General features: G+C 45.0%; 2 protein-coding genes across 3 annotated transcripts in view; both read right to left on the minus strand.

The window, feature by feature from the left end:
* Window positions 1–6442: 6442 nt before the first annotated feature.
* On the minus strand, window positions 6443–39387 carry CNPPD1 (cyclin Pas1/PHO80 domain containing 1). Of its 2 annotated transcripts, none has more exons than XM_068247103.1 (8): window positions 39231–39387; window positions 29879–29981; window positions 26894–26975; window positions 21429–21549; window positions 19267–19395; window positions 18779–18840; window positions 9939–10056; window positions 6443–7175 (listed from the first exon to the last, which is right to left on the minus strand). In XM_068247103.1, exons 1-8 carry the CDS (start codon window positions 39282–39284, stop codon window positions 6540–6542), a joined length of 1305 nt encoding a protein of 434 aa, XP_068103204.1. In that variant the 5' UTR covers window positions 39285–39387; the 3' UTR covers window positions 6443–6539. The 2 variants fall into 2 exon arrangements, with proteins under 2 accessions (XP_068103204.1, XP_068103203.1); XM_068247102.1 differs by lacking the exon at window positions 39231–39387 and adding an exon at window positions 38876–39056.
* A 6460-nt stretch (window positions 39388–45847) lies between these two features.
* ABCB6 (ATP binding cassette subfamily B member 6 (LAN blood group)) overlaps window positions 45848–72089 on the minus strand; it is a 72186-nt gene continuing 45944 nt past the window's right edge. The window contains exons 14-20 of the mRNA XM_068246008.1: window positions 70433–70490; window positions 70122–70226; window positions 67228–67402; window positions 64090–64202; window positions 60552–60646; window positions 59415–59483; window positions 45848–51766 (exon numbers count right to left, since the gene is read on the minus strand). Coding sequence (XP_068102109.1) covers window positions 51610–51766; window positions 59415–59483; window positions 60552–60646; window positions 64090–64202; window positions 67228–67402; window positions 70122–70226; window positions 70433–70490 — 772 coding nt within the window. The 3' untranslated portion in view covers window positions 45848–51609. The remainder of the gene's footprint in view (window positions 51767–59414; window positions 59484–60551; window positions 60647–64089; window positions 64203–67227; window positions 67403–70121; window positions 70227–70432; window positions 70491–72089) is intronic.

Here is a 72089-nt window from a genome sequence, read left to right on the forward strand (position 1 = left end):
AAGAAGCGTCAAAACTCAAAAAACAGCTGTCAGGCTTGCGTCTGTCACCCCCACCATTGTATCACAATACCCAGCTAACCAATAAAAGGGAGTTTTAAAGGTATGGCGCCTCCATCTCCTTAGCGCATAATGGCATTTGTACTGGATGAAACGCTTGGAACTGTTGGATCTCCTCTTGTGAAATTCCGGTTAATCATTATACTCAACCACAGAGGAACACAGTGCAAAAGTAAACAATCTTAATGCAATCTGGAAACTTGTTTTTTAAGCCGCAAACAGCAATTTGTTCACTACAGGTACTGTATACGCGGATTGTGGAGTATAACTTAGTTAATTTTATGTATAGATACACTACATATACATTTTGTTGCTGACGGAAGCCATGTCCAATAGGCTTTTTGTCCAAAGCACTGCAATATTTATTATACAACTAATATACTTGCTGTAATAGTTGGCAAGAGAAGACAACAGCTATAACATAACAAATATAATAGGTTTCCTATGTTAAACAATACAATAACAAGTGCTGTGCCACCTGTGACCTCGTGTATTCTGCAGGTTACAGGATAGTCTGTGCTCCCCAGAGGAATGCTGACAGCACCGGATAACGTTAGGCACAGTATCATGTGACCTATCATGTGACCCGGGCACAGCTCAACAAACCACAACAAAATTCTAATAAGTGAGAGAACAGTGTAAAGCCAAATTCCAAGCAATCATCAAAAAATATTCATCCCAAAAGAGTTAAAGTGCAACTACTGTTTAAATTTGGATAATAAAAAAAAAAGAAAAAAGTACTAGGTACTTGTACAGAATCAGTGCACAAATTATTAATCTAAAGGCCATTAATAGGCTGAGTAAATCTGTAACCTTAAAGGAGGACTCTGAACTGAACTGGGTATTGAATAGGAATGGTATAAAATGCCAATCCTTGTGAAGTATTGAGCTGCAAAAATGATAAGGTAGAACTCCACCCAAAAAATACCATTTTTGTTTTGTTTAGCACAGCGTAAGAAGCGGTTAAGCACCCCTGTGAGGTTTGAACTACTTTCTGTGTTCCAGTTGGGGAGAATTACATTCTGTTCCAGGAACTGGTTTACTAAGAAGAGGAAGTGAGATGGGATCTCTGTAAGGTGCACATGTACAACAAGGTAAAAAAAAAAAAACACGCTCAGAAGGCAATAAAAGGGGATATTAACAATCTCACAACTACAAAGAAACGTTTTGACTGGAGTAACATTTTATTCCTCCAGTTCTCTTTCTATGGATAATTATTAGGCTCAAAAATATATATTAATTAGGAAGTCAAATGTAAAAACCGGTTTCAGGCAAAACAAATGCAGGGGTAACCGGGTTATCTTAATAAGAACATAGAATTGCTAGGCTCTGCCTGAAGGAAATTTCCAGAATGTTAACCTTGTTCTCCAGCTAAATTTCTGACCATTTCAAATGATAAGGTTGAACTGCATTCACATTCAATTCCCAATGCAAAGTCATGTCAAGGGATTCTCCTTTAAGGGGCTTGTAAACCTCACACTTTACAATATACTTTTACTAGTGAAAGTTACCAACGACATTTAACAGATGTGAGTGAAACATCTGGAGATCTCTGGATAATGAATGAAAACCAATCTTCATTCTGTGTTTTCAGTCATTTAGAAGGATAACTCCACTTACAACTGCTATCTTATATTTGCTGGTTTCCCACCTATGTGCAGGTACTGTCTATCTAAATAACTGTCTATACACAAACATAGCAGTGAATAAACGAGGCACCTTACCTTCAATACTCACCTTTTTTTTCAGCTGGGCAATGGATACAGAGGTTTTCAGAGGCCCAATAATCCTGCAAAACAGCTGTTGGGCCATTTCACCACACCCTCTACTCAGTATTCTCCCTAGAATTTTTTTTCTTCCAGCCGAGCGGCATGAAAAAGTAGCCAGGTGCAGTGCGAGGGGAGGAAATGCAGGGCTGGTGCAATCGTTTAGAGCACAGGAGGGGGTTGAGCCGATAACAGCCGGGTGCTCACCAAAATTAGCCGGGTGGAGCACCCTTCTAAAAGAGCCTGGGGAGAACACTGCCACTGCTAACCACTGTATCCATAGCCTAGCAGAAAATAACAGTCATCAACAAAGAAGGAGGAAAGCGCCGGCACTGCTGTCATTCACAATTTATTGGTTCCAAGCAAGGCAATATGTAAACACGTACATGCATTAAAACGACATGGTGAGGTCACATACCCGGTGGTGGATCGTTGTGGCGTGATGGTGGGTGCAGAGGGGAGGAAAGCCTGACGGCCGTTTCGCGCTGTGCGCTTCTACGGAGGCTGCAAAGGAGGTAATGGGACAAACAGACCTAAATACATTTACTAGGGCAGCGTGCGGCGTCCTGCCGCTCGAAGTCCCGCCTCTCTATCATCATAGGCCGTTCCGTATAGGCTGCTGGAATCACGGAAGCAGCCTGGGGCGGATGACGTCAGGTACTTCCTGACTACGGGGGCCTGTAAGGGAACACTCGTATTAGGTTTCCTTGGCAACTTTTGCATCAGTAGGCCACAGCGAGGTTCAGGAAGATTTCACTGCCATCTTGTGGCGTGTTAAAAATATGCAGCTGTAAATATGCCAGCCGTGTAAAAAACATGTGAAAAATGTGCGATTGCATTGTAATAAGAAAGGCAAAACATGTTCATTATGTGTTTGCAAAAAGTTATGCTAAAAATCTGTGCAAAAAATACCTAATCAACGGATGATACTTAGATCCGATGCGATGGGCCCACTTGGCATGAACGATCACACTGACCTTTCGTGTTTCTTGGATCCACAGATTTGAAATCTGAGGGTGAATTGCTCTTATACACCTATGCCTGTAGTGTGACCTTGTTTTACGAATGTAACATGTACCGCATTTAGGGTATCTTGCAGGGTTTGGTCTTCCCTGATACGGCCTGGCCGTGTTCTTGTGCCCCCTCCCCCCTCCGTCCCCCCCCCCCCCCCACTCCTTTTTTTGAGCCACTCTAATGTATACATATGTCCAGGCCACTTTAGAGGTAGCGAGTCCACGCTTCAAGGGGTTCTGTTTTTTCCCCCCCTCATTTTTTATCCCTCCTTTTAACATTACCTTCCAGCATTGATATGTTTTTAATCTTTTTTATCATCACTTCAGGTTTACACACTGACCACCCGTGTAGCGTGCGGAAGCACGCCCATATGCACTATATACATTTATGCCTAGGCCTTTTAACATTATGCATCGAGTCACATGCATCACTTTTTGCACTTTACAAGGAATAGATGTTGATTAGGTATTTTTTGCACAGATTTTTAGCATAACTTTTTGCAAACACATAATGAACATGTTTTGCCTTTCTATTACAATGCAATCGCACATTTTTCACATGTTTTTTACACGGCTGGCATATTTACAGCTGCATATTTTTAACACGCCACAAGATGGCAGTGAAATCTTCCTGAACCTCGCTGTGGCCTACTGATGCAAAAGTTGCCAAGGAAACCTAATACGAGTGTTCCCTTACAGGCCCCCGTAGTCAGGAAGTACCTGACGTCATCCGCCCCAGGCTGCTTCCGTGATTCCAGCAGCCTATACGGAACGGCCTATGATGATAGAGAGGCGGGACTTCGAGCGGCAGGACGCCGCACGCTGCCCTAGTAAATGTATTTAGGTCTGTTTGTCCCATTACCTCCTTTGCAGCCTCCGTAGAAGCGCATAGCGCGAAACGGCCGTCAGGCTTTCCTCCCCTCTGCACCCACCATCACGCCACAACGATCCACCACCGGGTATGTGACCTCACCATGTCGTTTTAATGCATGTACGTGTTTACATATTGCCTTGCTTGGAACCAATAAATTGTGAATGACAGCAGTGCCGGCGCTTTCCTCCTTCTTTGTTGATGCAGATATACTGCTGCCTGAGCACGCTGGGGAGTCACCCATCCGTACCCGACTGTGTGATATGAGCCACCCCCCTCTCCCCCCTCCCACCTACATAGGAGTCTATCAACTGCAGTGCCAGCGTTTTCTACATCTGTACTTCTTACTGTGTTGATCCAGAAAATAACAGTGCTATCTGTAGGTACGGTGCCTCATCTATGTCTCTGATGCTGCTCTGAGTGTTCGCATCCCGTCAACACACTATCAGCTGTTCTATACTGCCTTGCCAGCATCTTGTGCCAGACTGTTCTGCTTTACACATAAGCACGCTATACACAAACATGAATACAAATCCAGACTATGACATCACTCAGCTAACAGATCCCCGATAATGCAGAGCCAACAAATAATAGGGAAGCTGACAGCTTTGTAAGGACCGTGTAGAAAGCGGAAGAGGACAGAGTAACTGAAACGCAATGCTGAAGCTGGCGAGGAATTGCCAGCCAAGACGCAGTCAGAAAAGGATCGTCATCTGGCCTTGCTGGCTACAGCCATAGCTGATTTTTTTTCAGTGCTGGATTGTTGTTTGTCCTGAGCCAACATTAATACCCAATTAAATGCATGGAAGACTGTAACCTGCTGCAGGTCTGAAAGGTGCATACGCATGCACGCAAAATCTGTTTCACCCGCCGGGACCGTACTAGATCCTACGTGCAGTAGTGTGTGGCATCGATGCTGCTCAGATGTGTCGCTAGGCAACAGCAGAGCACGCAGTCCGTGTCTATGGAGGCGGGATAACTGTGCCGGGAACAATGCAACATCTTCCACGGCCAGAGAAAACCAGTGGTGATATGGCATACCGGATCAGTAAAGAGAACCTGTAGCAAGAAGTATATGGAGGCTGCTATATTTATTTCCCTTTAACCAATACCAGCTTTGCTTAGACGCCGCTGGAGAACTGTGGGTATTATTAGCGATAGGTTGGAGCATAGGACAGGATGGAGAGTACAGCGGAGGCACTGAACTAGGGCCTCGCACACACACTAGATTCTTAAAGAGAACCCGAGGTGGGTTTGAAACATCGTATTAGGACACAGAGGCACATTCTGCATACAATGCCCAGCCTCTGTTTCCCCCCTGCGCTCTCTTATAAATAAAACCGCCAGGCTAGCGACACGCAGATCGTCGCTAGCTGGCTTTTTACCTGAAGGCTGCCTGTCACCGCTGCTCCCCCCGCCTCCTCTATAGCGCGGCTCCCCGCCTGTGTCCCTTCCCTCCCCGTCTCCGTAAGCCGATTGGAGGAAGCTTACAGAGGTGGGGAGGGAAGGGACGCAGGCAGGGGAGCTGCGCTATGGAGGAGGCGGGGGAGCAGCGGTGACAGGCAGCCTTCAGGTAAACAGCCAGCAAGCGACAATCTGCGTGTCGCTAGCCTGGTGGTTTTATTTATAGGGGACAGCAGAGCATGGGGGGAGACTGAGGGGACACCAAGGACACAGAGGCTGGGCATTGTAGGCAACATGTGCCTCTGTGTCCTAATAGGATTTTTCAAACCCACCTCGGGTTCTCTTTACGGCCCAAAACATTACTCGATTTCCCATCAAGAGATTTTTGGGCAACAACAGTTTGGTCAATTGAAAGTCGAAACCAAAAATCAATTCTGTGTCGAATGAAGTCATGTGAACACTAGCCGATTCCTTTATGATCGATCAATATTTTCCATCCTGCTTAACTGCATAAATTTTTTGATTCGGGCAGATATCGGACCATTTCTATTGATCGAGCAGAATGGAACATAATCAATTCTCTGCCAATACGGTATAGTGGTTGAATCGAACGGTCCATCAAACAGGAAAATGGAGTAATGTATGGTCACTTTTACCATCTGAAACAATTACACAGGATCACTTCAGGTGATTCACTTCTAGGTGCTCCAACTATCACCCACTAGATTTGCACGACAATCTAGACAGCAGTGTCACTCCACACTACATGCACAGATCCCATTTCACATTCATGGTTTGCATTGCAGAGTCAGATCTGGTCAGTCAACAACTTCACCTTGTCATTACTGGAAAACCTTTCCATCATCTTGCAATTGCGATTAATAATAATTAACTGCAAATCATGGTCCCTAATAATTAACGCGGCTCCTTGTTAACGATTAAGAAAAAAGTAAGTTGTAATGAAGGCTTACCAGGCTTTTTTTTCTTTTTTTAGAAAAAGCATTACCGGTAACTCTACAAACATGGCTAACTAAACTCAACGTATAAAACATGTATCTGTGGATCTTGTTCTCATATCGCCTGTGTGTTTGTGCATTGTTTTGTTTGTTAAATAAAGATTATAAAATGAACACCATTTGGCATGCTATATAAAGTGCGCTGGCCTGTGATTTGCACTGGTGTCGTCTTTGAAAAATACAGAAGTTTTATACTACTGAACCTCGTGTCTCACTCCTGAAATAAACTGCTTTGTAATTCTAGCCACGAGATAGAAGAATAGACCTAAGTGTGTAAATACGGAAATTAGTGAAATCACTATAGCGTAAAATACATACAATCTACAATAGTTTAATTTGCAGCGTCCTGTATACCGACTACTGAAAGCCTCTCCCGGAGTCAGGCCCGGCCCCAGCGGACTCTTCACACGGGCTACCCCGGGACTATAAAGGTTTTGAGCCTGGATAGACTTGTGTCGGCACAAATAGAGGCTTTTAACTCCAGCCCATTGGACAGTTCAGTCTCGGGGGTGTGGCTTGGCATGTTGTGACGGTCGGGGTATCTCACAGTGCAGGAATTCGGACAGTTCGAACAAACCAGTGGATTGGGGAAGCTGTAGTGATCCAGTCCGGGAAAGGCACGAGCGAGTGGCTGGTGGAAGATGCAGCGTGTGGCATTTCTCTGACCGCTGGGTGGTTTTGGTTTGGAGCAGTGGGGGCAATACCGGTCCGGGGGTTTTAATTCTTCCCCAGTGGTTCCCCCCGTGTCGCTGTAGGTAAGTGCAGTGAGTACAGAGCCCCAGAGGTACAGTGCAGTCGCTGTGACGCTCGGTCTTCTGTCAGTGCACTCTTCATCCACAGAATGTGGAGGAACGGCATTGTGGGTAGCCGGGACCTCCTCAGGTGCAGTCGGGACTAGAAGAGGAACAGAGGCGTCTGGGTGGAGCTCTGTGACAGAAGGAAGCAGTGCTGTGCCGTTTATCTCCCAGGCAGCCTTGTGCAGCACAGCAACGGAAGCAAATAAGGTCGCAACCCCAGTTAGGTAGACCAAGCCGAGGATACAGGCCAGCTGGAGACAAAAAGGCAGACACTGGCGTTAAGACACAGCAGTATGGCAACCTATAAAATCTGACATTGAAGATTAACTCCAGAATAAACAGACATATCTTATGCTCTGGACACACAGTTGCAGCCATTTTTCCAAAGTCTGCCGAAGCGCTTTGGAAACCTTAGTCAGCGTTGCTGCAGCCAGCCCTCAAGCTTGGTAGCCACAAATTAGGCCGTGGCTGCCAAGCTGAAGGTGGGTCGTGGCAATGCAGATGGGCGTGACCAGTGCCTTAACATAGATTTTCAAAAAAATAAACCAGCATGGCCACAAATCCCAAGGGTTGCACAGCAATCACCTGCCTGAACTAAGGATTCCTTAGAAACAGCCCCCCCCCCCCCCCCCCCAGTTTCATTAAAGGGGACCTAAAGAGTTTCAATCACCTAGGGCTTCTACCAGCCCCCTGCAGCCATCCTGTGCCCTCGCAGTCACTCACGGCTCCTCCAGTCCCCCGCTGCAAGCTACTTTCTTTTTTGCCAAATCGGAGTCGCCGAGCCGCCACGCGTACCTTTGCACATGTTCCCGCTGGTGCAGGATGCTGTCACGGACAGCAACGCGTATCTTTGTACGCATTGTAGGTGCAACTGTACTGTTTTTAGAAGCAAGGCACAAAGTCTGTGCACTGCACATCTGTGTATTTGCAGTATATATTGTATACTGAAAGTACCTGGCTGGCTGGGTCATGTAGTTACCTTTTACCTGCCGAGACCAGATAGCAATTTAACAGGACAGATCAGTTATTGTGCGGACATCCGTCCAAGCTCCACCCCCGATCCCATCACCTACATGAGGTAGTCTGAGCACTGGGAGAGTGCAGAATCTAGTCCAGGGCTAGGAAAACTTTGCATGCTGTGGACAGCGGACCTCATTCCTTACATTTCTACCCCTCCCCCGTTGGAGTAGTGAGCGGGCGGTAACAGGGGGTTATTTAAAACTCACCCGATCTCCGATTCCACCGCCGGGTCTCTGTGGCAACAGGGCATCGCATGACCTGTCAGGACGTGACACCCTGTTGCCATGGAGTCGCGACGCTGGAATCGTTGATTGGGGGAGTTTTAAGTGAACCCCTGTTACCTCCCGCTCACTACGGATTACACCGCCGTAGTTTGCCCAGCGCAGATCTAGGCTATAGGCTCTGTTTAAACAGAGCGCCCTGCACTGCTGCCTGGATAATAAACACTACTGCTGTTAGTGGTCATGCACCTCTGCAGATTTACTTAAACAAAAATAAGTGGATGTCTTTGATAGAGATTTGCTTTTCCTTAAAGGGGTTCTTCCGCGAATGAGGAAAAAAAAATCAAAATGGTTTATGCATAATCTATTAAAAATCCTTCTAAAATAGTGTGAAAAGTTTAAAAAAAAAAAAATGAATGGTTTCACCAATACAACATGTAATGTATACAGTGACGGATGACGGGACTGTGAGGCTAATACATTTGTTAGGGGTGTTTTTTTTGTTACTTTCAATTCACAAGCTGCTCCCTATCTAGTTTTCATTGCTGTAATGCAGGGCTATGATGAAGTGCTGTGGAATGGCAGTTACAGCTGTTAAAATAACGGCTGTGATGCTCTGTAGTTTCTTGTACTTCCTCACAGAGCTGACCCCCCCCCCCCTCCCTCCCCCACCTCTCCCTGTAGGCAGACGTCGGGCAGCTCTTCGGAGCAAATCACGTGTTTACCTCATTGCCCGGCAACCAGACTTCAGCGTCTGTGCAGAGGACTTACTATCCTCTGCACGGCAAGTTAGCTGCCTGAGCTACAGTTCATTGTTGCACAGTGTGCTTCTCCTTGCAGCTAAATTAACAGATGGCATGAGTGCTGACTCACTGTGTAACAATGAACTGTAGCTCAGGCAGCTAACACACCATAGGGGGACATACTATGAAAACAAATAACTCCTTAAGGCAGGGAACACACTTGACAGTTTTCGTACGCGTTTTCTGCACAGAAAAACTGAGAACTCATGTTAATCAATGTGCTAGTGCACACTTACTGTATTGTTCGCACGCAGAAAAAAAACTGACATTCTGCATCATGACTCTGCACATTTTGGCAGTTTCCTCTATCATTTACATCAGCTGCTGTGAAAAAACGCTCACGTTTTCCTGCATAGAAGCACACTTGGTGTGAAGAAAAAGTATGCAGAAAAACGCGCGCGGAAAACTGAAAGTCAAGTGTGTTCCCTGCCTCAGAGAAGCTGGAGTTACTTTTTTTTTTTTTTTAAACTTATTTTATACTGTTTCTCACAGCAGGAAGAAACTGATCACTGGCTTGCCGTGCAGAGGATAGGAAGTCCTGTACAGAGCAGCACAGACGTTATTTTAACAGCTGTAACTGCCATTCCACAGCACTTCATCATAGCCCTGCATTACAGCAATGAAAACTAGGTAGGGAGCAGCTTGTGAAATGAAAGTAACAAAAAAAACACCCCTAACAAATGGATTAGCCTCACAGTCCCGTCATCCGTCACTGTATACATTACATGTTGTATTGGTGAAACCATTCATTTTTTTAAACAACGTTTCACACTATTTTAGAAGGATTTTTAATAGATTATGCATAAACCATTTTGATTTTTTTTCCTCATTCGCGGAAGAACCCCTTTAAGATTGCAGTAAAGGTGGTATAATGCCACACCAATGAACTTTATCAGCTGTGATATTTCCTGGTTACACTTCAGGCAGTCCTGATTTCTCTTGCTGGCCAGGAGTGTAACTGGTTCCTCACCTTGGTGACTTGCTGGCACAGATCATGGAAGACTTTCTGCCACAGATCCTGCTCCATGAGGACTGACAGGTCTGTGTAGGTGAACCAGCCTCGCTTCATCCCCTGCTGCTCTGCAACCCTAAAAGGAAAACACAGATCACATCACTGCACACAGCATACAGTACACATCACTGCACACACTACACAGATCACATCACTGCACACAGCATCCGCTACACAGATCACATCACTGCACACAGCATCCACTACTACACAGATCCCATCACTGCACACAACATCCGCTACTACACAGATCACATCACTGCACACAGCATCCGCTACTACACAGATCACACATCACTGCACACAGCATCCGCTACTACACAGATCACATCACTGCACACAGCATACAGTACACAGATCACATCACTGCACAGATCACATCACTGCACAGAGTACACAGATCACATCACTGCACAGATCCCATCACTGCACACAGCATCCACTACTGCACAGATCCCATCACTGCACACAGCATCCACTACTACACAGATCACATCACTGCACACAGCATACAGTACACAGATCACATCACTGCACAGATCACACAGATCACATCACTGCACACACTACACAGATCACATCACTGCACACAGCATCCACTACTACACAGATCACATCACTGCACACAGCATCCACTACTGCACAGATCACATCACTGCACACAGCATCCACTACTACACAGATCCCATCACTGCACACAGCATCCGCTACTACACAGATAACACATCACTGCACACAGCATCCGCTACTACACAGATCCCATCACTGCACACAACATCCGCTACTACACAGATCACATCACTGCAAACAGCATCCACTACTACACAGATCACATCACTGCACACAGCATCCACTACTACACAGATCACATCACTGCACACAGCATCCGCTACTACACAGATCACATCACTGCACACAGCATCTGCTACTACACAGATCCCATCACTGCACACAGCATCCGCTACTACACAGACCCCATCACTGCACACAGCATCCGCTACACAGATCACATCACTGCACACAGCATCCGCTACTACACAGATTCCATCACTGCACACAACATCCGCTACTACACAGATCAGATCACATCACTGCACACAGCATCCGCTACTACACAGATCACATCACTGCAAACAGCATCCACTACTACACAGATCACATCACTGCACACAGCATCCGCTACGACACAGATCACATCACTGCACACAGCATCCGCTACTACACAGATCCCATCACTGCACACAGCATCCGCTACTACACAGATCCCATCACTGCACACAGCATCCGCTACACAGATCACATCACTGCACACAGCATCCGCTACACAGATCACATCACTGCACACAGCATCCGCTACTACACAGATGCCATCACTGCACACAGCATCCACTACTGCACAGATCCCATCACTGCACACAGCATCCACTACTGCACAGATCACATCACTGCACACAGCATCCGCTATTACACAGATCACATCACTGCACACAGCATCCGCTACTACACAGATCCCATCACTGCACACAGCATCCACTACTACACAGATCCCATCACTGCACACAGCATCCACTACTACACAGATCCCATCACTGCACACAGCATCCACTACTGCACAGATCACATCACTGCACGCAGCATCCACTACTGCACAGATCACATCACTGCACGCAGCATCTGCTACACAGATCACATCACTGCACACAGCATACAGTACACAGATCCCATCACTGCACACAGCATACACTACTACACAGATCACATCACTGCACGCAGCATCTGCTACACAGATCACATCACTGCACACAGCATACAGTACACAGATCCCATCACTGCACACAGCATACACTAGTACACAGATCCAATCACTGCACACAGCATCCACTACTACACAGATCACATCACTGCACACAGCATACAGTACACAGATCACATCACTGCACAGATCACATCACTGCACAGAGTACACAGATCACATCACTGCACACACTACACAGATCACATCACTGCACATAGCATCCACTACTACACAGATCCCATCACTGCACACAGCATCCGCTACTACACAGATCCCATCACTGCACACAGCATCCGCTACTACACAGATCACATCACTGCACACAGCATCCGCTACTACACAGATCACATCACTGCACACAGCATCCGCTACTACACAGATCACATCACTGCACACAGCATCCGCTACTACACAGATAACACATCACTGCACACAGCATCCGCTACTACACAGATCCCATCACTGCACACAACATCCGCTACTACACAGATCAGATCACATCACTGCACACAGCATCCGCTACTACACAGATCACACATCACTGCACACAGCATCCGCTACTACACAGATCACATCACTGCACACAGCATCCGCTACGACACAGATCCTATCACTGCACACAGCATCCGCTACTACACAGATCCCATCACTGCACACAGCATCCGCTACTACACAGATCCCATCACTGCACACAGCATCCGCTACACAGATCACATCACTGCACACAGCATCCGCTACTACACAGATGCCATCACTGCACACAGCATCCACTACTGCACAGATCCCATCACTGCACACAGCATCCACTACTGCACAGATCACATCACTGCACACAGCATCCGCTATTACACAGATCACATCACTGCACACAGCATCCGCTACTACACAGATCCCATCACTGCACACAGCATCCGCTACTACACAGATCCCATCACTGCACACAGCATCCGCTACACAGATCACATCACTGCACACAGCATCCGCTACTACACAGATCCCATCACTGCACACAACATCCGCTACTACACAGATCACATCACTGCACACAGCATCCGCTACTACACAGATCACATCACTGCAAACAGCATCCACTACTACACAGATCACATCACTGCACACAGCATCCGCTACGACACAGATCACATCACTGCACACAGCATCCGCTACTGCACAGATCACATCACTGCACGCAGCATCCACTACTGCACAGATCACATCACTGCACGCAGCATCCACTACTGCACAGATCACATCACTGCACGCAGCATCTGCTACACAGATCACATCACTGCACACAGCATACAGTACACAGATCCCATCACTGCACACAGCATACACTACTACACAGATCACATCACTGCACGCAGCATCTGCTACACAGATCACATCACTGCACACAGCATACAGTACACAGATCCCATCACTGCACACAGCATCCGCTACTACACAGATCCCATCACTGCCCACAGCATCCACTACTACACAGATCACATCACTGCACGCAGCATCTGCTACACAGATCACATCACTGCACACAGCATACAGTACACAGATCCCATCACTGCACACAGCATACACTACTACACAGATCACATCACTGCACGCAGCATCTGCTACACAGATCCCATCACTGCACACAGCATACAGTACACAGATCCCATCACTGCACACAGCATACACTACTACACAGATCCCATCACTGCACACAGCATCCGCTACACAGATCACATCACTGCCCACAGCATCCGCTACTACACAGATCACATCACTGCACACAGCATCCGCTACTACACAGATCACATCACTGCACACAGCATCCGCTACTACACAGATCACATCACTGCACACAGCATCCGCTACTACACAGATCACATCACTGCACACAGCATCCGCTACTACACAGATCACATCACTGCACACAGCATCCGCTACTACACAGATCACATCACTGCACACAGCATCCGCTACTACACAGATCACATCACTGCACACAGCATCCGCTACTACACAGATCCCATCACTGCACACAGCATCCGCTACTACACAGATCCCATCACTGCACACAGCATCCGCTACTACACAGATCCCATCACTGCACACAGCATCCGCTACTACACAGATCCCATCACTGCACACAGCATCCGCTACTACACAGATCTCATCACTGCACACAGCATCCGCTACTACACAGATCCCATCACTGCACACAGCATCCGCTACTACACAGATCACATCACTGCACACAGCATCCGCTACTACACAGATCACATCACTGCACATAGCATCCGCTACTACACAGATCCCATCACTGCACACAGCATCCGCTACACAGATCCCATCACTGCACACAGCATCCGCTACACAGATCCCATCACTGCACACAGCATCTGCTACTACACAGATCACATCACTGCACACAGCATCCGCTACTACACAGATCCCATCACTGCACACAGCATCCGCTACACAGATCCCATCACTGCACACAGCATCTGCTACTACACAGATCACATCACTGCACACAGCATCCGCTACACAGATCCCATCACTGCACACAGCATCTGCTACTACACAGATCACATCACTGCACACAGCATCCGCTACTACACAGATCCCATCACTGCACACAGCATCCGCTACTACACAGATCCCATCACTGCACACAGCATCCGCTACACAGATCCCATCACTGCACACAGCATCCGCTACACAGATCCCATCACTGCACACAGCATCTGCTACTACAGAGATCCCATCACTGCACACAGCATCCGCTACACAGATCCCATCACTGCACGCAGCATCCGCTACACAGATCCCATCACTGCACGCAGCATCCGCTACACAGATCCCATCACTGCACGCAGCATCCGCTACACAGATCCCATCACTGCACACAGCATCCGCTACACAGATCCCATCACTGCACACAGCATCCAATACTACACAGATCCCATCACTGCACACAACATCCGCTACTACACAGTTCACACATCACTGCACACAGCATCCACTACTACACAGATCACATCACTGCACACAGCATCCGCTACTGCACAGATCACATCACTGCACGCAGCATCTGCTACACAGATCACATCACTGCACACAGCATACAGTACACAGATCCCATCACTGCACACAGCATACACTACTACACAGATCACATCACTGCACGCAGCATCTGCTACACAGATCACATCCCTGCACGCAGCATACAGTACACAGATCCCATCACTGCACACAGCATACACTAGTACACAGATCCCATCACTGCACACAGCATACACTACTACACGGATCACATCACTGCACACAGCATCCGCTACACAGATCACATCACTGCACACAGCATCCGCTACACAGATCACATCACTGCACACAGCATCCGCTACACAGATCACATCACTGCACACAGCATCCGCTACTACACAGATCACATCACTGCACACAGCATCCGCTACTACACAGATCACACATCACTGCACACAGCATCCGCTACTACACAGATCACTTCACTGCATACAGCATCCACTACTGCACAGATCACATCACTGCACACAGCATCCACTACTGCACAGATCACATCACTGCACACAGCATCCACTACTACACAGATCACATCACTGCACACAGCATCCACTACTACACAGATCACATCACTGCACGCAGCATCTGCTACACAGATCACATCACTGCACACAACATCCGCTACTGCACAGATCACATCACTGCACACAGCATCCACTACTACACAGATCACATCACTGCACACAGCATCCGCTACACAGATCAACAATTACGGGACTGGACTGCAATCATTTCTTTCTCATAAGCAATAACCAACCACCACCAATTATATTGCTTAACCCTTTGATTGCCAATTAGGAGTTGTGATTTCATTTAAAGAAAAACCGTAACTAAGAACTGAGCTTCATCCCAATCAGTAGCTGATACCCCTTTCCCACCAGAAATCTATTCCTTTTCACAAACCGATCATCAGGGGGGTCTGTATGGCTGATATTGTGGTGAAACCCCTCCCACAGTGTGCTGTCAGGAACATGCTGTCTATGTGGTCCCTCGCTGCAGTTCCGCTGCCCTCCAAAAGATCTCGGAGCACAGCTGTGGTTGCGGGCCACCAGCTCCTGCTCTAATGTCTCTACGAACTGCCAGGAATAGTGACAAACAGGGAACACACGCCCTCTAGTGGTAGTAAGAGGAAGTAACAAAAAGTTAATAGTATTGTGCATTGCAATGCACATTAGATATGCAAACATAACATCAGGGGCATTATTTTATTATAAAATTACACACAAAGCTCTTTAAAAGCAAAACTATACCATTCTGCTTTCTCTATTTCTCAAAGATGCAGTTCTTTAAGTTTAAATGTCTTATTTGCTATTTTAGACATTTTAAATTAGTGAGTCTTTGTAAAATGCTTTTAGCTACGTCAATCAGTTTTACTGTACAGAAAATGTTAGTTTGATAAACATCCATGGAAATATGGCCGGGTATGCCCAGTCTAATATTTTCCTTAATTCTTTAAGTCCTGTTTGGTGTGTTTATTAATGTTTATGGGAGTAATTTATGTTATTAGTCATTCAAATAAAAATTTTCAGAAATGTGGCAGTTATGGAGTTTTAAAGGACACCTGAAGTAAGAGGGTTATAGATGCTCATATTTATTTCCTTTTAAAGGAATACTGTAGGGGGTCGGGGGAAAATGAGTTGAACTTACCCGGGGCTTCTAATGGTCCCCCGCAGACATCCTGTGCCCACGCAGCCACTCACCGATGCTCTGGCCCCGCCTCTGGTTCACTTATAGAATTTCAGACTTTAAATTCTGAAAACCACTGCGCCTGTGTTGCCGGGTCCTCGCTCCCGCTGATGTCACCAGGAGTGTATAGCACAATCCCAGTATGGTCTGTGCCTGCGCAGTACGCTCCTGGCGACATCAGCGGGAGCGAGGACACGGCAACGCAGGCGCAGTGGTTTTCAGACTTTAAAGTCTGAAATTTTAGAAGTGAACCGGAGGCGGGGCCGGAGCATCGGTGACTGGCTGCACGGGCACAGGATGTCTGCGGGGGACCATTAGAAGCCCCGGGTAAGTTCAACTCATTTTACCCCCGACACCCCTACAGTATCCCTTTAAGCAATACCAGTTGCCTGGCATCCTGCTAATCTGCAGTACAATGGGGATCACACACCTGAAACAAGCATGCAGCAAATGTAGTCAGATTTCAGTCAGACATCTGATCTGAATGCTTACACAGGGTATATGGCTGAAAGGGTTACAGTCAGAGGATCGGAAGGACTGCCAGGCAACTGGTATTGTTTAAAATGAAATAAATATGGCAGCCTCCATGTCCATGTTCCTTCAGGAGTACTTAAAGGTGCGTACACACATCTAACAGAGTGCATGTCCAACACTACAACATGACCGACACCACGACGAACCATTTAGAAGCCATGTATTTTCCAAGCACCAACCAACTAAACCACCATGAACATAATGCACAAGCAAGCGAAACTGCGAACTGTACGGCATGGTTTCATCCACAAGTGTGTTGTTCAAACGGCGTAAACACGTGGCCAACTGCACGATATCAGCTGGATGGACTGGGCATCCCGCCTGTTATCAGTCGCTTGCCACACACCTGATTGTCGTCCAACAGACCAAATTCAGACAACAATCAGGCAGTTTGGTTAAGCACATGTACGGCCCTTAAAGTGAACCAGAGATGAAGCACCATCATGTATTTCACAATATAGATCAGTAGGAACATTAGAGAAAACACCTACCCTGCTCTGTTTCATTCTTCACTGCTCAGCCTGCTTCTTAACAGCCTTGATAAAATCCCTGACTGAGCATTCAGTCTGGCTTTGCTCAGGAATCATAGCTGAAACTGTCTTCTCTGATGTCTTTTCAAGCCCAAGCCTGCCCCCTTCTGGCTCTGCTTTCCTGTTCTGTATAGTACTTGCAGCATCACAGAGAGCTGTGAAGAGATGCGAGGAGCTGCTTGTGTCTGCTAATGTAAGGGTAGATTGAAAAACTTTTTTTTTTTTTTTTTTTTTTTTTAATATATAGTTAGTCATAAGAGGTTTTTAAAAATGGCGATTTTGCACACAGCCCACTAAATAATATGCTTTTCTGATGAACTGGGTTTTGTATGGAGTTTTAGTAAAAAAAAAAAAAAAAAAGACACAAACCACGGCACACCAGAGCGGCGAAAATACCAGGTATAGTATTTTTATAAAATCTATCGGGGGATATATTTTACAAAAATAAATACTATACCTGGTATTTTCGCCGCTCTGGTGTGCCGTGGTTTGTGTTTTTTTTTTTTTTTACTAAAACTCCATGCAAAACACAGTTCATCAGAAAAGCATATTATTTAGTGGGCTGTGTGCAAAATGAAATCACCATTCTAAAAACCTCTTATGACTAATATATATTTAAAAAAAAGTTTTTCAATATACCCTTACATTAGCAGCTCCACCCATCCCATCACAACTCTCTGATACTGCAAGAATACAGAAAGGGAAATCAGAGCCAGAAGGGGGCAGGCTTGGGCTTGAAAAGACATCAGAGAAGACAGACTCAGCTATCATGATTCCTGAGCAAAGCTCAGTTGGGGATTTTATCAGGGCTGATAAACAGGCTGAGCAGTGAAGTATGAAACATATATGGTAAAAAACATGAGGGTGCTTCGTCTCTGGTTCACTTTAAGGGTCTGTCCAGGTTTATAAATAAATCTATATAATATGCTGCACATGGCCTGTGTCTGCTACTACAGGGTGAAAAGGACAGCTGAAAAAGTTAAATTCATCAGTTTTTATTGTTCTCTAGTGTGGGAATATCCCAGAATAACTAGTCCCCTGTTTGTTAATCACAGACTTGAACCATCACAATACCACATTTATATTAATTAGGAACATCCAGTACTGGAGGGAATAAGCAGCAAGTGACCATTCTGTACTACAACATGCTGTATTACACCTACCTCCTCTCCAGCCCTCGCAACACTTCGAAAAAATCCCCAGGGTGGGTGTACAGACTCCAGTCCTGGGTTTCAAAACAAACAAAAAAAGTCAAACTCATTATTCCTGCATGTTTTTTCTTTATGCATTTCTTAGCTGGTGTCCAGAACCCATACAAGCAACAGATGAACAATCAATATCAACCGACTTACTAGCGTGTACCATGCTCCATTAGATGACCGCTCAGTACGTCAGATCTGGTAGTGTTTGCACCGCCGATGCCAGCTTTGTAGGGGTCAATGCAGAGCAAAACCAGTCCAGCCAAAGACTGCGCGTACCCCCCATCACCCATGCACCCCCTCAACCCATATTTATGACTCCAAATACATAAAGAACAGCTTTTACCTATCAATGTTTGAGGGACCTTCAATCTAATAAATATACAGCTGTAGTATATCATGCACTTCGCTTATCAAGATGAATGGTGAGACGGGTTTAATGAGTGACTTACAATTGCCCGGAGGAAGTTCATCTCCAGTGTATTCACTGTCTTAACATCCAGCTTCCCAGCTGCGGCCCATTCGTCATTAAACACCTCTTCCTCCTCGCCTTCATCATACAGGTACTTACTGGCCACCATCTGAAAGAGGATAATGCAGAGTCACATATACAACATCACTGACCTCTCACTTCCTGTCCACCATCTCACTTCCTGTCAGGCTACATCTAACTTCCTGTCCCTGTAAGGCCACCCACGTCACTTCCTGCCCCCGTAAGGCTGCTATCTCACTTCCTATCACTTTATTTCCTATTCCTGTACGGCCCCCCATCACTTTCTATCCCTAAGGCTGCTAATCTCACTTCCTGTCCCTGTAAGGGCGTCCCTCTCACTTCCTCTCACTTCCTGTCCCTGTAAGGCCACCCTTGTCCATGTAAGGCCACAATCTCACCTCCTATTCCTGTAAGGCTACCAATCTCACTTCCTGTCCCAGTAAGATCGCCCATTTCATGTCCATGTAAGGCCATCATCTTACTTCCTATCTCTATAAAGCTGCCTATGACACTTCCTGCCCATGTAAGGGGGCCAAGACAAAAGAGAGTAGATTTACCACAAATAGCTAGCAAAAGATCTCCTCCTCCTCCCCCCCCCCCCCCCTCCTACTTAGAGAGATTAACATTTTAGCCAAACCACAGTTGAGGTGCGGGCTGCTAGCAAGACTGACAGGATGGTGGGAGCTGCTGGCAAGTCTGCCGGGGAGGTGCGGGCTGCTGGCAAGACTGCCCTCCATTAATCGAAACAGTATTGGATAGAGGGCACAGAAAGAGCACCAGGAAGACTCTATGGAATTCAGAGCCTGGTTTTTACATAGGGGAGTATCTTTTTTTTCACATTTGCTTTAGCAAAGTCTATTGTTTTGTAACGTGTAGGGAAAGGGTTAGGTTGATGACATGTTATATAAATGAACAACACATTTCTCCCTCTCCAGCAGAACATTCATCTCAGCAGCAAATACAGCAGAGTGACTCTTAGGCTAGGGCCACACTAGCTCCGGGTGCGGGACGCATCCGCGGTCCGGGCTCCGATTTTCAAAACCCGGAACGCAAACGGATCCGTGCTGCCTTTTTTGCAGCACACGTTTTGGATCCGCTTGCGTGTTTTTTGTTTTTTTTTGCTAGAGGGGGTAGCAGCCAGGACGGGGGGCTGCGGGCAAAGCGGCGGCCAGGGGGGGGTCACATCCCCCCCCCTTGCTCACCTGGGTGCCCCCCGTCCCCGCTCCCCCTCCAGCTCGCATATAATGTAATAATTTGTACCTAATGAAGTTCGGCGAGCCGGGCACTTCCGCCCACACCGCTCGCCGTCACTTCCTGCAATGTCGCCCTCTGTATTTCAGTGGGCGGCATCGCAGGAAGTGACGGCGAGCTGTGTGGGCGGAAGTGCCCGGCTCGCCGAACTTCCTTAGGTACAAATTATTACATTATATGCGAGCTGGAGGGGGAGCGGGGACGGGGAGCGGGGACGGGGGGCACCCAGGTGAGCAAGGGGGGGGATGTGACCCCCCCTGGCCGCCGCTTTGCCCGCAGCCCCCCGTCCTGGCTGCTACCCCCTCCAGCATGGCGGCCCCCTCCTTCACCATGGGACACTGGAAACTGATCCGTTTCCAGTGTCCCAAAATGTCAGTGAAGAGGGAGGCCCGTTTCCCCATTGATTTTCACTACCCGTACGTGTATACGGGTCCGTGAAAAATGCTGCAAGTCCGGACTCAGCGTTCCGGGTTTAAAAACGTATTCCGCGGATCGCACGCGGATACGTTTTTAACTTGAGTGTGTACTGTTCCTATTTTTAACATTGGTATCCGTGGCTATGTTTTTCGTCCGGGACAAAAAACGTAGCTACGGATACGTTTTTAAATCAAGTGTGAACTAGCCCTTACTCAGCACATTGCAATCCGTTCCCTTCCAGAGGAATGCTATTTGTACAGCTGTTCTGCCCATGCTGCCCTGTGTGTCACACAGCAACTCACATGCAAAGTCCACGCCGATCTCTGTGTCACCCGCAGGGCACATCCAGCCGCCATCAGCAGGCAGGAAAAACAGGTTTGTGTACAGTAGCCAGACACACAGTGATGAGGCTGCAGGGCCTGGAGAAGGCTGTAGATAAGCCTCTATACTCACCATGGATATGAGAAACAGATCAGACGAGGAGATTTGCTGCAGGTACTCCGGGTTCCGGTGACGAAGCCTCTCTATGTAAACCAGGGCCAGCATCATGGAGCAGGGAGAGATACAAGCCTCCCTACAACACACAGAAACACAATCATCATGTAGTGTAACCTGTCACGGAACTGTGATGTGTGACATGCTGATCTTATCGCAGAGCAAATCAACAGACTTCTGGGAGCTTCAGAAATTACAGCTAGAGTTTAACATTTCAACTTATATAATTGTTGTCAATCTCGGAGCTGTATAGTAATACATTATGTATGTAAAAGGACAAAAATGGAGGTCGGCACCGCTGCTCTTGACTTTTATTTCAATCCTCATTGCACATAAAAGTGATCATCATCAGCATGAGTATTGCATAATCAAAGTGTTGTGCACATACCAGTTGCGGCGGGTGCAGGGCACTGAAGAGCCCTACAGACATTTTGCACTATTGGTGCTTCTACGGAGGCTTGGTGGCGGGCGCTAGACATTGCTAGCATTCTTATGCAGAAGTCTACCACTTGCCGCCAAGCCTCTTAAAGGGAACCTGAACCGAGTAAAAATTATTTAAAAACAAACACATGATGTAGCTACAAATGAATATTACATACTTACAGTGGTGTGAAAAACTATTTGCCCCCTTCCTGATTTCTTATTCTTTTGCATGTTTGTCACACAAATGTTTCTGCTCATCAAAAACCGTTAACTATTAGTCAAAGATAACATAATTGAACACAAAATGCAGTTTTAAATGATGGTTTTTATTAGTTAGTGAGAAAAAAAACTCCAAATCTACATGGCCCTGTGAAAAAGTGATTGCCCCCCTTGTTAAAAAATAACTTAACTGTGGTTTATCACACCTGAGTTCAATTTCTGTAGTCACCCCCAGGCCTGATTACTGCCACACCTGTTTCAATCAAGAAATCACTTAAATAGGAGCTATCTGACACAGAGAAGTAGACCAAAAGCACCTCAAAAGCTAGACATCATGCAAAGGTCCAAAGAAATTCAGGAACAAATGAGAACAAAAGTACTGTAATTGAGATCTATCAGTCTGGTAAAGGTTATAAAGCCATTTCCAAAGCTTTGGGACTCCAGCGAACCACAGTGAGAGCCATTATCCACAAATGGCAAAAACATGGAACAGTGATGAACCTTCCCAGGAGTGGCCGGCCGACCAAAATTACCCCAAGAGCGCAGAGAAAACTCATCCGAGAGGCCACAAAAGACCCCAGGACAACATCTAAAGAACTGCAGGCCTCACTTGCCTCAATTAAGGTCAGTGTTCACAACTCCACCATAAGAAAGAGACTGGGCAAAAACGGCCTGCATGGCAGATATCCAAGGCGCAAACCACTTTTAAGCAAAAAGAACATTAAAGTGAACCTAAAGCCTACAAAAAAAAAATGAGATGAACTCACCTGGGGCTTCCCTCAGCACCCTGCAGACGATCGGTGCCCTCGCAGCTCCGCTCCGATGCCTCTGGACCCGCCGGCGACGACTTCCGGTTTCGCGGTCACCGGCCGACAGGCATGGGAACGCGAGTGATTGTTCGCGTTCCCAGCCTGTATATCGCCCCCTATGCTGCTATTGCGACCTCCTGGTCGCAATAGCAGCATAGGGGGCGATATACAGGCTGGGAACGCGAACAATCACTCGCGTTCCCATGCCTGTCGGCCGGTGACGGCCAAACCGGAAGTGTTCGCCGGCGGGTCCAGAGGCATCGGAGCGTAGCTGCGAGGGCACCGATCGTCTGCAGGGTGCTGAGGGAAGCCCCAGGTGAGTTTACCTCATTTTTTTTGGTAGGCTTTAGGTTCATTTTAAGGCTCGTCTCAATTTTGCTAAAAAAAAACATCTTAACGATTGCTAAGACTTTTGGGAAAATACCTTGTGGACCGACGAGACAAAAGTTGAACTTTTTGGAAGGTGCGTGTCCCGTTACATCTGGCGTAGAAGTAACACAGCATTTCAGCAAAAGAACATCATACCAACAGTAAAATATGGTGGTGGTAGTGTGATGGTCTGCGGTTGTTTTGCTGCTTCAGGACCTGGAAGGCTTGCTGTGATAGATGGAACCATGATTCTACTATCTACCAAAAAATCCTGAAGGAGAATGTCCGGCCATCTGTTCGTCAACTCAAGCTGAAGCGATCTTGGGTGCTGCAGCAGGACAATGACCCAAAACACACCAGCAAATCCACCTCTGAATGGCTGAAGAAAAACAAAATGAAGACTTTGGAGTGGCCTAGTCAAAGTCCTGACCTGAATCCTATTGAGATGTTGTGGCATGACCTTAAAAAGGCGGTTCATGCTAGAAAACGCTCAAATAAAGCTGAATTACAACAATTCTGCAAAGATGAGTGGGCCAAAATACCTCCAGTGCGCTGTAAAAGACTCGTTGCGAGTTATCGCAAACGCTTGATTGCAGTTATTGCTGCTAAGGGTGGCCCAACCAGTTATTAGGTCCAGGGGGCAATTTCTTTTTCACACAGGGCAATGTAGGTTTTGAGCTTTTTTTCTCACTAAATAATAAAAACCATCATTTAAAACTGCATTTTGTGTTCAATTATGTTATTTTTGACTAATAGTCAACGGTTTTTGATGAGCAGAAACATTTAAGTGTGACAAACATGCAAAATAATAAGAAATAAGGAAGGGGGCAAATAGTTTTTCACACCACTGTACCTCACCGTCAGTTGCTCTCAGAAGCTCACCATTTTCTTCTTACAATGATCTCTTCAGTTCTGACAATATTTTGTCAGAACTGAAATATAGAAGTTGCTGTCAGTTATATATCAGCAGCTGTCAGTTACAACTGAATGTGCAAGGTAATGTCCATGTATCCCTATGGCTCAAGTGGGTGATATTACAGTTTAACAGTGTGCTGACCAGGAAGCTGTTAGGGGGTAATGGCCATTTTCAAGATGGTGTATGGAGAATTTTATCAATCACAGTGGACAAAGAGGACGCAGGAGAGGAGAAAGATTGAGGAGTAGACTACATGGAAGTTAAGTATGACCTGAGTATGTTTATTTTGACTTTCTTTTTTCAGTTTAGGTTCTCTTTAAGAAGCGTTAATAGCGCAAAACGGCCGTAGGGATCTTCAGTGCCCTGCACCCACTGCGCTGTCTTCAACCACCGCAACTGGTATGTGGACAACACTGATTATGCAACACTCATGCTAATGATGATCACTTTTGTGTGCAATGAGGATTGATATAGAAGAACAGCAGTACCGACCTCCATTCCTGTCTTTTTACATACATCATTACCTTTATGGCCAAATCATGCTGTTCCAAGTGCAAGGGTCGCTGGTGAATGCATAACTGTCTGGATCCCTGTCTCTTTTGGACACCCCAGTGCCAATGCTTTCTGTCTTGCATATTTATAGGAACACATTCTACTGGCTCCTGAATTGCAAATTAATTTCTTCAGCACACTTTGACATCTTTAAAGGATAACTGAAGTGAGAGGGCTGCCATATTTATTTCCTTTTAAACAATACCAGTTGCTTGGCTGTCCTCCTGATCCTCTGCCTCTAATACTTTTAGCCATAGACCCTGAACAAGCATGCAGCAGATCACGTGTTTCCGACATCACTGTCAGATCTGACAAGATTAGCTGCAAACTCTTTTCTGGTGTAATTCGAACACTACTGCAGCCAAATAGATCAGCAGTATTACGGAACAAACACTACGTGTCCCTAACATGTAGTGTTTGTTCCGTAATAAAGCATCTTTTGCAGCCAGTTGAGTGCCGCCTCTTTTTTCCTTTTTGGAATATACCTGGACAGTAGAGCAATCCGGTAAAGGCCAGGCACCGGCAGATACCCAGTACAGGTGTATCTGGGCGCTGTTTTCTGTTGGATTTTTCCACAAGGCAAATAGATCAGCAGGGCTACCAGACATCTGGTATCGTTCAACAGGAGATATCGTTCAACAGGAGATAAATATGGCAGCCTCCATATCCCTCTCACTTCAGCTGGCCTTTAAAGAGAATCTGTATTGTTAAAAATCGCACAAAAGTAAACATACCAGTGCGTTAGGGGACATCTCCTATTACCCTCTGTCACAATTTCGCCGCTCCTCGCCGCATTAAAAGTGGTTAAAAACAGTTTTAAAAAGTTTGTTTGTAAACAAACAAAATGGCCACCAAAACAGGAAGTAGGTTGATGTACAGTATGTCCACACATAGAAAATACATCCATACACAAGCAGGCTGTATACAGCCTTCCTTTTTAATCTCAAGAGATCATTTATGTGTTTCTTTCCCCCTGCAGCTATCTTCCACTGAAGTGTCAGGCTGTTTCTTCCTGCAGAGTGCAGACAGCTCTGACTGTATGTAATTCCTCAGTATGTGAAAGCCCAGCCAGCTCAAAGGAGGATTTATCCAGCTTGTAAAAGATAATAGAGCAGAGAGAAGCTGCACTAATCTAAATAACACACAGGCAGTGTGCAGAGAGGGGCCTGGAGGGGGGAGATGCATCACAGAACCACAACACTGAAGAACTTGGCAGCCTTCCAGACACAGGCTGACAAGTCTGACAAGAGAGAGATAAGTTGATTTATTACAGAGATGGTGATAGTAGAACATGCTGCAGTAAGCCAGAGCACATTAGAATAGATTTTGGAACTTGTAGGATGGAAGAAAACCGGATGAAATTTTTGTTACGGAGTCTCTTTAAAGAATAATTAGATTTTGAGTTTCTGATCTAGGACACAGAGTTAAAATACTGCGTTTCAGACTACAGGTTTGCAGAAGGAGAAGCCTCTCTATACGGTCTCTTGCACTGTATTATTTTTGTACAACTGAATAAAAACTTTAGAATATAGAACAAGGATAATGCACACCTTAACTTAGGGAGAGGATTCTTTAGTTGGCAAACTTTAGTTCCTCTGCAAGGTTCCTGTAGAGGCACTTTATATGCATTTTAACATAACATTAATCTAAAATAACTGTGCAAGAAAACATAAAAATAAAAAAAACACATATTGACAAAATATAAAAAAGGGAAATATGGCTTCATTAAGGCTCAGTTCCCATTGGAGCAAATGTATAACGCTGCACAGTCGCCTCGTCCGTCGATATACTCCTCTGCCCCCCTCTTCCACTGCTACTGACCCCTCAGTCTCACAGCTCACCGACCAGAGGCTGGCAGGAGCAAGGGGCTTCAATTAGGATTACAATACACCGATTCTCCCTGGCAACAAGGAGAATTTTCAGTGGTCAACCATGAGCCAATGGGGGACACGGGACTGGAGCAAGGCACACAGACGAGGTAAAAAAAAAAAAAAAAAAAAGTGGGTTACATACCGTATATATTGGGTCACTATTTTGAAGCAGTTTTTTTTTTTTGGGGGGGGGGGGGGAATGTTAGCACCCCCTTTAAAAGAGACAGCGGGTTCCCAGTTCCTGAAAACACACGCAACTCTCACCTGGACACGTGCGCAGCGTACTTCTTGTGCAGGCGGCGGATGGGGCTGGGGGCGGCTTTCTGCAGCAACTCTACAGCGATGTCTGGTGAGAAAACAAAGGAAAAACATGAATGCGATTCTGGCACTACCTTACATAAAATGAGACCATTTAGTTATGAAATCGATATCTATGTCTATAGTTTCTTGGCTTTGTTGTGAGCAAACCATGCTGCATTTTGTCAAGGAGCAAGGAACAATATGCAACCCCAGTACTGAACACCACAAAAATCTATCAATCAACATGATGACTCAATATAAACAATTATATAGTGCTGACATCTTCTGAAGCACTGTACAGAGTCATGTCACTGTCTGTCCTCAGAGGAGCTCACAATATAATCTAAATATACCATAGCCATTGCCTAATGTCCTGCCATATTATTATTACGTATTTATATAGCAGTGTTCTCCCAGGATCTTTTTGCCGGGTGCTCCACCCGGCTAGTTTTGGTGAGCACCTGGCTGTCATCGGCTTACCTCGTCCTGGAGCACAGAAACACTGGCCCTGCATTCTGTCATCTTGCCCCACCCAGCTACTTTTTCATGCCAGCCGGCTGGAAAAAAAATTCTGGGGAGAACACTGTATAGCACTGACATCTTCTGCAGCACTGTACAGAGTACATAGCCATGTCACTGACTGTCCTCAGAGGAGCTCACAATCTAACCACTACCATAGTCATAGTATAATGCAGGGCTGTGGAGTCAATCCAAAAATCCACCGACTCCGACTCCTCAGTTTAGGATTCCACCGACTCCGACTCCACGACTCCGACTCCTCTAATTTGCATATTACAATTTTGTTGATTAAAAGTATGTAACATGAAATTCGTCTCTTAACTGCCAACGCTTAGGAATTTTACAAGACAACTGAAGTGAGAAGGATATGTAGACTACTATATTTATTCCCTTTGGACTAAAACTAGTCCTTGGTAAGAGTACTTGTAAAAGGTACAAACCGAAACAAAGAACATCTATCAGGCCCTAGGCAATGTAACTGTGGGTACATGTAAGAATGATGTGCAGGTACTCTGCAGGGGAATGAGGAGATTGTAAACAGACAACACCTCTGTGTTCAATGTGCACAGCATTCTCAGTGGATTCCCTGCAGCTCTGTGGGGAGTGCATATGTAGAGTATAGTACTACTGTGTAACAAAGTAAACCTGAGACAGATGAAATTAAAGTTTTATACATACCTGGGGCTTCCTCCAGCCGCCTTCAGGATAATCAGTCCCTCGTTGTCCTCCTCCACCACCTGGATCTTCTGCTAGGAGTCCAGGTACTTGAGCCAGTCAGGCGTAGTGCGCATGCACACACTCCGCCGCCAGGAGCATACTACACCTGTGCAGCACTATTGCGCAGGTGCAGAATCTTCCTGGCTGTGGGAGCGGCATGCGGCTGGACAGCGCTGACTGGCTAAATTTCCAGGACTCATAGCAGAAGATTCGGGTGGTGGAGGACAGTGAGGGACTGATTAGCCTGAAGGGGGCTGGAGGAAGCCCCAGGTATGTATAAAACTTTACTTTTCATCCGTCTCAGTTACCCTTTAATTTGTAGTCACCAAACCAAATTTTAATAACATATCAAATTATTTGATTTCATCAGCAAAGGGAGTGCATACATTTGCATAAACCAGCATCAATGCAGAATTATTTCCATCTCGTTGACCATCTCTATTAGTGACACAGCTACACATCAGGCTTTATTCTTACAGCATAGATGTTATTTAGTGTACATATAAGAGATTCCTGTGTACACATCATATATACAGTCAATCAGATATGTATATCTGACCTTAAAAATACGGGGACTGCTTTATTAAAGTAGCACAAGTAACTAATTTTGATTGGTTTATTTCATTTTTGTGGACAAAGCACAGCTATTACTGTATATATACATTATTTTTAATGACTATAATCTGAGAAATAGAACATTTTATCATATTTTCTATTTTAATTACAGTTACAAATTCATTAGGAGTCGGAGCATTTTTTCCCGACTCCGACTCCAGGCACCCAAAATTGCCCGACTCCACGACTCCGACTCCACAGCCCTGGTATAATGTGCTACCATATTATTATTACTAGTGACCTTAGCCCGTTTAAAAAACTGGGCTAGGTCTGTCTACGCACCCGCCCGTTGCGCACACACACGCCGCACACCCGGCCGCCCGCTCACACACCCGCCTGGCTCCCTGGCCCAGTCCCTGTCGTCCTGCCTGTGTGAGGTTGGGTCCGTGCTGCGCACATGCGCAGCAGCAAAAACCACGGACCCAGCTACACAAAGACAACTGTCCCTGCCCTGCAGGGACAGTTGCCCATTATAATATAGCATTATATATTTATGTAAAATTGGCATCTTCTGCAGTACTTTACAGAGTACACAGTCATGTCACTGACTGTCCTCAGAGGATCTTGCAATCTAATCCTTGCTATAGCCATATGTTCATCATAGTCTAGGGACAATTTAGGAAGAAACCAATTAACTTATCTGTATGTTTTTGGGATGTGGGGTGAGGTGGAGTGCCCAGAGGTAACCCAATGAAGACATGGGGAAAACATACAAACTCCATGCAGATACTGCACCCCTATGCTGCTCACAGTTACAGACTCATGCGGTTTAGGCAACAGCCGCATCGGGCTGCTCTCACCTCTCCTTGCTCACTCTGTGACACTCCTCGTATGCCTCTTAGCTTGCACTACCTTCCCCACATAGCAACAGAAAGCGTCACTAGCCTAGCCATACGTCTGTACAGCCCCGGCCCTACACAGGAGCTTGACGATGGAGTCCTGATCTCTGCCGAACGACGGTCCTCATGTCTTCAGGGATGGCTGTACAGACAGTCAGCAGAAACATTCACAGAAATCTAACTTCTGTAGCTTTATTAAACCCCCAACCCAGCAAAACCTTACTGATGCCTTTTGCCCTAATGATCAGCTTGCACTCACCAGCCACAGGGCTAGACAGGTTCTCCATGGGGCACTCAGCTTCCCAGCCGTAGTACAGCCGTTTCCGGACTCTCTCGCTCAGCTGTGGGTGTCCTGGCAAAAACTGCAAGAGAAGAACACATCAATGCAAGTTACAGAGATGCACCTGTAGTAAGAAGAGGAAGTGTGGAAGGCAAAAGGAAACGGAAATATCAGTGACACCTCTTACAGGGAATCTGAAGTGAAAAAACTTATGAGATAAGGATTTGTATGCATAGCACAGCTAAGAAATAGAACTTTAGTAGTACAGATATGAGCGCCATTGTTTCCAGTACAGGAAGAGTTAAGAAACGTTAGTTATCTATGCAAAAGAGCTCCTCTAAACTCTCTGACCAAGCTTGGTCGACTACAGTGCTGTTTTCTGAAGCACTTATCTCAACCTGTCTCAGTTTCTTGTTTGTTTAAAGTGAATGTGTACCGCTTTAAAAATAAAAAAAAGTCAGATACTCACCTAAGGAGAGGGAAGGCTCGGTCCTAATGAGCCTTCCCTCTCCTCTCCCGGTGTCCGGTCCCGCGCAGGATCCTCCGTAGCAGTATTCTACCAGTTCAGTCAAATACTGCCACTTCCGCCGCCGAAGGGATGTTTCAGAAGCCTTCGGGAGCACTCGGGCTCCCGAAGACGGGCCTCTCCATACCACGCATACGCGAGCGCTCTCTATGATGCACTCACGCGTGCGTAGTATGGAGCGGCCCATCTTCGGAAGCCTGAGTGCTCCCGAAGTCCCTGCGGCGGCGGACGCAAATGGGGGAGCCAGCGCAGCACCGAGGGCACCGGGAGAGGAGGTCATTAGGACCGAGCCTTCCCTCTCCCTAGGTGAGTATCTCACTTTTTTATTTTTACAGCGGTACCCATTGGCTTTAAGGTTTTACTGCTGGAAAGTTTGTTTAAAGGGTCATTAGCTCTGCTCCAAAGTTTAAAATACAGAGCGTAGTTTGTAAACTGCAAATATGAGAGAATGATCTGATGTAAAAAAAAAAAAAAAAAAAAGCTATATAGCTGAAAATAAAAATGAGACTTTTTTTTCACTAATGTTCTATTAACTCTGGCCTAGTGCACACCAGAGCGGTTCTGCTGCGGTTTGCGATCCGGTTGGGTAATGTATTGCAATGGGCTGGTGCACACCAGAGCGGGAGGCGTTTTGCAGAAACGCATACTCCCGGGCTGCTGCAGATTTTGGATTGCGGATGCGTTTCTGCCTCAAGGTTAAATATAGGAAAACCGCAAACCGCTCTGAAAAACGGCACTTCAAAGCGGTTTGCCAGGCGTTTTTGTTACAGAAGCTGTTCAGTAACAGCTTTACTGTAACAATATATGAAATCTACTACACCAAAAACGCTTCACAAAACCGCAAAACGCTAGCTGAAACGCTACAGAAAAAGAAGAAAAAGCGTTTCAAAATCTACTAGCATTTTGCGGATCTGCTAGCGGTTTTTGGTGTGCACCAGGCCTATCCGTACTACACATACAATTCATTATATCATAATGTGCTACTCGCTTCAGTGTCACTTTAAAGGGAACCTAAAGTAACAGATATAAAGGCTGCCATATTTATTTCCTTTTAAGCAATACCAGTAGCTTAGGTGTCCTGCTGATCCTCTGCCTCTAATACTTGTAGCCATAGACCCTGAACATACTTGTAGCCATAGACCCTGAACAAGCATGCAGATCAGATGTTTCTGACTGAAGTCTGACTGGATTTTCCACATGCTTGTTTCAGATGTGGTATTCAGACGCTACTGCAGTCAGAGCAATCAGTAGGACAGCCAGGCAACTGGCATGGTTTAAAAAGGAAAAAAAAAAATAGTGATCTATGTTGTGATCTGTTAGTAATCTATGTTGGTCCAATAATGACTCATCTCTGTTTTTCTATTATAGTCTCCTTAGAGGGACACCCTTACAGGGATCGCTCCCAGAAAGATCTTTCCAGACTACAATAACTGAAAGTGTGGACATAGCTTTACGGTCCATACACACTATACAGAAGTTGCCGCAAACAACTGACATCCCAGAAAACTTTACTGGTGACAAAGACAGAAGATGAGTCTTTCCAACAATGTTGTCTAGTGTCTACACACTGATATTTAAAATGACCAACTCATTTATGTACTGCGCACACAAACGCAATTTACATAAAATGAGTGCTTTAACCTTTCGGGCCCGTTTCCACTACAAGTGTTGCGAATGCGGCTATCTAGCCGCATCGCATCACTTCCGCCGCCGGCATCACTTCCGAATCTCCCGATGCGGAAGTCTATGGAGGAGATGGGACGCGGCTGCAGGGGGATGCGGCCGTGCGAAAATCTGTAGCATGCTGCAGATTTTCGGATTGCTCCGCACCGCACAACATGCACGCAGTGGAAACTCTTCCACTGGCGTGCATGTATTTCAGCACACCTGTGGTGCAATGCGGCTATGTAGCCGCATTGCACCGCTCCTAGTGGAAACGGGCCCTAATAGAGGGATATGGATGTTTCCTTTTAAAAAATACAAGTTGCCTGGCAGTCCTGCTGATCTCTTTGGCTGCAGTAGTGGCTGAATCACACACCTGAAACAAGCATGCAGCTAATCCAGTCTGACTTCAGTCAGAGCACCTGATCTGCATGCTGGTTGAGGGGCTGTGGCTAAAAGTATTACAGACACAGAATCAGCAGGAGAATCAGGCAACGTATTATTTTAAAAGGAGAAATCCATATTCTTCTCAGTTTAGGTGCCCTGTAACCACTTCATATTATTAGATGGGATATCTTCATTCTGCAGGACTTCAGTACCTGCCCAGGGACGTAGATATTCATCTATTACTGTCAATGGCCGCCGCCCACAACTTCCACATACTTTCTTACCGCCGCCTGTAAGTGGGGAGATCAGTGAATGGGAATGCAGTTCTTATTCATTGATCTAAGTCCCCATGTCAATGATCGCCGGCATCAATGAGATGCCTGCAGTCATTGTAACAAAGTAAGTAACGCATACACGTGTTATTGCCTGTTCGCATACTAACAGTACACGTCCGGAAGAAAATGTGTGAGGACATCTTGCGGCCAAATAGTAAAATTACACCTACATACATATTTTTTTTTTGGAGGCTCAGTGAGTGACTGCGAGGGTACGGGACGGCTGCAGGGGGCTGGTAGAAGCCCCAAGCAACCAAAACTGATTTTTTTCTTCCTGGCTTAAGTGTCCCTTTAATGGTTAAGGTGTGTTCACATGCACTATGACTTTCACAGGTAGGAATTAGAACTCGGTCCCTCTGAGTTTGGTGTCTAATGCAATACAGAGGTGTCACTAGGCTACAGCCAAGCAACGCCTACTGTTGCTATGGGGTGTGGAGTGGTACATCAGAGTAGCTTCCGATGGGTGAGGCAAGGAGAGTAAAAATGCATTCTCACCATCGTAGGCGAGTTTCTATACTTAGAACAGCGTTGTAGATTCTATGTAGATGGGATTTCTTTTTCATGACTTTAAAGCTACCTTCAGACTTTTATCAAGGGCAGGCCAAATGTTATATTTATACATACACATATGCAGAGAGGGAAAAGTACGAACATACATGTAGTGCAAAGATAACACGTCTATTCTCCCTCCCTAAGTGCTGTAAAAAGATTTACAGTATATATTCATTATGTGGCCAAAGAGCATTTCCCAGGGGAGGCTTCATAATGTTTTACAGACTGAGAACTGTTTTATAGACGTATGTAGTGTATAAGCCTTAGGTGGCTGCAAGTGGCTCATTGGAAAAGCCGTGTGATCTCCTTTCACACCTATGCAAATTCATAATAAGGACCGGGGCACACACCTCTGTATTTATTCAAAATGATTTGATTGTACGTTGATTGGAAGCAGAGCTGTGGAGTCTGTACATAAATCCTCCGCCACACAATTTAAAGTGGAACTGGAAAAAAGGATTGAACTTTATCCCAATCAGTAGCTTTACCTTTTCTCTAATAGATCATCAGGGACGTCTGTATGGCTGATATTCTGGTAGAACCCCTCCCACAGTGTGCAGTCAGAACCTTAAAGGCTCATACACACAGACTATAGTCTTTGGAAAATGAAAGATCACAGACCAATCTTACCACCCTTCATGTAGTATGAGAGCCATACTCTACACAGTCTTTTCTATGGAGCTGAACTCCACATCAGAAAAAAAATCTTTGCAAGATGCTGCACACACAGATGCTGTACAGACACAAAAGATCAGTATCTGCAAAAGATCTGTTCCTGCCAAAAATCCATTCCTGCAAATTGCAATGATAGTCTATGGGATCTGCAGATCATCATACACACATGATTTAACTGACATTCATCTGCAGATCAAGCAATCATCTGCAGATCTGAAAATCCATCCTGGTGGATCTGATCTGCAGATGAATGTCAGTTAAATCATGTGTGTATGATGATCTGCAGATCCCATAGACTATCATTGCAATTTGCAGGAATGGATTTTTGGCAGGAACAGATCTTTTGCAGATACTGATCTTTTGTGTCTGTACAGCATCTGTGTGTGCAGCATCTTGCAAAGATTTCTGTCTGATGGGGAGTTCAGCTCCATAGAAAAGACTGTGTAGGTATGGCTCTCATACTACATGAAGGGTGGTAAGATTGGTCTGTGATCTTTCATTTTCCAAAGACTATGGTCTGATGTGTGTATGTGGCCTAAGTCATGACAGTTTTCTGTCTGAGAGCCTTGTTGCATTGTGGGAAATAATAGCTGTTTCCAAGTGCCAAATAACCAGTATCTCTCTCCCTCTGTGCATACATATATCTATAAAAAAAACAAACAACCTTTTAGCCTATCACATTGTAAGTGGGTGTGGTTATAGATAATATCAATTGATCCTGTCTGCTTTTCTTCATGTCTGCCAGTAGTAAAGATGCAGGCTGATTGTGGAACAAGCAATATAAACAAATCACATGGCCAATATCAATCATTTCCTGATCTCTCTTCTATTTTCCAACTTCTCACTTTGCAATGTATTCATTTATTCCCCCCCCCCCCTTTTTAGCTAAAAGGTGCTTATTAACTTCCAACTCACAACACCTACACATGCCAGATGGAACTTAGTGAAGGCAGCAGCACCAGACGAAAATCAAACATGTGTACAGGTGTCCCCTGAGATCATACAACGATCTACATCGCTGGCCTTTAACCAGCTGAGCGGTCTGGACGAGCTCAGCTCGTCCAACACCGCCAGCGGCTGCCGCTCAGGCCCTGCTGGGCCGATTTTAACGAAATAAAAAGCAGCACACGCAGCCGGCACTTTGCCAGCCGCGTGTGCTGCCTGATCGCCGCCGCTCTGCGGCGATTCGCCGCGAGCAGCGGCGAAAGAGGGCCCCCCTAGCCGCCTGAGCCCAGCGTAGCCGGAACAAAAAGTTCCGGCCAGCGCTAAGGGCTGGATCGGAGGCGGCTGACGTCAGGACGTCGGCTGACGTCGATGACGTCACTCCGCTCGTCGCTATGGCGACGATATAAGCGAAACAAGGAAGGCCGCTCATTGCGGCCTTCCTTGTTTATTCTGGGCGCCGGAGGCGATCGGAAGATCGCCTCCGGAGCGCCCTCTAGTGGGCTTTCATGCAGCCAACTTTCAGTTGGCTGCATGAAATAGTTTTTTTTTAATTTAAAAAAAACCCTCCCGCAGCCACCCTGGCGATTTAATCAGAACGCCAGGGTGGTTAAATAACATCGACCCGCAAGGCGCAAGCACACCATTCTCCTAACTCCTCCCCCCAAGCTGCCTCGTCACACACTGTCACTTTTCTCCCTTCACTGCAACAGACATGCATGTGTACAGCACTCGGCGCCCAAACTGTCATCTGATGGATCGAGGTACGATCCCTTTGGGGAGGCAACCACTGAATGTGTGTACCCACCTTCAGATTTCAATGGATGTCCTACGTTTGTTGAAAGAACACAAATACATTTCAACACTGCCAAAAAACAGCAATTGTAAAAATTATGTGATAATGGTGTCTGCTAGTGGGCAGTTCTCCTCTTGGGTACCTGTGCCAAACTGTCCAGTGCTAACAGGATTGTGGGAGTCTTTATTTTAGCTACAGTAACAAGCTTATCTTAAAATGCACATAAACTTCCTGCTTCAGATAAGATAAGAACACTATGACCAGAAGGTAGCCTGTTATCTAGGCGTTTGCTGTGAGAGGGACACTAAGCAGTAAAATAAGCAGTCAATTAAAAATAGAGAGAAAGAGTGAGAGAAGGGCAGAAGTGATATCACTTTTGGCATCACAGAGAAACAAATACCCTCCCTAAGATGGAAACCAGCAAAAGTAATCTTTTCTATTTTCATATCACATCTCTCTTAGATCCAGGGCTTTAGAGTCGGTACAAAAATCATCCAACTCCTATTCCGCCTTCTCAATACTCCCAACTCCTCAGTTAATGATTCCACCGACTGTCCCTGAACTAGCATGCAGATCAGGTGCTCTGATTCAGACTGGATTATCTGAATGCTTGTTTCAGGTGTGTGATTCAGCCACTAGTACAGCCAAAGAGATCAGCAGGACTGACAAGCAACTGGTATTGTTTAAAAGGAAATCCATATACTTATCAGTTAAAGAGAACCCGAGGCGAGGTTCTAACAATGAAATCCCCATACAGAGGCTGGGTCTGCCTAAAAAGCCCAGCCTCTGTTGCTATTTAGATTCCCCTAAGCCTCCCTGCGCTCAGCGAGACCCCCATAATTCACAGCCGCGCTGTGCAGCTGTGTTTACTTTTGTAACGTCAGTCTCCGCTCTCCTCCGCCTCCTGCAGAGCTCCGTCCCCGCCCCTTCCCTCCAATCAGCGTGGAGGGAAGGGACGTGGGCGGGGACCGGAGCAATGCAGGAGGCAGGGGAGAGCGGAGAATGGCATTACAAAGGTAAACTCAGCCACTGCTGACACGCTCAGTTGTCGGCAGCGCGGCTGTGAATAATGGGGTCTCGCTGAGCGGGGGGGGGGGGCTTAGGGGGAATCTAAATAGCAACAGAGGCTAGGCTCTATAAGCAGACCCAGCCTCTGTATGGGAATTTCATTGTTAGAACCTCGCCTCGGGTTCTCTTTAAAGAGACTCACAAAAAACCAGTTCCCCTGGGGGGTACTCACCTCAAGAGGGGGAAGCCTCTGGGTCCCAATGAGGCTTCCCCCTCCCCTGTAGCTGCAGGCAATCCAGCGCTGGCTCCCCCTAAGTTTCCGGCAACCCTGTCTTGACAAGCTACATTTATTTACCTTCCCTGGCTCCAGCAGGGTCTCTGTTGCGGCTCTCAGCACAGAGATAGGCAAAAATAGCCGATCTCCATCGGGTCTGCTCTACTATGCTGGCACGGGAGACTTGCGCCAGCGAGCGGAGAGCCGATACTGCGCCTGTGCTGGAGCCGGGAAGGTAAATATTTACATCCCCGCCGTCCTGAGCTTTTTCGCCGCCGCCGTGGGACACAGGAGGATGGGGAAAGCTTCGATAGGATCCGAAGACTTCCCCCACCCGAGGCGAGTACCCCCCAGGGGAGCTTCTCTTTGTGGTTCCCTATAAAGGAAACTGAACCGAGAGAGATATGGAGGCTGCCATATTTATTTCCTTTTAAGCAATGCCAGTTGTCTGGCCCTCCTGCTGGTCATCTGATCACTAATTACAATTTTTTTTTCTTACCCGGGGCTTCCTCCAGCCCCATAAGCATGGATGAGTCCCTCGCCATCCTCCTGTTGCCCTCTGTTCAGCGGTAATCAGCCCCAGTAACTGGCTCCAGTCAGGGTTTTCTACTTTGTAATTCATGATCTCTGGTACACTCTAATGCTGGGTACAGACAATGCAATTTCCCATGCGATTGACGGGAATCAGTCAATTATTCAAGTCCTGTCTGATCTGCTCCTGTTCGATAATGGGATTGATTTTCGAAAGTTATCACAGGAAAATCAATCCGGTTATCGATCGGGAGCAGTTGAGACATGCACACACTATGCAACTTCCTGTCAGATTACCTGATCATACGGGAAACTGCTTTGAATACCGAACATTAGGGCCCATTTCCACTAGTGCGGAAATCGGGCCGAACCCACAGTTTCCCCGCAGGCACATCGCGCAAGGAAATTCTGCTATAGGAGATAATGCTGCCACCGTCCAAATTGCTTGCCATAGCGATTCTACCAACATTGCAGCATTTTTCCATGCGAGTGGCAGGGAATCCCATAGCCGTTCATGGCACGGCTTACAAGATTCGGCTGCGTACTCGCTCAACAGGAAATGCTGCTGCGCATCTCATAGGCTGTGCGGCCGCTAGTGGAAACGGGCCCTTAAAGTACAATTGTAGCGAGAGGTATATTAAGGCTGCCATATTTATTTCCTTTTAAACAAAATTAGTTGCCTGGCAGCCCTGCTGATCTGTTTGGCTGCAGTAGAGTCAGAATACCACAAGAAGGGGGGGCGCAGTAATCATCGGCGTGACTAGGTGATGCGGCTTCTAGGGCCAGCTGAAATGACTGGGAAAATCGGGATCAGCAAGAGAGCCAGGCAACTGGTATTGCTTAAAAGGAAACAAATATGGCAGCATCCACATAACTCCCACTACAGTTGACCTTTATACCAGAGTTTCCCCAATTCTGTCCTCAAGGCCCACCAACAGTACACGCTTTGCAGGAAACCGCAAACATTCACAGGTGGGGTGATAAGTGTTGCAGCAGAGCTGATTAACTACCTCTGTGGCTTTATACAAAACATGCAGTGTTGGTGGGCCTTGTGGACAGGGTTGGGGAACACTGCTTTATACAAAAAAAAAAAAAAAAAAAAAAAAAAAAAAAAACACACAAAAAAAAAAGTTACAAAAAAAATATATAAAAATCAGCAGTCAGTTGCAAGGGGAGAGAGGAAAGGGTACACTCCCACAAATGTTTTGTAACCTAAATTGAGATGGAGGTAAAAGTTTGGGATACCAAAAACAGAACATACATTTAGTCTTTTTTTAACTAAACATACAGATAACTGTGCTTGGCTTATATACTGGGGTGGAAGGCAAATAAGAAACGTGTGTTGTCCTCTCCATACACAGGACATGGAAGCTGGTGTATTGTAGAGGGATGGGCCTTCTATCCAGGAGGAGAATATTCCTGTAGCCAGAGGCCAGCTAATTCCCTCTGACACACCTGTCACCATGACAGCCAGGTCACAGGTTGCCAGGGGCAACAAGTACTTCTTTTCCTGTTACCTGTGTGTCGGGAGACCCCGTGGCCTCAGACTGACAGCCACCCCGCCCACACCACACTGTATAGAAAGTACAGGAGGAGAGTCGCCCGCGTGTCACCGCTATACACGGGCCGCACTGCACACTCACCGGGAAGTCCATGAAGGGCGGAGGGGGACCCCTGCCGGGCATCCTGCGCGCCATGGCGGGACACAGCGGGAGGAGAGACAGGGCGGCGGGAGACAAGGCCGCTGCTGACTGTAAACTTCCGGGAGCAGAGGAGAGGACCGGAACAATGATGTCAGTACGCCACGCCCACCGTTAGTATCACATCAAGTAAAATAGCAGCAGCTCCACAGGGAGTACTTCCTGCGACTGCGCATGCGCAACCCAGCTCAGCAGCTCTACTGAGGCACAGCCTGGCACCAAAACACCCAAATCCCAAAGTTTTATTGCCAGGACCAAAATACAGGTCCTTCTAAAAAAAACTTAGCATATTGTGATAAAGTTCATTATTTTCTGTAATGTAATAAACAATAGACTTTCATAAATTTCATATATTTTAGATTCATTACACACAACTGAAGTAGTTCAAGCCTTTTATTGTTTTAATATTGATGATTTTGGCATACAGCTCATGAAAACCCCAAATTCCTATCTCAAAAAATTAGCATATCATAAAAAGGTTCTCTAAACGAGCTATTAACCTAATCATCTGAATCAACTAATTAACTCTAAACACCTGCAAAAGATTCCTGAGGCTTTTAAAAACTCCCAGCCTGGTTCATTACTCAAAACCGCAATCATGGGTAAGACTGCCGACCTGACTGCTGTCCAGAAGGCCATCATTGACACCCTCAAGCAAGAGGGTAAGACACAGAAAGAAATTTCTGAACGAATAGGCTGTTCTCAGAGTGCTGTATCAAGGCACCTCAGTGGGAAGTCTGTGGGAAGGAAAAAGTGTGGCAGAAAACGCTGCACAATGAGAAGAGGTGACCGGACCCTGAGGAAGATTGTGGAGAAGGACCGATTCCAGACCTTGGGGGACGTGCGGAAGCAGTGGACTGAGTCTGGAGTAGAAACATCCAGAGCCACCGTGTACAGGCGTGTGCAGGAAATGGGCTACAGGTGCCGCATTCCCCAGGTCAAGCCACTTTTGAACCAGAAACAGCAGCAGAAGCGCCTGACCTGGGCTACAGAGAAGCAGCACTGGACTGTTGCTCAGTGGTCCAAAGTACTTTTTTCAGATGAAAGCAACTTTTACATGTCATTCGGAAATCAAGGTGCCAGAGTCTGGAGGAAGACTGGGGAGAGGGAAATGCTAAAATGCCTGAAGTCCAGTGTCAAGTACCCACAGTCAGTGATGGTCTGGGATGCCATGTCAGCTGCTGGTGTTGGTCCACTGTGTTTTATCAAGGACAGGGTCAATGCAGCTAGCTATCAGGAGATTTTGGAGCACTTCATGCTTCCTTCTGCTGGAAAGCTTTATGGAGATGAAGATTTTATTTTTCAGCACGACCTGGCACCTGCTCACAGTGCCAAAACCACTGGTAAATGGTTTACTGACCATGGTATTACTGTGCTCAATTGGCCTGCCAACTCTCCTGACCTGAACCCCATAGAGAATCTGTGGGATATTGTGAAGAGAAATTTGAGAGAAGCAAGACCCAACACTCTGGATGAGCTTAAGGCCGCTATCGAAGCATCCTGGGCCTCCATAACACCTGAGCAGTGCCACAGGCTGATTGCCTCCATGCAACGCCGCATTGAAGCAGTCGTTTCTGCAAAAGGATTCCCGACCAAGTATTGAGTGCATAACTGAACATAATCATTTATTTGACTCTTTTTGTTTTAAAAACACTTTTCTTTTATTGGTCGGATGAAATATGCTATTTTTTTGAGATAGGAATTTGGGGTTTTCATGAGCTGTATGCCAAAATCATCAATATTAAAACAATAAAAGCCTTGAACAACTTCAGTTGTGTGTAATGAATCTAAAATATATAGAAGTCTAATGTTTATCAGTACATTACAGAAAATAATGAACTTTATCACAATATGCTAATTTTTTTAGAAGGACCTGTACATCTAGCATTGCCAAAGCATTAGCATGTGAGGGGGTGGTTCCGGGATTAAGAGAAGGGGATATAGGACAGTGGTTCTCAACCTTTCTGGGTAAGGACGCCCTTGAAGGCTTTGAAAGTTTTTCAAGACGCTCCTCTGAAAGAAACACTACCACTACCAAAAATTCTGCCATGACCCTTATTAGGCAGCCCCACAAGTAGCTAATGATGCTTATTCGCATACCAAGTCAATGACTGCAACCCCACTCCTTCAAATAGTTTGTGACTACCATCAGTGGCGTAGCAATAGGGGTTGCAGAGGTCTCAACTGCACTGGGGCCGTTGGGCTAGAGGGGCCCCATAGGGCCATCCCTCAACTCCAGTATTAGTTCTTTATTGGTCCTGTGCTGGTAATAATCGCTTTCTATAGATGCTTTGAATGATAATAATCATTAACGAGCTGTTTCCCCTCCCCTTCTGGCACCTCTGACACTGTGGTTGTCTTTGGCAGTATCAGTTAAGTATAGAGTGCTTGAAAGGGCCCCATGTAAAACTCGCACCGGGGCTCTTAGCTACGCCACTGACTACCATGTTAGGCAGCATTAGCCCCTCCAAATAGTTATTGACTCCCCATAAGGCACCACCCCTCCAAATAATCAGACCCCCACCCCCATTAGGCAGCAGCCCCAACTCTAGGTAGTCAGTGAGACAGCATTTCCCCATGATGCAACACCCCCCTTGGATGAACATGACAAGGATAAATACAACTCCCAACTTTTTGAGATAAGAAAGAGGGACTCTTAACACCCCTGCCACACCCACGACACAACCCTAGTCACACATACCATAAAGATTTCAAAATAAAATAGGTTTTATAATTAAAACACACAGGTCCTTTCAATCCTGGTTCATTTCCTTCATATTGACATTTGAAAATAAGAAATATATCAATTTAATGGATATGAATAAAGTTTAGAGTCAATTAAACCCATTTTTTCAGTAGAAAAATGCATATATTTACATAGAGATCAGTCTTAAAAGAGGGATAAATTAAGAAAACAAAGGGACTCAGTTTCCAAAGAGAGACTGTCCCTCCAAAAGAGGGACAGTTGGGAGTTATAAAGAGTCAATCTTGTAGAGCACATAGACATTTCCCCACATGGGAACTGCAGTTATTAACACCCCCTTTAATTGTACAGCATCATCTCGGCAGTCAGCACCCATTCCAGATTTAAAGGACAACTGAAGAGAGAGGTATATGGAGGCTGCCATGTTTATTTTCTTACCAGTTGCCTGGCAGTCCTGCTGATCCTCTGCCTCTAATACTATTAGCCATAGCTCCTGAACAAGCATGCAGCAGATCAGGTGTTTCAGACTTTAAAGTCAGATCTGACAAGACTAGCTGCATGCTTGTTTCTGGTGTTATTCAGATACTATTGCAGAGAAATAGACCAGCAGGGCTGCCAGGTAACTGGTATTGATTAAAAGGAAATAAGTATGGCAGCCTCCGTATACCTCTTACTTCAGTTCCCCTTTAAGTGACCCCCATTACCTGGACAACATTTCCTTGTCTATCCAGGTCGAGCTGCACTGATCCGTCGCTCTACCCAGTTTTCTCTGATGTCCAACTTCAACCACAGCTACTGGGACTGAAGGTTAACTGGCGGGTAATGCAGCCGCATTGTATATATCAATGTGTGGTTGTGTTACCTGATGGCAACGCACAAAGGATGGGGACAAACACAAAGACACCCCTGGTGCTTAAGGTGTACCAGGGTGCCGCAGCACCCAGTTTTAAGAACCCCTGATATAAGTGGTTGGGGTATACAGTCCTTGATGGGGTAGAGTATATAAGGGATAGTATAGGGGGTTGGGATATATAGTCCGTAGGTGTGAGGAGGGTATTGGGGCCTGTATAAGGGGTATACGGTCCGTGGGGTATTATGTTCCTCTCAGTTGGTGGCAGGTTGTGACATATCGGGCAGCTATTTGCACAGTTGTTTCTTCTTCCCCCAGTAGGATGAAGAGTTTCCTCTACTCATCTGTGGAGATGAAATGTGGGCAGAGGCACTCTAAAAGTGGGCAGTCCTCACAGGTGCGTATTTGCTGCAATGTAGCAGGAAGTGGGCCTCATCCTCCAGTACCTCCTACTGAAGGACAGCCAGGCACCCCAATGAGGGAAAGCCTGGCACCCCCACTGAAGGACTGAGGTTTTATCAAGTGTGGTGGAAGTGCTTGTCACTCAGAACACTTTTGAAGATTGAGAATGAAAGATAGTGATTACCCAGAGACTTATATGAACTTTTTAATCTGAATTTTGTGGATTTGCTTAACAGTTGTGTAGTGCCACCTTCTAATACTGTGTGCATATGTTTGGCTTCAAGGAGGTGCTCCAACTTGCATTGTAGAGTGTAGGGGTTCATTTTTGAAGCAATTACTGAGCAGTGCTAGCCTTCTAATTTTATGAGTATTTACTGCTTTGCCCTGGCATTATGTGTTTACACAGCCTATCACAACTTTACTGATATTACTAAGGGCTATATACTGTATATACTCACATATAAGCATAATTCAGCGCAAAAAAATGTGCTGAAAAGTTACCCCCTCCTCGGCTTATATGTGAGAGTCAGTGGAGCAGAACGGATGGTGGAGCAGGTTTTGTTACTGGCATTGGAGTGTAAGGATCTTGCACTAGTAATCCTGCTCATGCCATCTGGCTCCCTGCTGTGTTCGCGCCCCCCATACCATGGTGTGCAGAGTGTGCTGCTCAAGACTACCTGTGTCCCCCGGCACGTGGAGCAGTTCATGCCAGCAATGTTTCAGCAGTGCAATGATCAGTAATTTTTCTTGAGTGATGTCTTAAAACACAGCTTTATCCTCCTTGGGCCCATCTGGATATGGGGAGGGGGCTGACCTGTACTGGTGGCACATCTGGCTTCCGGGGAGGGGGCTTATACTTGAGTCAATCACTTTTTCCTGTTTTCTTAGGGAAAAGTGGGTACATCGGCTTATATGCGAGTATATATGGGTATGTTTTGCATCCTGAAGTATGGAGTACAGTGGTGATGTACATGTGCATAGCATCCTACCGCTGTGACCTGTAGAGTGCAGCATACAGTCCAAAGCCTTTACACATGCAAGGCACGTGCCACCATTGTTTCGTTAAGACAGTCAGTGTGAAAGGCCCCATTGAATTATAATTTTGTTTCAATGCGGTTATATTTTGCATTGTGCTGCGATGCACATAAACCCTGATGGAGTAAGTTGAGGTAAATTTGCCGTATGCAGGGAGTGCACGGCAGTTTTAGAGTTACTAGCACAGGGGGAGCACTGGCTGTTAACCCTTGTTGCCATGTGCATTACCACAGTAACACATGTTGCTATGGTAATGTGCATTAAAGGGAACCTTAACCGAGTGGAAAAAAAAGTTTCAGTTACCCGGGGCTTCCACCAGCCCCCCCCGCAGACGTCCTGTGCCCACGTCGGTTCTCACCATTTGGTCCCCCGCCGTGGCTCAGTATAATTTTCGTAACGCTCCTGTGACCGTCCTGCACACACAGTACACGTACTACCATCCACCGGGACGGAAGCGCGATCGAGAACATGCGCGGCTAGGGCCACTGGCTCGGCAACAGTCCAGTCACCGAAAACGAAACTCAGCTTTTTATTTCACTCGATTAAGGTTCCCTTTAACCTGGCAATGCACATAGTGCTAAGGTTTAATGGCCTGTGCTAGTAACTGTAAAATTGCCAATGCGCTCCCCAACTTTACTGTATCAGGCCCATAGTGCAAGGAGCCTTACTGTAAGCTTATCTGCTATCTCGTGGAGCTGTACAAGCCTCAGTTCGGCACTTGGTAACATTTGAGCACTCTACACAAGCTAGTCCACAGTCCCTATTATGGAAGTCACAACTCTAGGGCAACTTTTGTGAACTGGTTAACAGGCCTAATGGATTCCCATAACTAGGTTACTGATAGAGCAACAGATCCACTGTTGTTGTGAAGCAGCAAATTTAAGCACCCACTATCGGCAGAAGCTTGGGCACAAAAGCATATGTGCCATTATAAATAGCGGCTATACTGTGAAATTTGGCTGCCCGTACCGCCCGGTATATAGATATATATCGGGCGGTGCGGGCGCCCAAATGTCACAGTATAGCCGCTATTTATAATGGCGCCTAACATCGTCATTGGTGCGGGCGTCAGTTAAGGAAAGGGGGGTGTGTGTGTGTGTGTGTGTGTGTGTGTGTGTGTGTGTGTGTGGTGGGGGGAGTAGGGTTAAGCATCAGTAGGGGGTGGTTGAGGTTAGGCATTGGTAAGGAAGGGTTCTGTGTGAGAATAATGTTAGGTTAAGTTGTAGTACATTATCAATATTATTTTACTATACTAATTTACACTTTTAGAACATAGAATATTGGTAAATTTTACCCAGATTCTTTTAGCCAAGTTTGTGTGCCCAAATGTCCATGTGCCCCTTTTTAATGCACACCCATTGGTGGATTTAATACATGCTGCCCTTGTGGCATCCTCTGACATGCCTTACAGTACCACAGAGGTTAAGGTCTTATATGAAAACTACCGCTTTATATCAATGTCGGTTTTAAGTTATTTTTTTAATTTAACCAATTCGTTTTTAAAGAACAAACAGGCAAAAACACAAACACTCCCGAATTGACTTTGATAATAAATAATTTTATTCTATGAAACACTTTTATCGCTGTGTTCTTTAAACATTTTAGTGTCAGTATCCTCATCTAATCATTTGATTAATCCACAAATATAAATCACCTATCCTCAAATATAAAACCTGAGCAAATGTCGAATGAACTGGAAGAAAGAAAAAAAGTCATTGTCCATAGCAACCACATCGCCGTTCAGCAGTTTTCACGAATATACAAAAGAGTTAAAGCATCTGATGGTTACCGGGGGCGATGTCAGCACTTCCTGTTCATTCACAGCTCATCCATGAGGCAATTCATTAAAATGAAAGTAATTCACTCCCATTGCAGAGGATTGAAAATACCAGTCATATACAAAACCTGAATAAAAAAAAAGGGGGAGACTAAAATGTCAGCCCTGAGGTCACAGGAGACGCCACACACTTACCGGGGGCAGTTATCAGATCAGCCGAATCACTGAACAGTGCAGGTGATCTACTGAAGGAAATGGACGACAAAGCTCCACTGTGCTGACTGCAAACATCCAATCAGATGATGAGAAGACCAAGAAGGTTTAATACTAAAATCAGTAAACCTCAACTGCACAGTTCTGCTGATCTGTTAGCAATCTACCTGCGGAAAACGTAATGGGCCAGAACCAACACCCTACAATACAGTTCTTTCAATTAACCTGAAACTCCACTTTAGTTGAGGGGTAAAAAAAAAAAAAATTTCAAATACTTTTTCAGATTTCTTCCTTTGCTTTTTATCTGCAAAAAGATGCAGTTCTAAAGGAATGGTCACTGCAAAATGTCTGATGGAAGTGTCAAGTTCTTGGTTACTCCAGGTGTGTAGGGAAATTGCACTGCTTCCTGCTTTGTGCAGCTAGTTTACTTGTGCAGAGAGAAGCTACTGGGCAGTCTATACTTAGTTTAAACTAAACCTGAGACGAAAGGAGGAGGAGGGGTTTAGATTGTTACTTACTTTAGGCTTCCTTTAGCACCCTATAGTCCTGCTCCCAATCAATGTCCTTCCCATCTCCCCCAATGTGGGGCCAGCTGGTTTGTGGGCCACTGCGCATGGCCGCGAGTGTTCTTTGCAAGCGCAGTTAGTCTTACGGACTGAGTAAGTGCAAAATATGCATGCGCGGTAGTCTGTGACTCAACCCAGTCACGGTCTTTACGGCTCTTACAGCGGCGCAATCAAGGGGAGCAGTAGGACGGCACCAGAACAGACAGACTACAGAAGGCTGGGAGAAGCCCCAGGTAAGTATGTTTTCGTCTCAGGCACACTTTAAAGAGTACTACAAAAAAAAGTTTTTACGGTGAGAAAAACATTGTTGAGTTTCTGGGAACTAGAGATTGGCAGCTGCGTGTGAACTGAAGGGGATTTCATAGCATTATATTACAAAATGACTTGTGCAGCACTGATGTAAATCATAGCCTTTTTTTTTTCAGCATAGGAGAAATGCCACTTTAAAATGCAACTTTTCCCTGATATTGTATTTTGGATCTGGACAGCCAAATCACATCTGAGCTTCTTATGTCTCTTGAAGTTTGTGTTTAGCTTCATTCACTACAAGTGTTTACCTCTGTTCCCTCTCCCACCTAGTACTGTCAAACTAATATCTCCCCTCCAGTTTTCTCTTTACACAGTAGTGACCCCTGCTGTGCAAAAAAAGCAACACAAGAGTGTTGCCTGGGGCATTTCCTAATTACAGTAGTATACAGGGAGACACTGCATGATGCCTCCCCTCTCTGCAGGGACTCCTCCCTGAAGCCTTGAGAGATGCTGGACCAATCCACCTATGTGGTGTTCTTCAGTGGGAAAAGCAAACTTACACACTTATACACCTTACACCCTGGGAGTATATCATGTCACCAGATTAGATCTATAGTAAAGTCATATGGGTAGCGTCTTCTGTCTTGCTGTGTTTAGAAGAAGTAGAGTCTGAGATGACAACACAAGTCCTTCCTACAGCAGTTTCTGGACAACAATAGCAGGATCTAATGGAAATAATAACATGCGCTAGTAATCTAGCGCAAATTCAGCCTGATCACACTGAAAGGGAATACGAAGTGACATGGATACGGAGGATGAAATATTTATTTTCTTTTAAACAATACCAGTTGCCTGGTACTCAGTCATAGACCTTGAAGAAGCATGCAGCAGATCAGGCATGTCTTCACCTTTATTGTCACTTCTGAGAAGATTAGCTGCATGCTTGTTTTATGTGTGCGATTCAGATACTACTGCAGCCGAAGAGATCAGCAAGACTGCCAGGCAACTGGTATTGCTTAAAAGGAAATAAATATAGCAGCCACCATATGACTCTCACTTCAGATTCCCTATAAAGTTGTAGTGTCCAAAGAATATAAATTACACTCGCATCCTCCTGCTGACAGGTCCCTTGGTGCCTGTGTCCCACACTGCCGACAGCCCTCCACTTCCTACTGTTACAATGCAGAGACTGCAGACATATCGCACATTCTACTTTAAGACAACACTGCATTTCAGTGTCCACAGATAGAGGCTGCAGCAACAACTTACACCCTAACAACTCACAGAGCTGGCAACTGTTACCTGGGTGGGACGCAAGCACTGAAGGATCTGGAAGCACCAAAACTGCAAGGGAGGAGGTGAGTATTTGCTTTTACACAACTGAAAAATACTTTTCTATTAAGTTTATTTTTTAGTAAGCCCTAGGACAGATTTTTACACAAGTGCATTTTATAGATATGTGGTTACAAAAATGTGCATTGAAAATTATAGTGCAACAAATGAGCTATGACTAAGGACTGGAGGGGTACAAAGCAGTATGATGCAGATGATATTTCTTCTTTCCTTCTGCACTTTGGATCTGGAGACCCTGCATCCTGCGCTACCCTCCTCCCATTGTGAGACTGGTGGCAGACCAAATAGTTAAAGGACAACTAGTGTGAACAATTGTACAATACATACATATAAGTGTACATTTTTCCAAGAGTAAAATGTACTATAAATTACTTTTTTCCTATGTTGCAGTCACTTACATTAAGAAAATGAAAATGTAAAAGATACGTCAGGTTTTCCACTAGTTAATTTACTCATGAGGGATTCTCAGTTATTTCTTTAATTACAAAAGCACTTACTGAACAGAAGTTGCTCGGTCCAAATGCCAAACTAATGTGAAAGCTTGTAGGGAAGCCGGCTGACATCTTTGCATAGATCCTTTCAAGGTAGCGCTTTTGTAAACACCAAAGGTGATAACTGAGAATACCCTGTGAGGAAATGGACTAGTCAAAAATCTGTCAGATCTGTGCACTTTATTACTACCTCCTCCAAGTGACAGCAACATGTGAAAAAGGTCATGTATAGGCATACATATGAAATAGGCGCCGGTAGACTTGGGCGCAGGAAACAGCCTGTATATGGCTGATCCTGCTTCTGCACAAGTCCGGGCCGTATTAATTACTATTCCCCCTCCAGGCCGCCATGGATAGTGGGGGAATGATATAATTCGGCTTCCAGCGATTGCTGGAGGCCGAATTATTGTGTTTTAAAAGCAACTTCGGCTCTGTCTTCTGACGGAGCCGACGTTACTCACTGAGAGCCTGATACAAGTAATTCCTATTCAAGTCTATGGAGGCGCCGGCTGCGCCCAAATCTAGCAGCGCTGAAAAGCACTGCTCCGCATGTATAGTGCAATTTACTCCGGGAGAAATGTACATCTTATATGTATGTATTTTAATTTGTAAGTGGTAGTGGTCCATAAAGCCCTCTTCTTCCTATCGCTCTTTTCTTTCACTTCTAAACAAGACTCCAGGAATATGATCAGCCACATACGTACTTCTGCACCTGTATTTGATTTGCGCAATTACACAATCCTGTCACCCTGGCTTTTGTCCAGGGTGGCCATGTGACACGAGCCTCTATAACCCCTGGTGCTCCAGCCGTAATCACTGTGAAGACAATCACTTTACACCCACTATATTGGACAGCGTTTTGTCTTAAATTTAACTTTTTTTTCTTTTTTTAGCACCTTAATTTCCCAATCTATACTGAATTTGCTGTGGATATTACATTCTTGCTTTTACACACACTATATAAAGCTTCTTTTTCCTTAATAAAAAATGTGTTAAAGGTTAAAAAAAAAGTGCACAAAAAAAACTTTTATATATAAAAACTAGTAGACCCAAGCCCATTTTAAAATGGGCTAGGTCTATCTTTTAACATGGCGCATGCACCCGCCACTCGTACCCGTCCGTCCACGCACACATCGGCCCGGCTCACTGGCCCCGTCCTGTCTTGACAGCTGTCTGGGTCCGTGCTGCGTACATGCGCAGTGGCAAAAAGCACGGACCCAGCTACACAGAGACAGGCACACGTAGGGACACAGGGGTTTTATCATAGAGGATACTGATCACTTGACGTCAGCTTCATTCTTGCAAATGGGCAGCAGCCCCCTTGGACGCATTCCTCCCAGCTCTTGACGGAAAAATTAACCTGCAGCTTATGTCAAGTGGGGGCGGGGTCAGGTGCTAGTATGGATGAGATGATCCACCGGGAAACCTCATAGAGACGTTCCAGTAATGTGATTGGTTGCCATTTCAACAGTTCTCCAATGACAGCACCCTCCACAAATTTTAGGTTTCAGATAGGTTGTGGTAATAACTACGCCCACACTATTCGGCCAATTACAGCACTTCAAGTTGTAGAGGGTGCTGTGATTAAAGAACTGTCCACTGAGGTTTTCTGTTGGGTAACCTCAACCATACTATCAGGGCCAATTGTGAATCCCAGTGTAGGCGTGTCCCTCTTAGGATTTACATGCTGTCCGCTGTGAATCCCATTGTAGGCGTGTCCCTCTTAGGATTGACATGCTGTCCGCTGGGGAGTAGTGACTGCAGTGGTCATTCCCTTCATATGGCCCTGCTGGGAATACAGGAAGAGGCAGGCTATTGATAGGGAAGACCTGGCCACCAATGACAAGTCACAGAAACAAGTCTACATTTCTCTATGTAAACACTTTTTGCAATATAATTTTAAATGCCCAAGAAATGCAACTGTGAGTAATAAACCTGAACTAGGCATTTTATGAACTGGGCCATGATTACAAAACACAGTAGAGTAATGTCTACATGATGGTCTTGATGGAGAGGGCAGAGACATCTCTCTATCAGTCTCCAAGAGCTGATAGTAGCCACGCCAGCCTCCACCCAGAACTGACTTTCCTGCTGCGGGTGGAGTCAGAATTGTATCTGCAGCTAGGACCAATCAGCAAGAGGGATGCAGCGCTTCACAGACTGAACTACATCATCAGAAAAGCTGCTAGTAGAGATTAGTTTTATGTGGCTAATTACCTTCTGTTAGTAAGTGTGTGAGAAGTTAAAGCACAACTCTAGCCAAAGTGTTCATCTGTGAATAGTTTGGAGAAGGGTAGAAATTCTGTCAGGAAGAGATGAAAAGTGGGTCTGCGGAAAACAGGCATGCTTTCCGCAGACAATGTTTGTTTTTGTTTTTTTACACCAGTGACATTCCAATTTCTACCCCTTCCCTCCACTCTATACAAAATTATTAGAAATGTTTGGGCTGGAGTTTCCCTTTATCTGGGAGTCGGCTGTCTCCGCAGTGGCCATTACACTCTAGTTCTGTAAAAATAGATGCTTTGTTCCGGGGTGGCCTTGTCCAGCCTGCTATTAATAGATGTGATCACGGCTATAATCCCCTCGCTTCACACAGAGTGCTGAGGAGGGCAATCTATTCTCCAGCCCCAGCCAGCATTGTCCATAGCTGCCGTGCAGCAGAAGGCGACATCACGCCACTGTCTAATGGGGCTTCCTCAGGGCCGGCTTCGGCTGCTGCAGCTTCTCTGGGATTTTGTCTTTTCTTTCAGAATCAGAGTCAGAAGAGGTCTCGTTGCTGCTCTGTTGTTTCTGCCACATTCCAGCATAGACGCCCCCCTTCGAGAGAAGCTCCTCGTGCCTAAAAGCAAATTAAAAAAAATAGGTTATAATATTTTTTAACTTCCTGTGCCTGCACCGTCCTTTTTAGTCCCTCCGCTCAGCAGCGGCGACCCCTGCAATGCTAGCCAGCCAGCCTCGAGCCACGCACATTCTGATTGCTCTCCCACAGTAGCGATTTTCGTGTAATGCGCATAACGCTCCCGGCATCGGGAATACAGTGAGGAGGCGTGTGGCCGGCCAGCTTTGCGGGGGTTGCCACTGCTAGCCGGAGTGACTCAGATGGTGGGGGCACAGGATCACTCCAGGGGGCTGGAAGAAGCCCCAGGTAAGTTAAACAGTTTTTTTTTTTAAACTTTAGATTTCCTTTAATAGGATACTCGACGCTACGTGTGTGTGTGGTGAGGTGTGCTGATTCTTACCACACCTCCCGTGTGTCAGTGTCCTCCTCCGTTTAGCTGTAAAAATGCCCCATTTTGTCCAGTACGTCAGCACCCTTTGAACCGGACATACTTCTCTGCGCATGCGCAGTAGGTCAGATCGACAGCCTTGTGTCCCCACTCCCTGGCCGCGTCCTATATGCGTGCGCTCACACAGGGAGTGCGGTCAAGAGGCTGCCAACCTGACCTACTGCACGTGCGTAGAGAAGTATGTCTGGGGCAGTGGCGTAGCTAAGGAGCTGTGGGCCCTGATGGCAAGTTTGACTTTGGGGTCCCCCCAAACACTCTACACGTAACAACTGATACGGCACACCAAAACCTGTCAATGGCAACTACAATGTCAGAAGTGTAAGAAGGGGATGGCGAGCAGTTTGTTAATGATTACCACTATTCAAAGTATCTGTAGAAGTCATTATTATGAACACAGGACCAATAGAGGGCTAATACTGTAGTTGAGGGAGGGCCCTTTGGGCCCCGATGCAGTTGCAACCTCTTCAACCCCTATGGCTATGCCCCTGGTCTGGGTCAAAGGGCGCCGACGGTGCTGAGTTAAACAGGCATTTTTACAGCTAAACTGAGGAGGACACTGGCACAGGGGAGGTGCGGTAAGCATTTGCACACCTCCCCAAACACACACATACAGGATCTTCTCAAAAAATTAGCATACTGTGATAAAGTTCATTATTTTCTGTAATGTATTGATAAACATTAGACTTTCATATATTTTAGATTCAAATACACACAACTGAAGTAGTTCAAGCCCTTTATTGTTTTAATATTAATGATTTTGGCATACAGCTTATGAAAACCCAAAATTCCTATCTCAAAAAATTAGCATATTTCATCCGACCAATAAAAGAAAAAAGTGTTTTTAAAACAAAAAAAGTCAACCTTCAAATAATTATGTTCAGTTATGCATTCAATACTTGGTCGGGAATACTTTTGCAGAAATAACCGCTTCAATACGGCGTGGCATGGAGGCAATCAGCCTGTGGCACTGCTCAGGTGTTATGGAGGCCCAGGATGCTTCGATAGCGGCCTTAAGCTCATCCAGAGTGTTGGGTCTTGTGTCTCTCAACTTTCTCTTCACAATATCCCACAGATTCTCTATGGGGTTCAGGTCAGGAGAGTTGGCAGGCCAATTGAGCACAGTAATACCATGGTCAGTAAACCATTTACCAGTGGTTTTGGCACTGTGAGCAGGTGCCAGGTCGTGCTGAAAAATGAAATCTTCATCTCCATAAAGCTTTTCAGCAGATGGAAGCATGAAGTGCTCCAAAATCTCCTGTTAGCTAGCTGCAATGACCCTGCCCTTGATAAAACACAGTGGACAACACCAGCATCTGACATGGCACCCCAGACCATCACTGACTGTGGGTACTTGACACTGGACTTCAGGCATTTTGGCATTTCCCTCTCCCCAGTCTTCCTCCAGACTCTGGCACCTTGATTTCCAAATGACATGTAAAAGTTGCTTTCATCCGAAAAAAGTACTTTGAACCACTGAGCAACAGTCCAGTGCTGCTTCTCTGTAGCCCAGGTCAGGCGCTTCTGCCGCTGTTTCTGGTTCAAAAGTGGGTTCATGCTTCCATCTGCTGAAAAGCTTTATGGAGATGAAGATTTCATTTTTCAGCACGACCTGGCACCTGCTCACAGTGCCAAAACCACTGGTAAATGCTTTACTGACCATGGTATTACTGTGCTCAATTGGCCCGCCAACTCTCCTGACCTGAACCCCATAGAGAATCTGTGGGATATTGTGAAGAGAAAGTTGAGAGACACAAGACCCAACACTCTGGATGAGCTTAAGGCCGCTATCAAAGCATCCTGGGCCTCCATAACACCTGAGCAGTGCCACAGGCTGATTGCCTCCATGCCACGCCACATTGAAGCAGTCATTTCTGCAAAAGGATTCCCGACCAAGCATTGAGTGCATAACTGAACATAATTATTTGAAGGTTGACTTTTTGTTTTAAAAACACTTTTCTTTTATTGGTCGGATGAAATATGCTAATTTTTTGAGATAGGAAATTTGGGTTTTCATGAGCTGTATGCCAAAATCATCAATATTAAAACAATAAAAGGCTTGAACTACTTCAGTTGTGTGTATTTGAATCTAAAATATATGAAAGTCTAATGTTTATCAGTACATTACAGAAAATAATGAACTTTATCACAATATGCTAATTTTTTGAGAATATCCTGTATAGCGTCCATTTTTTTATTTCAAGCCGGTTCGATTATCCTTGAAATAAATATATGAAAATAGCCCTTATAAATTAAAACAAACTAGCGGAGCAGGCCTCCCTGACTTATGACAACATGACATATATACAGTAGATAGAACAACAAAAGTTGTTTAGGTAATGCCTCTAATGACAAACTACACAAGATACCTTTCCAAGCTTGCAATGAAATCTTGAACAGTTAATCATTAAAGACATTACCCAACGCGGGTTTGTTGTTACGTCTTTGGATTTTCACCATGACTAACATCGGACCACATGCCACTGGCTTTACCATGATAAATAATTCAATGATACATCAAATGGCAACTAGTCAGGGCTTGCCCTTGGGTTTGACAGCAGCAAATGCAGACAGTGTGCCACTCATACGCCTGTTAATCCTAAATCAAGTATTTGGGTACAATGGCTTCCATTCACAAAGGGCTGGTCAGTAATCAGTTTTTTGTCTGAAATACCGCAAGCGTTGTTTCAGATTTTTTAAAAACAATTCCCTATCTTTTTCCCACGGGAGTCTATGGATTAATTACCAACCTATTAGCTCTATAACAATGTAGTGTAGTCCCAGAGTGCAGGAAGCTGATATACAGAATATATTAGGAGGGGATGGAAAGAGCGAGAGATGCAGGGAGTACACATGTGAAGGGGCAGGAAAGAACAGTGGGGAGAACACCTGAGCCAGTGATGGGAGAGAGAGAAGCATGCTTATTGGGCTGCTACTTACAGTGATGTCCCGCCCAGTAATATATCAGCTCCAATAGAGTGAGTAGTAGGACAGGATGGCTCCTCCTATTGGCCATCTCCTTTGCCCTTTTACCGCATGCCTGTTTGCCAGTTACCAATAGCTGCTGGCTGTTATTAATGGACATTGGATAAAGAATCTATAGTGTAATGGTTAAGGGCTCTGCCTCTGACACGAGAGACCAGGGTTCGAATCTCGGCTTTGCCTGTACAGTAAGCTGCACCTATTCAGCAGCTTACACTGCTACTGCCTATAAAGTGCGCTCTAGAATTGAGTTTCAGAAACCAAATTTCATCTATAGTAAAATCTTCCTACTTTCATCTGAAGAACATTGCAAAGATTAAATATCTGATTCCCCCAGAGGATCTTCCAACCCTAGTTCACGCCTTCATCACATCACAGCTGGATTACTGCAATGCCCTTTATGCTGGCCTCCCTAAAAAGGACCTGCGTCGCCTGCAATTAGTGCAGAATGCCGCTGCCAGATTGCTAACAAACCAGCCTCGCCACTGTCACATTACACCGATCCTTCGCTCACTGCACTGGCTACCAGTAGAATGAAGAATACTCTTCAAGATTGGACTACTGACATTCAAATCCCTGCACAATCTGGGCCCTGGATACATGAAGGACTTGCTGAAGCTGCACCACACCCCTCACAACCTCAGATCAGCAAGTTCTATAAACTTGGTCACTCCCAGAGTACACCTCAAAAAATCGGGAGATAGAGCCTTCTGTCATGCTGCCCCTACTCTTTGGAACTCCCTGCCACACCCAGTAAAGACAGCCCCATCCCTGGAGTTATTCAGATCCAGACGTAAAAGCCACCTGTTTAGCCTGGCATTTCCGGACTTATAAAATTCTTCCTCTGTACCACGATGGTCGGAGCCATGCTTATGCGCTTTGAGTCCCATGGGAGAAAAGCGCTTTACAAATGTTATTTGTTGTTGTTGTTGTAGTGGCTGCAGCTCTGGCGCTTAGTCCGCCAGGAGAAAAGCGCTATATAAGTGTTTGTCTTTGTCTTTATTATTATTATTTAGCATGTATATAGCGCTGACATATTACGCAGCGCTGTACAGTGTATATTGTCTTATCACTAACTGTCCCTCAAAGGAGCTCACAATCTAATCCCTACCATTGCCATATGTCTATATTATGTAGTGTAAGTACTGTAGTCTAGGGCCAATTTAGGGGGAGCCAATTAACTTATCTGTATGTTTTTGGAATGTGGGAGGAAACCGGAGTGCCCGGAGGAAACCCACACAGACACGGAGAGAACATACAAACTCTTTGCAGATAGTGCCCTGGCTGGGATTCGAACCAGGGACCCAGCGCTGCAAGGCGAGAGAGCTAACCACTACACCACCGTGCTGCCCTTTATATGCAGATTTACTTACCGGCAGCTTCTTCCGGCCCCTAGAAGTCTGTGTATCCCTCACTGCAGCTCTGGTGTATCCCTCGCTACGCTCCGTCATCAGTCTCCCAGCGGCAATCGTCGCTAGGAGACTGTTAGCTGGTAAAACCTCCGTCTATTTACAATGTACAGCGCTGTGTCACTCGGCTGTCCCCTCTGGAGGCACAGGAAGGATCGTCTGTCATAGGCTGATGCCTATGACAGCCGATCACTGTTATTGGCTAGCAGGGGGAGGGAGGGGTTAGTATAAAATAAATATAAAAAAAAAACAGTAACATTTATTTAAAAAAAATAAACTTGTGTGCTGAGTTGTATGGCCCTGCAGCGAGGCCTTAAAGCTGCAGTAGCCTAAATTGTAAAAAAAAAAAAAAATAGCCTGGTTACTAGGGGGGTGTAAGCCTACAGTCCTGAAGAGGTTAATGCTGTAATGTCTCCCCCGTGTTTTGTACAGCACTGCGTTATAGGTTAGTGCTTTATAAATCAAATGTAATAATAATGTTCTCGTGGCCACACTCCATGCTACTGCACAGGCATGGCCGTACTCGTGCAAGTGAGGAGGGTCTTGGGCAGTGGCCTTGAGGCCTAGGAAGCCTCAGGTGAGTAGCTAACGTTCTTTTTTTAACTGCCTCGGGTTTGCTTTAATCATGCCTCCCCTGAGGCTGCTGGGCTGACCTTTTGGCTTCAGCCTTGCCGGAGTCACACATCTGCAATAAGCATGCAGTCTGTAGAGTCATGGAATGTTACAGCACCTGTTTTGCACAGTCATCTTGAGTCACTGAATATATTAGAAGCAGGAGATCAGTACACAACTCAATCAAATACCATTGAAAGTCATCAAAGACCTCTTTCATCTTACTCCATGTATCCATGTGTCCAAGCAAGTATAAGGGCAATCAGCCACACCACTTAAACACAACTGATAGAATGGGGGAGGCTAGTACAGCCAGTAGTCAACCAATCATAGATGATAGTTTGGCTGATGTTAGGCCGGATCCACACTATACGCGCTTTTCTGAGCACTTTGTGATTGATTAGTGCTTTTTAAAGTTTCTCCCATTCACTTTCATTAAAATCACTGTAACAATCGCTGCAATTTTTTGCGTACGTGATCGTGGCGATTTATACGCGATTTTAATGAAAGTGAATGGGAGACATTTTTAAAAAGCGCTCAGAAAGTGCTAATCAATCACAAAGCGCTCAGAAGAAGAGTGCTTATAGTGTGGATCCGGCCTTAGCATATTGTCTGTTCCTAGGTAAAGAATGAGAAGATTAACCTAATTGGCTGCTTGGAGCAATACACATCATTCTGTTGTCATGACGACAGATGAATAATTCCTGGTACACACCGTGCAATATCCCGTCAGATAGACGGTAGACAGGTCCGATCGGTCGGAAATAATCGTTTCGACCTATCAGACGGGAAATTGCATGGTGTGTACAAAGCATTAGACTTGCTCTGCTGTATTCCATCGATTCAGAGTGCTGTGTTTACCTTTAAAACAGAAGTTTGTCTTCTTAAAACAGAAGGTATTTGCAATTATTCAGGTTAAAGTGAGCATATGCATCACTGCTGAACATGAAAATCATCCATTGTTGTCCCTGTAAGGGCTGGTTCACATTAGCGTTCCCTGTCCGGATCCGCCTGATCGGATCCGGACCGTATACTGTACAAACGGAACGTACGTTCCGCATAGCAATGCAAAGGCTATGCGGACGTTCACATGCGTACGTTCCGTACAGAACGGAGCCGGATCGGATCCGGACCGTATACTGTACAAACGGAACGTATGTTCCGCATAGCAATGCAAAGTCTATGCGGACGTTCACATGCGTACGTTCCGTACAGAACGGAGCCGGATCGGATCCGGACTCCGGAGGCTTTTCCAACATGCGCTATTTTTTGGGTCCGGATCATCCGGCCCACGCACCCGGACCGGATCCTGACTGCACCATGCGGATATAGAAACCTATGGGGAACGGAAAGCACAGAACACACTGGAGACAAACACCTGACGTTCTACCCCACTTCCTATGCGTATCATAGCGGCCATTTCGGATGGGGACACATGGGCCCAGCATATCTGGAGTGGAGCAGCAGTGACAGACGTGCTGGAGCTGTTTGGCAGAATGTCGGAGGTGGAGGTGAGGCCTACAGCGGAGGACCTGATTGTACACGTGCACCAGCTGCACCTTCTGCTGACCACAACAACTTTAAAGGTATTTTGCTATTTTTTTACGATCCGGATCCGGATGGCAGCCTGATACAGTCCTGATGCAAACGGACCGGATCCGGATCGGAACCGTACGGTTCCAATCCGGATCAGGTCCTGATACGATCCGGATCCGGTCCGTTTGCATGCCAAAACGCAAGTGTGAACGGGGCCTTAGCTAGCCACACCTCCAGATCCGCCGGAATGCAAAGATGTGTCAGCTTGTTAACCTTACAGAGCCACACTAATCCAACATAAATATACAGACTGTTTCAGATTGGTTGATACTCATCAGTGCATGACATGGATTAATATGGCTCTATAGGGTAGGATTTGAAACACTCAGAATTGCAGATTACCCAGCAAGCTCATGGTGAACCAGAACTCCTAGGGGTGTGAAAGGGGCTAAAAAGGACAAAAAGACTCCTTATTAAGACTTTATGCAAAGAATAAATTTGCCTTCTTAAAACAGAAGGTAATTGAGATTATCCAGTTTGAAGTAAGCATATTGAGTCAACCACAATGCATCAGTGCTAAATATGCAAACTATCCCTTTGTTGTCCCTGAAAGCTAGCCACACCTCCAGAACGGCTTGAAATGCAGTGATGTGTCAGCATTTACCTTCCTCTCTCTGTGATTTGTCCTTCCTTTAGAACCAGAATCTGATCTGCACTTATCACAGTGGAGAGCCTGGAAGACAAACAAAACAATGCAATTTACAAGCAGAGCACAGGACCATGGGAGATGCTGGTTTTCACTAGTATGTAATTCAGAATAAATGATAGCATAGCTTTTGCAGGACATCTGATAGAAAAAGGCTGATACACCGGTAGCATGCTCTCATTTGTGGAATCTAGAGTGATTATAGTGATTATGGTGATGCGTCACCAAAAAAATCCTGAGCCCTGGATTGTCTCAGCTGAGCACATTGTTCACCTCTTGACTCCACCCACCAGAAGCCCCTCTGTCATGTGCCGCACCACCGCCCCTCCTCCCTCTTCCACTGCTACAGCCTGACGACTCACATCTACGGCACTCACCCCAAAACAGTTAGGGCCTGATTCCATTAGCTGCGGTGCGATGCTGCTACATAGCCGCATCGCACCGCGGGTGTCCTGAGCTCAATGCACGGTAATGGAACATTTTCCACTGCGTGCATTGTGTGCGGAGCGGTCCGAGAATCTGAAGCATGGCCGCATCTGCCCGCCGTCTCCTTCAATACACTTGCGCATCGCAGAAGAGACCATTTTAGTGAGCAGGAATCAGTTTGAGAAATATTTGGTCTGGGCCTCCTGGATTGACTCCCAAACAACCTCTGAACATGCTCAGCAGATGAACACACATCTAACATTGACTGATTTCCCCATTCTTTGTTCTACTAGTGCAGCCCTTATGAATGCTGTGCAGAATGCTTTACGTGTTTTTATGTTGTAAAATGAAACTTCAATTATCCATTTGTTGTAGAATACGAAGTGTAAAAATATGTCATGACCAATCTATTTTACCTTCTTCTTATAAAAAAATAGCAGACCAACTCTAAATGTTTATGTTTTTATACATTTTCTGTCCTGTTTCAAAGTCTGCTGATAATTGCACTAACAATGCATGCTGTTATGTTCTTATATTTTGAATAAAATTATATATTTAAAAAAAAAAAATCAGCAGCAAGTGGCTGTTATTTGTTAGCATGGCTTCCACATCCTGGCTCAGTAAAAGTTTACATGTTAGAAGAATTTGTCATTTAACATTACTACTTACCGATGGGCAACAACAATGGTGGTACGATTGGCACAAACTTTCGCCAGAGAAGCTTGGATGTTGCGCTCGGTTTCAGTGTCCAGTGCGGATGTGGCCTGGAAAGATACAGGCAAGTATAGTCAGTGCCAGAGGACAGCGGTTCATCCAGTATGAGTGTAGTGTAGATGGTAAATGGTACTGAAGATGTTATTAAAGCGGAACCTCATCCACGGCGCACATGAAACAGAGGCACGTGGAAAAATGGGCGAAGCTGATATAAGTCTAATCGGCAAATACCATTGTGAATTGGGCACCAAATAAAAACTAAAAAATATTTACAGTGGTAATACCAATAGTAAAACATTGGTAAATGTTACCGATATTTAACTACAACTAACCCTACTCTCACACAACCCCCCCCCCCCCCCCCCCGATGCCTAAGCTTAAATCCCCCCCATTTTGGCGCCAATCCCTAAGGACTTCCCCCCCACCCCTGCGCCGCCATCCTAACATTATATTCAAAAGAAAACAAAAAAATTAAAAACAATTTTCAAAAATAAAAGATTCAAAAATACAAATTTTTTTTTCAAAAACTCAAAATGTTTCTGCTATTTATTGTCCATTACCCGCAGGTGCCCAAATTTCCGCCTTACCAGGCTCTTTATATAATTGTGGATAGCCTCAGTTTAGAAGATTCCCTTCATTCCCTATCCCCGCTGTAAGTTTACAATGTACAGACAGTTTACTTGTAAGCGCATCTTTTCTCCCTTGTGCTTCCCCCACAATTTAAATATCCCACATTTGCAGCAATTCATAATGTCCAAGTACCTGTTTCCAGACTCCAAAGAGCCGGCCTCATTGCTGAGCACATTGTATGTATCGTGGGGCTTGATGCCCAAAAGGCCGGTAATTCTGCAGTTCTGCTGGGCAATTTTACTGGTCCTAATAACATGGGCGCACCATTTATTACTCTATTAGCGCCATGTGTAACACCACGATAGCGTGTATGGCGCTAGTAGAGTAACGGGCGGTGCATACCTGGTATTAGGAACGGTAGAATTGCCCTGCAAATTACCAGCCTTTCCTGCATAAGACCCATTGGCCCTTATTCAATTCGTCTTTTCCTCCTAAGTGATATTTTCACACCTAATAAATAAAATGCCTTTTAACCCTCCTGGCGGTCAATTGTTCTGCAGCTGCGCGGCTGCGGGAGGTTTTTAAAGCCTAATTTTTTTTTTCATCATGTAGCCAGCCTAGCGCTAGCTACATGATTCCCCCTCCCTGCGGCCTCCCTCCCACCCCTCCGATCGCCGCCGGCGATCAAGCCCATCCGGAAATCCCGTTGTAAATGGGATTTCCTTCAGGGCTTCCCCCCGTCGTGACGTCACAGGGAGTTCCGATCCACCCCATAGCACAGCCTGGCGGCGATTGGCCTGGCTGCACAAGGGGTATGCGGGGAGGCGGGGCCTGTATTGCGGCGGTTAGTGGCGCATCGGCGGCGATGGACCCGAACACGCAGCAAGCAAAGTGCTTGCTGCATGTTTTAAAAAAAAATTATGAAAATTGGCCCAGCAGGGCCTGAGAAATCCTCCGCGGCAGCTTACCACCGCCAAGAAGGTTAACAGAACATTTTGCCTTCTTTGTGGTACTTTTTCAATTGCAAAGTGCTGAAAAGTTATTTTAAAAACAGGAGATGAAAAAATATCTATTAGAAGAAAATATAATAGAAAAAGTAAATTGAAGAAGGGCCCTTTGCCAAGCTAATGTCCCTACCAGTCTACTGCTGAGAAATATTTGAGGGAACACCAATTAACCCAGGGTTCCCCTAACTTTTTTGGTCAATGGCTGGGTCAACATGCTTCAGACTGCTGGAAGGCCAGAACATGCATAAAATGATGTTGAAAAACATTACATTGAATCTAGGTATTGATTCCCCCAATCATGCCTGGAGGAGAACTCCCAGCAGCAGCCATTCAGTCACCCCAAAGAACGTCTTTGTGCACCAGACAGTGAAGCATACCCAGGTGACAACCTGCCGTCCAATTGGACAGCAGTGTCATCTGATGCAGAATTGGATTGGAAGCCAGAGAATGACTGCCCACTGGCTTCTACAGCATGTGGATGGGTGGGGCCAGCACTGATATTCTATATGCGGGTCACTGATATTTAAATGTGCAGTGGGCCGCATCTATTGTGTTTGGGGGCCAGAGAAAAAGCCCGTGGAGCTTACTTTGAGGACCACTGAATTAACCTATCAGTATGTTTTTGGTTTATGGGAGAAGATCGGCATGCTCGAAGGAAATGTACATAACACATGGAGAAGACATACAGACCCTATGCAGATATTATCACAAGTGAATAAATCCCAGGGACCCAGAGCTGTATGTTAAGAGTGCTGACCACTAAACTACCATTTATTATTATGTATTTATATAGCACTGGCATCTTCTGCAGCACTTAACAGAGTACATAGTCATGTCACTGACTGTCCTCAGAGGAGCTCACAATCTAATCCCTACCATAGCCACAGTCTAATGTCCACACAGATACCTCTCTTATCTGAACCTAAAATTCTTCCACACGCTGTACATAGATTTTTAATTGTTTTCAGGTTGAAATCTATTGAAAATTGATCAAACCGCAGTGCTGCTCTGCTTGATGCAGTACAACGCAATGGGCCGCTAATCTACTACCGCTCCTACCTCGTATCCGAGCAATCAAGATATTCCATTTGATCCAATCGATAATTTTGATCTTTTTTGGGCAATAACTGATAGTACTTACAATATCGTGTCATAGATTCCCACTCACTGATCGAATCGCTCAGTAAAAATATGTGTGTATAGCCTGCTTAAAATGTACCAGAGACGAAAGAAGTCTCAGGATTTATACTTACCTGGGGCTTCCTCCAGCCCCTTAAGGCCACTCGGTCCCTCACTCAGCTGCTCCATCCCCCGCTGGACCAGGGGGGCTGTGGAGTTGGAGCAATTTTGGGTACCTGGAGTCGGTGGTTTCAATAAACTAAGGAGCCGGATTATTTTTGAACCAAATCCAAAGCCTTTGTAAAAATAAGACTAAGGAGTCAGAGTCTGAGTAATTTTAGGTACCTGGAGTCGGAGTCGGTGGTTTCATAAAATGAGGAGTCAGAGTATTTTTGTACCTGTGCTGGACTGTCTGGTACACTGGCCGAGTCCCACTTCGTCACACATCATAGTCCCAGGTAAGTATAAATTACTTCGTCACATTTTTTTTTAAGTCAGTTTTGGGGAGAACCAATGACCTTCCAAAGAATTTATCTGTATGTTTTTGGGGATTAAAGTACCACCTGAAAATCCGCTGTAACAGTACAACATGGCTCCTGCCTGGACAAGTAAAAACTAAAACTATCTTTAGGCCCCCATGTCATCTTTGTTACCATCACTAGCTAAAGCAGGAGTCAGTCGTTATGTTTCCAATAGATTAAAAGTGCTGCATCAATGCCCAGCCAGTGGTAAATAAGGTGTGTTCCTAATAGCCTTTTATATTGGGGAAAACAAAAAAGTTGTAAGCCTAGAATCACCTCGTCTAGAAGGACAATCTGTGGAGCCTTCAGGATAGTCCGTGCAATGGCCACTCTTTGCTTCTCGCCCCCACTTAGCTTCAGACCTCGTTCTCCGACCTGTGAGTCATACCCTGGGAATCAAGAGGAAAAACAACAAACTCAAAAATAATTCTCCCCTGGGCTCATATACAATTTAGTTTTTTCCTGTGTTATCTTCTAGGAGATCATTTTTTCATCTTCTCTTTAAATATTGTTTTGCCACTTTGCAATTGAAAAAACACCCAAAAGTGAAAAGGGACTACCAAAATGATTTTAAATATTTTCTTACTTGCTGGTAGTTTAAAAACCATTTTATTGAAAAGTTGTCAAAATATAACCAAGGAGAAAACTCAGGTGAAAAAGTGAATTGCACATGGGCCTTATGGCAACAGTATTAAACTCATAAACAGGGGATGCCAAAACTCTAATTCAAGTGATCGATCGTGAGTGGAGCGGCTGCGCGCTCACACAGACGATGCCGACCTGATGAGTTTGGCATCTGCAACGTAGGGGACCCAGAAGCTGTGGCGAGAGACAGATCGGCTGCCAGCGGCTGAAGGAATCCCCAGGCAAGTAGACCTCATTTTTTATTTCTGTTCGGATGTTTCCTTTAACCACTTAAGCTCTCAGTCGTTTTCACTTCATGCATCCGAGCAATGTTCACCTCCCATTCATTAGCCTATAACTTTATCACTACTTATCACAATGAACTGATCTATATCTTGTTTTTTCCACCACCAATTAGGCTTTCTTTAGGGGGTACATTTTGCTAAGAGCCACTTTACTGTAAATGCATTTTAACAGGAAGAATAAGAAAAAAAAAACGGAAAAAATTCATTATTTCTCAGTTTTCGGCCATTATAGTTTTAAAATAATACATGCCTCCATAATTAAAACCTACGTATTGTATTTGCCCATTTGTCTCGGGTATTTCACCGTTTAAATTATGTCCCTATCACAATGTATGGCGACAATATTTTATTTGGAAATAAAGGTGAATTTTTTCCGTTTTGCATCCATCACTATTTACAAGCTTATAAAAAAAAAAAAAGAAATAGAAATATTTCATCTTTACATAGATATTTAAAAAGTGTAGACCCTTAGGTAAATATTTATGTGTTTTTTATTTTTTTTTTATTGTAATTTTTTTTTTTTTTAAACATTTTATGTGGGCATTTTTGGGAGGGTGGGATGTAAATAGAGCTTGATTTAGGGAAATATAGGAGTGTGTTAATTTTTTTTTTACTTTTAGATGTAGTTTTACTTTTTGGCCACAACCTTGAGTTTGTTTACATTGCGTCACTCTAAGCGTACAATGTACGATTAGAGGGACATGGGAATTAGAAAAAGCGAAGCTTCCGAGAGAAGCTGTCGCTTTTTCTGCAGGGGAGAGGAATCAGTGATCGGGCACCATAGCCCGATTCACTAATTCCTGGACTACCAAATCCGCGGCCGGGAGCTCGCATGCAAGCGCGCGATCAGCCGCGGGAGCGCGCCTGTCCTCCTTGACGTATAAATACGTCAAGGAGGACAAAGTGGTTAAAGTGGACCCAAATTAAAAATACAAGATTTAAGAAATAAAATCTATTTTCTAAATTATAATAATAAATACCAGCTTTTTTTCAGCTGCATGATGACAAATATAAAATATTTTACATTTATTGGAGGAATCCCTCCCTTCCTTTCATATTGCTGGGACAGAATCCGTCAGACTGGTGGAGTAGAAGGTGTCCGGCAATGGAGGAATTGCTAATGGCTGCCCCCAGTATAACTCTAGTTATGAAAAGAGAAGCTTGAAAAGCATGCACTGAAATGCTCATAGGCTTGGATCAGTGTTTATTTATCTTTGTATGTGTCAGAGTGGTGCAACTAAATATTTTGAAAGAAAAAAATGTTTGGTTTGGGTCCGCTTTAAAGAGACTCTGTAACAAAATGTTCATCCTTATCTCTTCTATCCTATACGTTCCTATACCTGTTCTAATGTGCTCTGTCTAACTGCAGCCTTTCATAGTTGAACAGTGGCTGTGTTATCTCTGTTATATGATCTAATCTTCTCTCCTCTGTAGGGCTGAGGCAGTCAGGCTGGAATGTGCTGTTCTGCTTGTGATTAAATAGAAGCTATACACACCCTCTCCAGGCCCCCTGCACACTCTGTGTGACTCACACACTGAGCTACTCTCAGCCTATCACTTGCTATGTCTTTTGTTTGTAAACACTGGATAAAAATGGCAATTACAAGCCAGGATTGCAGCAGGGAGAGGCAGAAACAGCACAGAGGGGCCCAGGAGAACATAATGAATAGAATGGCATGCTTTTTATTGCAACAATTTTAGAGTACAGATTCTCTTTAACAAACAATTATTTGTATGAATGATTAGAAATTATTGTTTGTGACCACTAATGGGCAAAATCTCCTTATCAATCGATTGATGGGATCGATCCGAAAATCTGAAAATTTCAATACGCTGATTGGATTGGTTAGGTGATTTTTTTTTCATTAGTGGTCACAAATTTATTTACCGTATTTATTGTATTTACAAATGATCATTTCCAATTGTTCATACAAAGAATCATTCACAAACGAACGTTCAGCAAATTGTGTGGTTAGCGGTCACCTTAAAGGGACACTTAAGTAAAAAAAAAAAAAAAAAAAGAGTTTTACTCACCGAGACTGATTTTTCGCGTTACTGGCCAAAATAGCGCCATCTAAGCTGCTATAGCATATATCATATACCATATAGCAGCATAGAGGGTGCTAATGTGTCTGGGAACGCGAAGAATCACTCGCGTCCCCAGCCTGTCAGCTCCTGTCACCGAAACAGGAAGTGGCTGCCGGCGGGACCAGGAGGATCGGAGGGAGACGGCGAGGGTACCGGACAGCTGCAGTGGGCTATTGGAAGCCCTAGGTGAGTAAAACTCATTTTTTTTGTTTGACTTAAGTGTCCCTTTAAGGATGTGGTCTAATTTTTTGCACACATATACCCCATTTCAAAGGAAACACGAAGTTGGCTTAATACAGAGAGTTACAGCATGCTTTTAATGTAACATTTTATTATTTAGGCTGCTATTTGATTCCTACATGTGCCGTGCCACCATCTTTCCTGAATCCACACTCACCATCGCGGAAGGTCAGTATCCGCTCGTGGATATCAGCTGCAGCAGCTGCATGCTCCACCTCCTCGTCTGTTGCGCTGACACGCCCATAGCGGATATTGTTCCGAATGGTATCATTAAACAGCACCGTGTCCTGCGGCACCACCCCAATGTGTGACCGAAGAGAGGCCTGCTGGACCTGTAGACAAGACATAAAAAATAGAACGTATGAAACCAATCACATTTAGGAAACTGGCTACTCAAAAAGTCAGTTGGATCCAACTGCAGCACATCATTATTTTTCTCATAAATAATATAAAACTGGGCGAGTTTCAAAGAGAATTTCAAGCTCTTCAGTTGGATTCCTTGGGGCTCCAAAACTTAGAACCATTAAAAAAAAGAAGAAGAATTGGCTACCACTGGAAACATATGCTTAATGTTTCCCACTGCTGTTTGTGGTGCTGCATGTTCTGCAGCCTTTAGAACAATCTTGCATGAGGAGGTTGTGTGACTTGTTTTTTTTACTGCAGCAGCTTCTATTCACTTTCACTGATATTTCCAAAGTATAAACTTCTCCTGTGGGAACGCCTCCTGCAAACTCAGCACCAGTCAGCCTGTCAGTTCTAATGGCTGCAATACCATGCAGCACCACAGGAAGTAATGGGAAGCTTAGGCATTCTTACGATGGCTGCAATTTTTTGTGACAGATCTAAATTCCAAAAATATTTATAGTGCTTTCAGGAAGCTATTCAAGTTCCTCTAGAACTGAATGTGGCACACACTAAGATTGTCACCAGCAGTCACTTTTACTTAAGCTAGTTTCTGGCTGGAATGGTGGGCTTTGAGAAACCTCCGGACCAACCAGAAGCTTCCAACTACTCAAGTAAGAATCTAACTTTACACCCCTCCTCTCTACAGGTGTATTTTAAATGAAGCTTCTGCACCTAGAAGTCGCCTTTAAAAAACATGGTCACATGACCTGAAGCAGCTAAGCTGAAGTTTAAACTAAATCTCTACTGCTGGGATGCTACCTAGCTTTCACTACTAACACGCAGCAAGTGAAAAAGGGCACAGACTGAGCTTTCTGAGAAGAGCAACACTCTCTCACGCTCTGCCAGTCTGTGCTACAGGAACCAGCTGGTACAGGATATCCTGACCACTGAGGCGCTACACCTGCTATTGCCTAAATTCTGTTTGGTGCCCATGTTTATTGCCTGATGAAGCGGGCTGGGCCTGCGAAACGCATTGCACTTTTTTGGGGTACTATTTAATAAATGTGATTGCTGCTATTCAGACAGTCTTTCGTTTCTGCTTTATGGAGGTAAGTCCACCACTTCCTCCCAGCAAATTTTAAAGTTTTTATCTACTTTTATCCTGCTGGCGCCTCTGTTCTTCTACTGCTATACCGTGTCCACCCCTGGTGGAGGGGTGATCTAACCCTTTCTCTCATCTACAGAGAGCGACTTCTTATCCCTGAGTGAGGACAGGTCTAATCTCCTCACCTGCCTATACAGTGGTTGCCTGTGTGGTAACCCACATTTGTGAGTATATTCTTCTCACTGATTTGCCTTACTTCATTTATGCTTAACATACTACACTATATTGGGCTCTCGGTTTCTCTACATTTTATCCTGACCAGGATGTTTAACTACTTAATGACAACTGGATGTATATATACATCCAGTGTAGTTATGGAGAGTGCACCACCAGTCTCTTACGAAATGAGGCACATGTGGTAGCATTTTAATCGTAGAATACAGTTTGGTGCGTCTTAAAGCCTGGATCCATAAAAAAATAGGTGGGGTCAAACTCAATCCAACAAAAAAGTCATTTCAAAATTATGATCAAACCTGGGAAAGTTTTAGCAAAACTACAAGAGAAATATGTGGTAACATTTTAACCGTGATAGCTAGTAGAATAGAGTTTAGAAAGTTTTAGGGTTGAGGTCCATGTCTTGTGTATTCTTTTTAGGCACAAACTGAAGCAATTACATTTTTGCATATTCTGTACCAAAATAAAAGACTTGTAAACTGAAAACGAAGTGACAGCATATAAAAGAAAAAAACATATAGAAACATTAGGAACTTGGCTTTTAAAATATGTGTGCCATAAGGGTATATTACTGTTACTTTTGCAAATAAAGTTTTGTAATCATCGATAGTGTGCAATGAGAAGGCAAAAAACAGAAAAAAGACACCTTTATTTCCAAATACAAGATTGTCACGATACATTGTCCTAGGAACATAATCCATATGTTGTAATAACCAGGGTGGATAAGTAATTAAAATTTGTGGATTTCACTTATACTTAGCACTGTTTATTGTAAAGCTATTATGGATGTAGATGGGGAAGTAGTGTGTTTTTTTCTATATTTTCCCTTTAAAATGCATAGAAAATAAGGTAATTAATAAACAACATTATCACACTCTAAAATCTTAATTTGTCCCAAAAAAAACCAAAAAAACAATATATAGATCATTTGGGTGTGATAACTAGTAATAAAGTTTTTGTTAAATAATTGGGAGCAGCGTTGATATGTGAAAATTGCTCTCGCTTTGAAGTGGTTAAAAGTGATTCATCAGTTAATCTACTGTAGTTGCTTGTACATGGATGAAAATAAGCCCTGCCAGAGACTGCCTGAGGACTGGGAAAACATCAGTGTGTGAAGTTGAACTTTACTAAACTTTAGAGACGTTGGCACTGAGGCCACTTGCCAGGAATACAATCCACTCCTGCAATGAGGGCCAAGAGGAATTATACAATCCACTCCTGCAATGAGGGCCAAGAGGAATTATCCTGTTCCAGAACAGCAGCTGCTGCCACATTACTGCTGAGCAGAGTGACCGCTGCCTGTAATCACACACTAGTTCTAACTGCGGCATTTGTTGGCCCTGACAAAAAAGTTACACTAAACTTACTGTGGATATATCCTGCCCGTCAATCCTGACACTCCCACCTTTCACATCATAGAAGCGGAAGAGGAGACGTATGATGGTGCTTTTCCCTGAGCCTGAGGGACCCACCTGAGAGAAATAATGACAGCTTAATAAGACCAGACAGAGCCAAGCCATTGTATAGGCGAGATCTCGGCACACGCTGGGACTACAACAAAGAAAGCTGCAGCAGAAGTGAAGCAGATAAAAGGTTATTCCACCTCAAAAAGGCACCTTAGTGACATATAGTAGAATGCAGTAAAGGGAAATGGAGGACTGATAAACAAGGAACTCACCAGTGCCACAGTTTGCCCGGGCATCACTGTGAATGAGATGTCTCTCAGGATCTCCCGCCTGTAGTAGAGGAGAAAGACATATATGAGAGGAGAGGATGTTGAATGGGCATTCCCTCCCCCTCCCCTAAAGAGTAATATCTGAGCACAGCCGTGCTTAGACACAATATTTCTATGTTTTCTGCCGCGGAGTAACACCGCCGCTTGCGAAGAGCTGGCACACGTGGGGGTTACAACCACTGCCACTCAGCTGCATTTAAAGTGGACCTGAAAACAGAGAGAAATGCACCCTGTGTGTTTTTAGAGAGAAGAGCCTATCTAACTCCCCCTCATCTTAAAGTGATCAAAAGTGTTATTTGATTTCTCAACTGTGTCAGCACAGAAATTTGGCAGTCCTCAGCAGATACAGTTAATGTGTAAACACAAGATTGTAACCCTTTGTCTGCTTCCATGAAAGCAGGAAGTAGACATACTGCAGATTTATTGCGGGGGTTCTGTAAGCTCCAACAAATGTTTTTAACTGTCAGGCATAAAATCAATTCTTTATTTTTATCTGGTAACCAAGCAATAAGGATGCTAACCAGGCAATCCAAAAGTTAAAAATCACTCTTACTTTTGTTCTCCATTAAAGATCATTCCCCAGTTTCCTCGGCTCTTATTTGGTACATCTGCCGCACAAAGGAAAATGCCAAGCATGCTGGATTTCCTTTTTTTCTTTCCCCCCCAGACTTAACTAATACAGCCTGATTGGCTGAAGCCTCTTTCCCTCCCGTTTTCCCCTCCCACACCTCTGTTCCTCTCTGATTGGCCAATATTTCTTATGCTGAGACAATGCACTTTCTACTGCAGAGCTAGGTGGGTGTGTCCGAAGACTGGGAGGGGGCGGGCAAAGATACACAGACAGAGTAAGGGAGGAAATTATGTCAGAAATAGTTTCAAGATAGACACAGTCAAAATGGAAAATCCTACAAAGGATTTTCTCTTTTTTTACAATAGAAAAATCACTAAAATCAAAATGTGGACAGTTTCTGAGATAGTAATGCTGAGAGCTCCTCTTAAAATATTATGCTGTTGCCTATCCTTTAGAGGAGAGAGGAAGATCCGAGTTCAGATCCGTTTTAAATTTACCCCAAAAGGAGCTCGTGATTGGCAGCCCGGATGCTGAACTGCTCGACAAGCGCGCAGTTCAGCCACCCATCTGAAAAAGGCCTCACAGCTATGCACGGGTATATCGCTTCTTCTTGGCTGCTAAATCCCACCCCAGTGCAGTCTTATCAGTAGAGGTAATTTTATTCAGGTCAATGACAGAATTATAAGCAATGCTGAAAATAATCTGCAACGCTGTCACTCCATGGATTAACGCTCATGTTAATAGAGCCATAGTCCACAAGCTCTTACACTTGTAATATAAAACCGACACCTAAAAATACTCTGCCTCTTATGTAGCTAGAAAGAGGTCTATAGAATTTACTAATGTATTTCATATTTTCATTGCATGTGGCAAGATGTGCAGATTTGTATATTACATTTTATTAATTTTTTGTTGTTGTTGCATAAGTGGAATCCTTTTGAATAAGAAAAATTACAAATTAAAAACAAATGACTGATTTACTTAGTTTGATCCACATTTTCAGGTGTTCCTTTTGGATATCTATCAGCA

Source organism: Hyperolius riggenbachi, chromosome 7 (genome assembly GCF_040937935.1).
Source record: "Hyperolius riggenbachi isolate aHypRig1 chromosome 7, aHypRig1.pri, whole genome shotgun sequence".
Taxonomy (NCBI): domain Eukaryota; kingdom Metazoa; phylum Chordata; class Amphibia; order Anura; family Hyperoliidae; genus Hyperolius; species Hyperolius riggenbachi.

Excerpts from the sequence above, each read along its gene's own strand:
- CNPPD1 (XM_068247102.1), bottom strand. The coding sequence starts at position 39,052 with ATGGTGACAGGTGTGTCAGAGGGAATTAGCTGGCCTCTGGCTACAGGA. Across the intron at positions 21,550-26,893 it reads TACGCTGCGCACGTGTCCAG|GGAGGCTTGTATCTCTCCCT; the intron begins GTGAGAGTTGCG and ends TGTGTGTTGTAG. Across the intron at positions 19,396-21,428 it reads ATCTGTTTCTCATATCCATG|ATGGTGGCCAGTAAGTACCT; the intron begins GTGAGTATAGAG and ends ATCCTCTTTCAG.